This window comes from Miscanthus floridulus, chromosome 19, assembly GCF_019320115.1.
Source record: "Miscanthus floridulus cultivar M001 chromosome 19, ASM1932011v1, whole genome shotgun sequence".
Taxonomy (NCBI): Eukaryota; Viridiplantae; Streptophyta; class Magnoliopsida; order Poales; family Poaceae; genus Miscanthus; species Miscanthus floridulus.
Window position 1 is genome coordinate 92,291,252 of NC_089598.1, and position 72,089 is coordinate 92,363,340.

Below are 72,089 nucleotides of genomic sequence, written 5' to 3' on the forward strand. Positions count from 1 at the left end.
GAAAACCGTCATGAAGATGGATAGAAGTGGCATTCGGTACTTGGCAAACTAAGAGAAGAAGGCTCAAGCTCAACAACAACACAAATCAAAGCCGAAGCCAAAGAGATGCTTTGAATGTGGACAAGAAGGTCACTTTGCCCATGAGTGCCAAACTCCACCACCACAACCCTTGCCTAAGCATGCTAGACCTTTTGCCTTCAATGCTCATTACATGCTTAGAAAGGATTCTAGTGGGAAGATGAAAGTCATTTTCTTAGGACCTCCCAACAAGAATAGGCCTAAAAAATTTAGGTAGCAAAGTCACTTGTTGAGAAGGTGAAGGGCACTCAACAAGTTTGGATTCCTAAAGCTTGATCTCTTGTGTGTAGGTGAACTACAAGACCAGTGGAAGTCATTGGGTTATTGATAGTGGTTGCACACAACATATGACCAGTGATCCTCGTATGTTCACCTCACTAGATGAAGATGTAGATGGATAAGAAAGAATCACATTTGGAGATAATTCTAAGGGCAAGGTTAAAGGATTGGGCAAAGTGGCAATATCAAATGATCATTCTATCTCAAATATATTATATGTTGCTTCATTGAGCTTCAACTTGCTATCCATTGGATAATTATGTGATCTTGGCTTCCAATGCTTGTTCACCGAGAAGGAAGTTGTTGTATCTAAGAAGGATAATGATCAAGTGATATTCAAAGGATTTAGATACAACAACCTATACTTAGTGGATTTCACCTCTGAAGATGCTAACTTGAAAACATGCCTATTCACTAAAACAACACTTGGGTGGCTGTGGCATAGAAGACTTGCTCATGTTGGGATGAGCTCACTCAAGAAGCTAATGAAGAATGATTTGGTGAGAGGATTGAAGGATGTGAAGTTTGAGAAGGACAAGCTTTGTAGTTCATGTCAAGCCGGCAAGTAAGTTGCAAATACTCATCCAACAAAAGCTTTTATGTCAACTACAAGAGTGCTAGAACTCATTCACATGGACTTATTTGGACCAACAACATAGAAGAGTTTGGGAGGAAATCTTTATTGTCTTATAATTGTTGATGACTATTCAAGATACACATAAGTATTCTTCCTTCATGACAAATCCAAAGTTGCATCTTGCTTCAAGAAGTTTGCCAAGAGAGCACAGAACAAATTTGAAGTGAAGCTCAAAAAGATTAGAAGTGAAAATGGGAAGAAATTTGACAACACAAACATTGAAGCCTATTGTGATGAAGTTGGGATCAAGCATGAGGTCTCTGCAACATATACTCCTCAACAAAATGGTGTAGTTGAGAAAAAGAACCAGACTTTGATCACTCTTGCAAGAACAATGCTAGATGAGTACAACACCCCTGAAGCTCTATGGGTGGAAGCTATCAACACCGCATGCTATGCATCCAACCGCCTATTCCTTCAAAAGTTCCTTGGCAAGACACCTTATGAGTTGCTCAATGGAAAGAAGCCGGACGTCTCCTTCTTTAGGGTGTTTGGATGCAAATGCTACATCTACAAGAAGCGACAACACCTAGGGAAGTTTCAAAGACGTTGTGATATTGGTTTTCTTGTTGGTTACTCATCAAAGTCCAAAGCATATAGAGTATTTAATCATGCCACCGACTTGGTTGAAGAAACATATGATATGGAATTTGATGAATCTAACGGCTCCCAAGGAGCACATGAGAATCTTGATGATATAGGTGATGAACCATTGAGAGAGGCTATGAAGAACATTTCGGTTGGAGACATCAAGCCTAAAGATGATGTACAAGTGATTGATCCACCTTCTTCATCAAGTGTGCCACAAGATATTGATAAAGATGGGAGAGTAGAAAATAAAGATACTCATATATCCCATGATCAAATGGTGGTACAAGCACAAGATGTTGATGCTCCACAACCTTCTCCTCAAGTGGTGAATAGAAGAAACACACCTCTACTATAAGATCATCCACAAGATCTCATCATAAAGATTCCATCAAAGGGTGTAATGACTCGCTCACAAAAACTTGCTTCATTTATTATACATCACTCTTTTGTCTCCTGCTTTGAGCCTACTAAGGTAGAAGAAGCTCTTCAAGATTTGGATTAGATCAATGCCATGTATGAAGAGTTGAACAACTTCACCCGCAATGAAGTTTGGACTCTTGAAGAGCGGCCAAAAGGTGCAAGAGTCATTGGAACAAAGTGGGTGTTCCGCAACAAGCAAGATGATCAAGGCGTTGTTGTGAGGAATAAGGCAAGACTAGTTGTAAAGGGGTTCTCTCAAATTGAAGGTTTAGATTTTAGAGAGACCTTTGCACCGGTTGCAAGACTAAAAGCCATCCGTATCCTCCTTGCATATGCATCACATCATGAAATGAAACTATATCAAATGAATGTGAAAAGTGCATTCTTAAATAGATTTATTAATGAACTAGTCTATGTTGATCAACCTCCCGGGTTTGAAGACCCTAGACATCCTAATCATGTTTATAGGTTGTACAAGACGTTATATGGGTTTAAGCAAGCCCTAAGAGCTTGGTATGAGCGCCTTCGAGACTTCCTCATTGAGAATGGCTTCACCATTGGAAAGGTCGACACCACACTATTCACCAAGAAGCTTGATGGACATATCTTCATTTGTCAAGTGTATGTTGATGATATCATGTTTGGATCATCAAATGAAGATTCTTGCAAAGAATTTGGTGAATTGATGTCGAAGGAGTTCGAGATGTCAATGATTGGAGAGCTTACATTCTTTCTTGATTTTCAAGTCAAGCAAATGAGAGAAGGGATTTTCATCTCTCAAGAGAAATATACAAATGATCTTCTCAAGAGATTCAAGATGGATGAATGTAAGCCAATCAAGACACCAATACCAACTAATGGACATCTCGACCTAGATGAGGGAGGTAACACGGTTGATCAAACTCTCTACCGCTCTATGATTTGTAGCTTATTATATTTAACCGCATCTAGGCTCGACATCATATTTAGTGTGTGTATGTGTGCTAGATTTCAAGCTAATCCTAAGAAAACTCATTTGATTGCCGTTAAAAGAATCCTTAGATATCTTAAGCACACACCAAGCATTGGCCTTTGGTATCCCAAAGGAGCTATATTTGAATTAGTTGGCTATTCCGATTCGGACTATGCCGGTTGCAAAGTTGATAAAAAAACACATCCGGAGGGTGCCATTTGCTTGGTAGATCACTTGTGTCTCGGTTCTCTAAGAAACAAAATAGTGTGGCTTTGTCCACCGCCGAAGCAGAATACATTGCCGCAAGTGCTTGTTGTGCACAAATTCTTTATATGAAACAAACTTTGCTAGACTATGGTATAGTTCTAGAAAAAGTACCTCTTTTGTGCAACAATGAAAGTGCGGTAAAACTTGCAAATAATCCGGTTCAACACTCTTGCACCAAGCACATAGATATCCGCCATCACTTTCTTAGAGATTATGTTGCAAAGAATGATATTTCATTAGAAGGTGTAAGGACCGAGGATCAATTGACGGATATCTTCACTAAACTGCTAGATGAGGCAACTTTTTGTCGATTGTGGAATGAGCTCAATGTTCTTGATTTTAGTAACTTCACTAAAAAATGAGCTTGTGTTGTCCCTTGGATTGCATTGTAATATACAACATGTTTAATCTTTCGTAATGCATATAGGGCTTGTCTAACATGGTTAAGATAACCGCCGTAAAGCGAGTGAAGAAGCTTAACCTTGGATCAAACTTGACAAGCAACTAGATTTATCTTCAAGTATTGCATTGCATATGCATGAATATTGCTTGGTCGTTTATCTTCAATTGCACTCTTATTGCCTATTTTCCTAAAAAGAATTATAGCCTAAGGCAAAATATTTTTATAAATTGGAGGGTTTGAGAGAGGTCACTCACATTAGTCTCAATTGGTGTTTATTTGGATCTTATTGAAGTTGGGACTTGATTGGGTACAGGTGGCATGAAGGACTTTGAAGATTTGCTGGAAAAAGAGTGACCGAATGCTGCACCGGACTCTGAAGTCCAGCGTCCAGTCAGTTCACACGAGGTGAACCTGCTGCGATGGAGTGACCGGACTCTGTTGTTCAGCATCCGGTCAGATGATGTTCCTGCGTCCGGTCGATCGAAGACGAAGGAGACAGGTTGCACCAAACTCTAGCTGCGTCTGGTTAGTGTTCACCAGATGCGTCCGGTCACAATTTCAGGGGTTTTGGACCTCTCTGGAATTGATCGGACTCTAGGTGGCAGCGTCCAGTCGTTGCCACCGGAGCGTTCGGTCAGTAGAAATCATGTGGGTTCAGGACTTCTTCTCCGTTTCCTTTTCTGTCTCGTCGGGGGACCCTTATAACCGCGCCGTGACCTATCCTGCATCTCCACCATGCTGACTTCACCACGCTCCTACCCTAGCCGCCGCAGCATCACCGCGACTCCTCGTGCCCGTGCATCGCCAGCCCCATGCCACCACATCCTGCGCCGCCGTGCTGGAGCTGCTCTACCCGCCCGCGCCTCTACTACACCCACCCGTGCCTCTGCTCCATGCACCCGTGCCTTCACACCACCGTGTAGCCACCCTAGCGCCGCTGCACCATTGTCGCCAGGTGCTCCCATGCCCTAGCACCGCCCATAGCCCTCACCAGCGCCGCCACCATCGTGCTCCACGCCGGAGACCCTACTACACCATCGCTGTCGTGCTCCATGCCGGAGACCCTACTGCCATCCTTATGCTCGTGCCCTCATTGCATTGCTCGGCCACCGAACTTTGCCGCAACCCTAACTCTAGACGTCTAGTTGCTGACCCGATGGTTCCCCGATTGGTTCCTCTTCTCATCAATTCGCCGGTTCATAAGGTAGCAAGCCCTCGTTTCCAATTTTGTATCTATTGCTTGCTTACTTAGGCTTTTGTATCTCTAGATATATTGTATTTATTTGTGTATCTTATCTATTCTATCGTGCAGCGAGTCAGTGCCGTTGTGGTCCCATTGGCAGTTGACAGTTAACTCGGGGCCAAGCTCACGAGTACGGATCAAGACCAAGCCTCAGAAGTGACAGTTGGCAGTTGATTCTTGTCAGGGCAGTTGTTCTTTTTAGCTTCATCAGATGGCTCGTGTCAAGAATGTTGAAGGAGGTCCTGGTGATGAGGATTCGAGGCCCCTGCCTCGCTAGCCTATAGATACAAAAGGCAAGGCGACAAAGAAGCTAGCAACGAGGAAGCGCAAGTACCCTGATGTAGATACAGCAAGAGCAGCCGTAGTTGCAGCGGCCGCAGAGCGCGCAGAGAGAGGAGGTGCTCAGAGTGGTGTTGTTATTGCAGATTAGCTTTCTCCATCTATGAGAGCTGCACTTGAGCAGGTTGAACGCCGTCATGGTGGTCCAGCTAGGACTGTCATGGTTGGATGACGGTGTGTGGCTATTGAAGAGAGTAAGTCTCAGGAGGAGTCACAGCAGCAGCCATAGACAGTGGAGTAGACTTAGGAGGGAGAGCATGTCGAGGAGACAGAGTAGGCACCTCAGCCATAGCTTCGCCGCTCTGGTCGTACCCATGCTCTAGTCACACCGAGATCAGAGACACAGCAGAGGGGTTCTCGTCCACCGCCTAGACCATAGGGTCAGCCTCCAGTGCCTCATCTAGATTTGAGGGTTGTCATGACCAAGCAGGTGTAGCAGCTCAGATTTGTGGACTTTGAGCAGTGGTTCCCGCCGAGGAGGGATGACTGAGCTTCAGAGGGCTTCTACACACCACTGTAGGAAGATTTTTATAATGCATATCTTAATAGTGGGGCAATATTCAGATCTCAGAGGGTGTGCAACATTGAGTCCATTATAGCAGCAGCTGGAGAGCATATTCGCCCTTACTTAGCTTACCTATCAGGGCTAATAGATTTACTTGGATGGATAGGCTTATATGTTCAATCTTGGGTCCGTCAGTTCTATGCTACACTCTGGATTGACCCACAGCACAGATTCATTCACTTTGCTTTCAGAGACAGAGATTATAGGCTGATGAGCTCTAGGGTCAGAGAGATACTCAGGCTTCAGGAGCAGACCATCTGGCTTTATGAGGTTTGCTATAGACAGACAGCGCCTCCCAGACACCCTCACGATGGTCTTGTGCCTCTTACAGATCTAGTCTGCCATTGCTTCATAGAGCCTTTTAGTGAGGGGTCGAGCAGGACACTCAGTGATCTCACTCCTACTGCTAGAGTGCTTGATGCTATTATGAGGAGGACACTACTTCTAAGGATGGGGTATCATGAGGGCTTGACTCGCATACAGCTATGGCTATTGAACTCTCTGATACAGCAGACTGTGTTTGACATTTGGGATCTCCTTCTATCAGAGATAGAGGATACTATTGTAGAGGGGTTCAGTGGTCATAGGCAACTGCCATATGCTTACTGGATTACATTCTTGATCCACCGGGTAGTTACTATGAGGCCACCTGAGATGCTGACAGAGTATAGTGGTGCTACTACAGAGTTCCCTGCATACAACATGACTCAGATGATTCGCCATAGTGCAGTGAGGACTCCTAGCCAGCCGCACTGTTGTCCAGAGGTGCCAGAGACTGTAGTCTAATAGGATGAGACTATCAGGGGCATAGCAGCTACTGAGGAGGAGCAGTTAGATGCTCAGCAGGAGGGGATGGTCGAGAGCGACCCCAGTGACAGCTCAGATGAGGACTACAGCGATATCCCTCAGATGCCTCCACGACGACATGACCATGAGGCTAGTAGCTCCAGTTTAGCTCCACCTGCACCACAGACAAACCCCGCTCTACTTGCCATACTTGAGCGGATGAGGCAGGATCAGGCTCGCCAGACTTAGGAGACCGCCACTACTTTCGCATAGTTCTAGACTAGGCAGGATGAGTTCCAGCGACAGCAGCAGGCGATCCAGCAGCAGTAGCAGGCTATACAGCAGCAGCAGGCCATGCATCAGCAACAACTTCTCATGCAGCAGCAGTTACTTGGGTTTATGAAGGATGTTGTGATAGCTATTGGGGCTCCACCGCCATAGCCTTCGCCCTAGCTTGGTCAGCCTGCCACCACTTCTATGACTCTAGCTTTACAACCTAGTGGGCTTTAGAGTTAGGGACCACCAGCACCATAGTTTCCTTCACCTACAGAGCAGGTGTCCCAGTGCTTTGCTTTGCCAGTGCTAGCCCCGCAGTTCACTCCTCTTCATATGGGCTTTACTCCACCTCAGAGTTCGTTAGTGCTCACTCCAGTTTCCAGGAGCCTTGGTGCTTCATTCAGTGAGTTGATAGGGCAGCCTACTCTGCCAGAGCTACATGTCCTAGGTCCTTCCATAGTTACACCTATTACCGGGACTATAGAGATGCTCCCTTCGTCAGTTGCATCATCAGAGCAGACAACGCCAGTTATAGATCCGATCCAGACCACTTTAGCATCGCTTCCAGCTCCAGAGGGTCAGACTACTTAGAGCTCTGGATCAGATGATGATGGCACATAGTTCTAGCTCGCTCCTCATACCTCAGCACCCGACTCGTCCGCTGTAGCCCCGCCGATCGACCCTTAGGTTTTGGTGTTTGACGCCAAAGGGGGAGAGGGATCAAGTATGTTAGACTTAGGGGGAGCTTAGTATTCTATTTGGTTTTTATGTGTGATACACTATTATGCATTTGTGTGTTTACTTTTATGCATCAAACTATATTTATGTGATAGTGATATCTACGTGATCGTGATATTTGACATGTGTGCTCTCTACTTTGAATCTTGTATATGTCATATCACTTGTGTTATGCTCATTTGCTTTGCTTCCGCATTTAACTCCGATGCAAATGAGCTTTATTACTTGTACTCATGCTTATTTCATACCTTTGGAGTATATTATGTTGGCTTGGGTCATATAAGCTTGCCTAACTCTTTTGTTCTTATTGACAAAAGCTTATATGATCCAAGCATGTTAAAAATCTCAACTCTTTCACATACTCGAGGTGGTATTATTATCAATCACCAAAAAGGGGGAGATTGAAAGCATGTAGGCCCCTAGTTAGGTTTCAGTGATTAATGACAATACGTGATTATTGTGACTAACATATGTTTTGCAGAGGCAATTAAGTTAGGTCACGGTAATGGAGATCGATTGGGCTATCATGGTGGTCATGCCCCTACGATGAAAATCATTTTGGTTTTCAAAGGATGGACGACAAGGTTAAGGATAGACTAGTTCTAAGTATCGATTAGAGTTGAAGAGATACTTAGAGCAGTTTAGGACTTTGTTTTTTCTTTGGCCATACTATTAAGGGGGTATGGATAGGTAACTTGACCTAGGTGAGTCTAGTGAGTTAGGTGTGGTGCACACTTGCTAAATCTAGCACTAGGTAGCTCCTAAAAAGCCCTTAGATCCATTAGAGTAAATTTCATTCTCATATGATCGAGAGTTGGAAGTGAATGGAGGGTCAAATACTGACTAGACGCTAGCTCCGGGGTGACCGGACGCTAGCGCAGAGTCCGGTCAGTTCATTTGATCAAGGTGAAATCATCTGGTGCGACTGGACACTGAGAGGTGAAGTGACCGGACGCTTCCCTGTGTCCGGTCGACTCCAGTAAGGTTCCAGAGAGGGAAAATCATGACCGGACACGTCTGGTCACAACTTAAACACTGGAATTCGGGGAGAACTGACCGGAGCATCCGGTCAACATGACCGGAGTGTCCGATCACCCCGTAGAAGCACATAACGGTTTGTTTTTCAGCCATGGTTATAAATACTTCCTCCATTCGTGTGTGGCGGTACTTTTGCTCATTCCAACAGCTGAGAAACACCTTTGATAGTGCCAAGAAGAGCAAGGTCCTGAGGTGATTGAGATTTCAGAATCCCAAAGAGAGCCCTCATTAGTGAGATCAAGAGTAGCAAAGCGTGCATCCACCCTTCTCATTAGGCTTGTCGTGGTCAAGTGAGAGTTCGTGCTTGTTACTCTTGGTGATCGCCATCACCTAGATGGCTTGGTGGTGATTGGGAGCTTGGTGATCATCCGGCGGAGCTTGTGGATGACCCAACTCAAGTTGTGAGCGGTTGTGGGTGATTCACCGCGATAAAGTGTCAAAGAATCAACCCATAGAGAGCACTTGATCCTTGCGTGGATCAAGAGGGAGCTACACCCTTGCGTGGGTGCTCCAACGAGGACTAGTGGGGAGTGGCGACTCTTCGATACCTCGACAAAACATCACCGCGTTCCTCCTTCTCTCTTTACTTTGTGCATTTACTTTGAGCAATTCAATTCTTGTCATTTATATTCATAGAATTGCCATGCTAGAGTTGGATTGGAACATAGGTTGCTAAACTTTTGTGCGGTAGATCAATAGAAACACTTTCTAGGCACAAGGGGTTAATTTGGCTAACCGTAGGATTTAATTATTGCAAAGAAATTTCGAATTAGCCCAATTCACCCCCCCCCCCTCTTGGGCATCTTGATCCTTTCAATATGGAAGACACATTTTTGGTGCGAGGAGAGGCATAACACAAATCTAAGTATCCTCTCTCCTAGAGACCTATTTATAGAAAGAGTTATCTTTTGGGTCTTGTTGTTGGCGAAGACCAAAAATAGGTATTGAACCCTTTGCTTGTAGCGCTACCCAAATGACGAATGGGTCTTGTATTTTGGGTCGCGGTTGTTGGAGATAGTCTAAGGCTATCTCGAACAGGAGACTCAAACCTAAAATGGGTCTCCAACACAATACCTATAGCCTTCAACAGAGTATCTATATGGAAGACCCATTTTGGGTGTCAGGAGAAGTATATCCTAAATTGGAGTATCCTCTCTCCTAGAGACCCATTTGTAAAAAGGGTTCTTTTTTGAGTTTTATTGTTGGAGAAGGCCAAAATAGGTATTGAATCCTTTGCCTGTAGTGCTAGCAAAAATATAGAATGGGTCTTGTATTTTGGGTAACTGTTCTTGGATAGTCTGATAAGACCAAACTGTTGTCCACACCCACTTCTGTCTGCCTCTCCCTCCTTGCTTTCGAAGACTTCTGTGTGCCTCCCGCTTCATGTTTTCAAATCCACGATTCAATGTGCCTCCAACACAACCCTCCCTCCGCTCCTCCTCAACCTCGACCTCACCCGCCCCTTGACTCCCGAGGCCTGCTCTCCGTTGTGAAGCCACGAACACAGCGGCACCTCACTATCTCCTCCGCGCCTGCACTCTTGCCCTCCCATTCGCCCTCGTCGTTGCCACGAATGCTCCAGCACTACCTCCTCCTCGCCTGCTCCATCGCCCTCCTGTCTCGCCCTGCCACGCTGTGGATGCGAGGAGCGACGAAGCGCCATCGCTCGCCTCTCCTCCTCCTCCTCCTCCTCGCCTGCTCTCTTGCCCTCCCGTTCGTCGCTACCGCCACAAACGTGAGGACGCGCTGGCATAGCAATTTCAAATAAACCCCGTCCCTACTCCTCCCACACCGCTGCGTCGTGCCACCCCCAATCATGCCTGGTCCGTAGCCGGTCCAACCCCTCCCACACAGTGCCGCCGACCGATGCAGTTCGCGCTGCCCTGACCTGCTCCCAATGCCGCCGCCTGCCACTACCCTGGCCCTCTCCCTCCGATGCTGCCATCCCACCCTAGCCCACCCTGCTGATTCCATCGGTTCATCCCTGCCCCGCCATGCCGCCACCACATGCGGTCGCTCTGTGAAGACTAAGAGAGGAGCGAGTAGATGACTACACCACTAGATCTTCCCCTCCCCGCTCCAAATCTAGCCTCCACCTCTGCATCCAGCCTGTTGTCGCCTAGAAGATGATTGCTACAATGAGTTTGGCTTTTGGGGTGCTGCCACAGTGGTGGATTCGCGACCATCAAGAGAAGGCCATGACACCACTAATTGTATGGTCGCCAATGACGCCAAGGATACGCGGTGGAGTCACAGCAGGCCACCGTGGCCCCACCTGCTTCCCCACCTCCACCTACTATAGGCGTCGAGATCACAGGTGATGCCGTGGGAGCAGAGCGTGCCCTTACAGCGTGGCTCGAGGTGTGGATCGAGTTCCCCGTGCTTGCTCTAGATGGAGGTAATTATATCTTCTTGATTCTGACACCAATATGATTCTTGATACTGCTGCACAAAAAAGGCATTGCTTACGCAATGGTGCCTACGCGCATGCACCTGTGTTGTTGCTTCTTGTGGAGTGGTTTCCTTGGGTAGGTGTAAAGTGTAACACCCTCGGTGTTACACTATAAATCGTTTACTAAAACACCGCATGAGCATCATATTTATGTGTTAATGCATGTAATATAGTGTGTAAATCAATTTACGTAACTTAAAATGACCAATGGAAATGCATAACGAAAGGTCGTTCATGACGTATAAAATTATTAAGTACGGATGTTCGTGAATTTTTATTGAACAAAAACACTATAGAACATATATACGGAACTTTAATAAAGTTAGAAGTACAAACCTTATAGGTGATGATGAAATACCTAAGGTCGATTAATGAATTCACTAGCTGTCTGGTCTAATAGGTTGGAAATTGAATTTGACGTGAATCCGATCAAGACAGTCGATTTCGTAAGTCTGAAAAGTGGTTTGACAAAGCGAGGTTTGGTAATTTTTGAAGAAGAATTGGGTTAAGGGGTGGTGTGGTTTTAGGGCTTGTTTTAGTAGCCTATCATGCCCTCTTGAGTATAGAAAAGGTGGTTTGGTGTTTGAATCAATGAATTGAATTTTTGGGACGCTTTAAAAAACGTGCATGGCATGTTTCTGGCCGGTCTCAGTGACTAGACGCGGTCACCGTGCCTCAGCACTCGATGTCGCAGCGCCAGCATGCCCAACGCGCGCACACACGCACACCGCCACGTAGGCTCCGCATCGCCGCTGCCGCGCCCAGGCATGTGTTGCACGAGCAGAGCACACACACTCCCGCACCGCACACCGCCACGCCCGACGGGCCTGATGCCCTGGTTGGTCCACTACCACCTGGCCGCCTGCCTCGCTGGGTCACTGTCGTCGTCCCGTCACCGTGCTGCGCAGCGCTGTCACCGTCATGCCACAACACGCTGCCATCGCGTCCGCCTATGCCTCTACGTCATTGCCGTCTCAACTTCATGCACGTAGCCTTGCCGAGGCCACTCGCTTATCGTTCTCCATTAACGGTGCCTCGACCGTGCTTCTGCACTGCCACCACCCGCACATGGGTATGCCCCCTCCTGGCTATGTTGGCTCGTAGTGCTTACGCATGTGTAGCCGCCACGTCCCGCCAAAGCTTGGACAAGCAACCGGACCCATCCCCTTTTTCCCACCCTCCTCTGCTGCCCGGGCCAGCCCAGCCGCGCCATCAATCCTGCATGGATAGGTCATGTCCATTCAATTCAGTGCGCCCCCAACTCAGTCTTTGAGCCTGCTAGCCAACCGACCCCGCACCGTGTCCAATCGCGCATTGGCAAGCTCCAATTTAGAGCCGGACGTCCGCCGTCACGCCATTAAAGGCTATGCCACCGTTGCCATGGGCACTACCCACCCTATCATCTCGAGCCAAATTAGCTGCACCCCCAGCCCCGCATCGCAGTCCTCCTCGACATGCACACCTTAGCCGCGCCCTCACTGCTTCCCTCGTGGCGCTGACGCGGCCGTGCCTACACGGCTCACCGTAGCCTTGTCGCGCGCACATGGCTAGCTTGACTAGGGCAGTCTTCGGATGCACCACCACTTTGGGTAGGATCACGGTGAGACCCTAATGCTTATCCACTGACCGTATTTCTTCTCTGGTGGCGGAGCTCGACTGAACGGGGTTGCCACCATCACAGGTTGTCCGCCACCGTGGAGGGAGCTCTTGACCGTGTCTCCGTTCATCGCTTCACCGCCCACCGCTTCGCGTTTGCATCTAGGTGAGCATCGGCTCGCTATCAGGGGCAGGAAGGGGCTAGGGTGGCCGGTGTGACCGCCCAGTGCCATCGTCGCCGTGCCGTTGCGCACGTGGGTGCCCAAGGACCTGGCCGTGGTAAAGAAGGTTTGTTCCGAGTGCTAGTTTGTTTTAACGCTGACTGTAAGAATAGTGTTGCGAACCCTGGGGGAAATCAAAGGTAGCTCGAGGTCATTTTCGCAAAAATACTATCACGCGTGGGCCTCCCCGTCGCAGGCCGTTGCCACGCGGTTGGCCCATGCTCCGCGTGGGCGGCGTCAGCGGGTCGCGCGTGCGCGCGCGCTGCGCATGCGTGGGCCGAACCGTGTTGGGCCACGTCGGGCTGTTTCACCCTTTTATTTTCTAATGAATTAGTTAATCCTTTTCTAAATTAAATTGTGAACTGGTCTTTGATAATTAGTATAAAATTATGTAAGTGTCCTAAAATGGTGAAGTAAATTTTGCTAGATTCCTAAATTCATGATCTATCTTTTAGTGTATTTAGTTCATATAATTCTATGATATCCTTAGGGTTACTTTATTTGTTTTAAAATGCTTGTTGTTATTATGATGAATTAGAAAATGAATTTTCGTGATGAAATGGTAGAAGTGCTAGCTCTGAAAATTTTACAGTATACTCAGGACATTATTAGGTAGTCACTGTAATTTTTGTAGCCTTGGAATATGTTGAGAAATATGGTAGTTAAGTATTCCTTGTTGTAGTTTATATATTAAATCGATAATAAGAGTAGAGATGTCGTTAGTTGCTAAGTTAATACATGAAATGTTTCATACCTGTTTAGTGGTCATAATAGGTAACTTAGCGTCTTAGTCGATAGAGCTAGCTTAGTAGCTTGATAGATATATTCTTATTTTAAGAGTTGTTGTTGCCTTATTATTAAGTGTTGCATCATCATTTTATGCATGTAGATAACGAGTTGGTAGAGTTCATGCCTGCGGGCGAGCAAAAGTATGAGGAGATCATCGAGGAGTACGAGGAGGAGATTCTCGTACATGAGGGAGCCCCGGAGCCATCAGCTGCTGACTTTGTTGACACCCCGCCTACCCAAGGCAAGCCCCGGTGCATAGCCCTTATTTTGAATGATCACTGAATATATATATGATGTGCATTTATGTTACAGGCATTTTATGGAAACTACATGCATAGATATACCTACCTATGAGTCCTACTAGCATAGGCCGAGTAGTTGCTATGCTCAGGATTTCAGTAGCGTGAGTAACCTGTCGTTACTCACAATAGGTGATTATTATTATCACTCATGATAAAAATGATGAAAGGAAAAATAGAGACCAGGTAGGGATATGGTTTGGGTATTGGTGGGTGTAAGAGGTTGTGTCCTGCGAACAACGGGGCATAGCTTGTTACACTGTTTTTCTGTCTGTGTCGGTTAAGGACCGGCTGTTGCATTGGGTTCTAGGCAAGTCACAGACTTATTATCCCGAACACATACTTGTGTATGGGCGCAGGGAAGGCTTGTTGCTCTCTTGTCGTGGGTTCTGGCTCTTTTTGGACCGACTGATTGGAGACGAGAATGGTGGAGGTCTAAGCACCACCCTGAGTCTAGGACTCAGGAGCGGGGGCTTGGAGTCAAAGTTTGGACGAGGACCTGGACCCTATGACAGGAGAGTGGTGGGTTGGTCCTGCTTGTGCCTGGGGTACAAGCGGTGCGTGTGTCTCAGGGTACCTAGCTGGGCACATTAATTCGTGAATCGCCGGACGATCTGATACGACTTGTCTACAGTCTAGCACCGTAGTAAGAACTGAAAGAGGAAAGATGGTGAAATGAAACTGCTTGCTTGAAAGTAGAACAGGTGCTTACATAGAATGGTTAGACAATGGACTAATCATGACTGCTAATAATAAACATACATAAGGATTCACTATTAGTGTTGCTTTCCGCAAAAAGAAAAACCAGCAAACCATAAAGCTTATCATATCCCTTGGAGTCGGAAAATTATTCCCACTAGTCGAATAAGTCTTGCGAGTATATTGTGTACTCAGAATTTATTTACTCCTGTTGTAGGTGCAGCTTGAGGAGTAGCCGTTGTGTGAAAGGTGACGGATCCTTATATATTATCGATAGATGTTTCTTGTCATTCCGCTGTTAAATTTCCGCACTCTGAATTGGTCCTGTAACAATGTATTTCTAAGAACTCTGGATGTATGAAATGAACTAAGTAATGTAAACTCGTTCTCATTATTGGATCCTGAGGAAAAAATGTGGATTATTCGGGCTCTCCCTTGAGGTGTGCTCGACGGAATCCGTCCGATGTAGCTCGCTCTCGGGGTGTTTAGTGTCTAGTGGAAGACAAGTGTCTCCGTAAGTACGTTATTTCAGACGGTTCTACCACATAAAGATTGCTGGTATGAGCTAGAGTTGTTAATTATTAGTACCAGTAGAATTTAGTGGAATTGAGAGCATAGGGAACTCTTCGGGGCTCAGATAGTTCATAGTACTCGATGTTGAAGATTACTGGTTATTGATGTGGAAGCATCCATCATGGGATAATGGCATGTGAGTGTATGTGTAACAACTTGATGACCTTTGAGAGCATTGGACATTTGTGCTGGGAGAGCAACGTCAGGTCCAGCCATCCAGGTGCGAGTAAGATGCAATAGCCTGTGAGCGCTTGAACCTGTGTTATTTATAGTTTGGCTCAATTTGTTTATTGAAAATTGCAGCATGCTGTGCTTAGTTGTGTAATCATACATCTTCATTAATTTGGAAAGGGACTGCGGAATCTTCAGATAAGTTGAGAGAAAGGACTGCAGAATTGGATATACTATTGGGGCCGAATTTCTCAAATAATAGTTGGAGATTAAGGTGACAAGATTGCTGCAGGGCTGAGGGAATATTTTTAATATAAATTTAGAGTTCTCTTTAAGTTTTGTTTTCATTAATTTTAGAAATTTCCTGAATAGACGAAACTCCTATTTCTCTTAGTTGTAAAGTTGATCTTCATAGTTCAGACCAATGTTTGGAAGATGTAAAAACAATTTTTTTTGTGGTTGCCTGCCTTGCAAGAACTGATGGAGAAGTTAAAGATGCCATTCCCTGAAGTTAAAGATGCCATTCCCTGCTGAGTTGATGAAGATCAGTGGCGGAGCTACGGGGTATGCCAGGTATGCACCGGCATACCCTACGATTATGACAAGTAAGAACGTATATATACATATTTATATATATATAAAAGAAAAAACACTCATCTGCTGTGTACTGCGTACATGAGAGCTGAGGCCGAGTGTGCCAGCGTTGAGCACGAGCGAGAGGCAGGCCACGAGCGAGCATCAGGCCCACGTGGGCATGCGGCCCATGTGGCCAGCGACGGAGACGCTAATAGCCCAATATGGATCGAGGCAGCGCCGCCGTATACTTCGAGTCTTCGACGCTAAACGGTTCATCTAATCATCTTCATCACGATTCACGCGTCCTGCGTGGCTGCGCACCTGGATCACTCACGCCGTCGGCTGTTGCCCATGGCCCGTCATTGTCCAGTCGTCTTCGTGACCTCGTCCCGTTCGCCGTTCGGCACTTCGGCCTTCGCCCTTCGCCCTGCCCTACGACCGCACCAGCATTTGTGATCAGAATTGTTCAGTCGTTCAGGTGAGATTCAATCCTTGTTTTCGGCTTTTTAAAAAAGTTCCTATGTACTTTAATTGCTAATTGCTTAGCGCTAAAATCATAAAATCATCCATCACGCAGCAATGTCGAGGATTTGTCCCAATATTAGAGTTGATAAAGATTGATCTTTTGTTCAGTACTCGTATCATGTGAGTGATCCATAATTGCATGTGAGTGTTCAATCGTGCAAGCGCAATTTATTTAATTATTTGACACTGTGTTCTTTGTAATATGTATGCAGTTATGGAGAGAAACGGGGACATTGCATCTTTTTTCAGAAGCATGAAGCAAAGAAGAAGGCAGCGGCAGCGGCAGCTGCTGTTATTTCTAATCGGTCAAACTTGAATTGCAACTACATAATTATATTGATGACATGAGACAGGATGATAGCTTCAAAGGTCTAGATAATATTATTGATCTCTCAGTTAAGCTTGTTGAAACAAAGAGGCACAAAGTGTATGATATGGTTTATGAGGTCCTCAAATTGGTATTGCCTCTACCTGTGGCAACAACAAGTGTTGAAAGGGTATTTTCTGTAATGGTTATTGAGAAAACTAAGTTAAGAAATAAGATGGGAGATAGTCTTTTTTATGATTGTTGTCTAGTCATCTTGATTGAGCGCAATGGCGGGTCCAGAAAAAATATAGAGAGGGGGCTGGACTGAAGAGAGAAAGACTAACTTATAACTCAATTATGTCCCATACATAACTAACATATTGCAGTTTTAAGCATTTTATAACACGATAACTTTGATAAACAATTGAAAGTGCATCATATTTCACAAGAAGTAAAAAAAATACAATTGAAAATGACAAACGGGGAAAGAAGAAAGGCCCACAGCCCACTTGGCCTATTGATGTTACTACCTTACTGGGCAGCCCTTCCTTTCCTTCCTCCATTGTCAGTCCACTGTCCAAAAATTCTTTAGGGGGGTTGAGAGGGGGCTTCACAGGCGCGGCCACGGTAGGGGGGGCTTGAGCCCCCCCAGCCCCAGTGGCAGATCCGCCACTGATTGAGCAGGGCATTTTATTTGAAGTTGATGAAGATGATATAATCAAGACATTTATGTCCCTTCAAAAGCGTCGAATAAAATAGTCACAAGAATAGCATTGTAAGTCTTCGGTTCTCTTTTATGCCTTATTTCAATTATCGATATGGCTTTTGAACTATTTATACTATACTTAGGGGATGATTTGAACTTAATTCATGAATTGAAGCCTTATTATGTTATTTAGTCCATATATACCAAATCATGTTGTCAATTTTATAATTATTATCGAATTACTAAAATAGATTTACCGAATTGTATATAAAAAATTTTAAATGGCATACCCTTAGACAAAATCCTAGATTCGTCACTGATGAAGATTGTTATTGCTAACTTAAATGATTCCTCTGTTTTACTGGATATCCACTACCATGCACTGCAGGAGCTCTTAGTTCTCGTTGAGCGCATCTCTCAACAATGCTAATGGTAAATATGTGCTTGTTTGCTAAATGCTAATATAGTTGAATGCTCTAAACCACATCCTCACAAATCGAACCCATGTATGAGCATGTAGTTACAGATACAGATGCCTTTTTTATAACTTTTTTCCATAAGGGAGAGTATGTGCAGGTAAGTTATTTTAATTTCGGCAGCTTCAGTTCTTGCTTTATTAACAGTATGCTAATTTTGGCAGGCGGAGGTCATAACGTTGTCGTCTGGTATAATAGAACACGCAACAATTTTATCAGGTGAATATGGCTATCTATTTACCTTGCTTTTAAACAAAATATCACTCAATGGACAGCAATTTGATCTGGTGAAGGTAGCGCTAGGACACAGATTGCTAACACTGATGACCTGACCAATCCGAGATAATTGTTTGCTTATGTTCTTTTATTAAGAAACTTTTTCATTGATAATATTCAGAAGATGCTTGTGATATTCATCTTAGTACTTGAGCTGTATCTAGTCGAGTACATGGTGGGAGGAATATGTTCTTTTAATTTGCTACCTTAGAAGAAAATGCTTGACAAGAAGCATGTTCTAGGTTGGGACCATGAGCTTTGAACTAGAAAATAATCTTGTACTTTTTTCAAGCCCTTTCCTGTTCTTAGTGTCTCATGAAGTGTTTCTTCATTGTAGGATGGTTCGATTTCAGGTGTCATTGGTCTTAGAAAGTCTGAGTGATGCGCTGTAGTTTGCTGGCTGCAGTGTGCAAATAAAAAGCTGATGGAAATAAGAAGACAGACTGAACGAGCATGTTCCAAATATGCCCCGTTCGCTTGTCTTAAATTTGGCTTGTTCGGCTTGTTTTTTCAGCCGGAACAGTGTTTTTCTCTCACAACAATTCAGCCGGAACAGTGTTTTTCAGCCAGTTTCAGCCAAAGTTCAGACCAGCGAACGGGTATATAAATTGCTACAAATCAAGAAAAAGTTTTGCATTATTTTTAGTATATTGATCTTGGCCTAGGTAAAAGATCCCAGCTTAAGTTAATTGACCATGGTCCATGTATATTTATGGAAGTGCATCTTAGATTGCCTCATATTGTATTAGTTTGAAGGTGGATCTAAAAAGTTTGTAGTTCACAGAGGTCATATCTCCACTGCAATCTAAATGATTTAGGTGTTGATGGTAGACTTCTAATCATTGGCTTCTAAGGAGGTGCTTAGTAATAAAGTGAATTACAAGATGTAATTGCAAGACCTTTGACCGTACAAAGTGTTTCAGTTAAACATGCATGTACTCAGTCAAAACCATGGTGCATACAAGATGTTTCTTTCATATTGTTACTGGAAAATACATAGAGTCATGTGATTTTGAAACCCATAGCAACGCACATGCATCAAAATAAGCCAATGTATGCACCCAGGCCAATGTGATATACATGATAGATTAGAGGTAGCACCAATTCAAGAAAAGCTTGTCTAACACCGGTTGAGGTGGTTTGAACATGTCCAACGGAGACCTCCAGAGGCACCGGTGCGTAGTGGAATCCTAAGCCACGATAGTAACGTGAAGAAAGACAGAGGAAGACCAAAATTGACTTGGGTAGAGACAATAAAAGAAGATTTGAAAGGATAAAATATACCTAAAGACTTAGCCTCAGATAGGAGTGCTTGAAAAACAGTTATTCACATGCCTGAACCTTGATTGCTGTTGGGTTTCAACTCGAGGCTACCCCAACTGTGTCTGGGACTTAAAGCCTTTGTTGTTGTTGTCGCTGCGGCGTTGGAAATTTCATGTATTTTGAAGTGACAAGAGTAACAACGTTAAGAGTTTCATCCATCATCGCACAGTAAACATCAGCAAAATATAAAGGTGAAAGCCATGAGAATTTCCTCTTATATCACTCTGCAATTAATTCAGCTTTCAGGACACCAGAGGAGTCAGCAGTTCCAGTTCATTGAAGCTATGGATCAAGGGGACAGTAGTAAGCCTACGCTCAGCTATGTACTAACACTAATGCCAACAAAATAGCATGGCATTAGGGGAGCATCTGGGTTTCTGCAAATTGTGTGGAAACCCAGAGACACCCCTCTACCCCTCTGACATGTGGGAGCCACGTGGCGAAAGAGGGGAAAAAATCTATCAAGCAAACAATGCTTGCTCCAGTTGCAGTTTCGAGCAATCAATCAGCTAGCATTTACTTCCTAGCTCACAGCCCTTCATCAGTTTATATACCAGCTATGACATGAGCACACAGACTCTCACTTGTGTGCTCCAATGGCCTCTATTCTCACCAGCTATAGCAACACAGTCATGCTTTTATTGGGCATCAATACCGTCCTGCTCAAAATTTTTTGAGGTTATTCGTCCGCGCAGTCCATCATGTTCAGATCCATCATGATTCATGCTGGGGGTTCCATTACTGTCATTTTCTTGCCCACAGCTGTTATTTTTTGTGGTCAAAATTGCAAGGCCATTTTCATCAAGGTGGTCGGACGCTGCTCTTATTTGGAATGAAGATCCATTTGTCGTACAATCCGAAACCCTTTCTTCTGCATGGTCTGGCATTACTGCAGCACCATTAGATTTTGTATCCATTGAAATGTCAGAGCTTGTGCCTAGGACCGTGGATTCCCTGCGATGTCTTGTAAGGAAACCAGGAGACAAGCCACCTATAGAAGATGAGTAGTTACTTGACTTACTTTTTCCATTCCCAAAGGATGATGATGCACCATTACTAAATGGCAAGCCATCATCTGCTTTGACTGAAATTCCTCTTGGACTAGGCCTTCCAAGGAAGCCCCGAGGTAAAAATGACATGTCCCCTTGGCAAGCTTTAGGTTTCCCATTGCTTGTCCTACTGCAATTGTTGTTGCTGTCTGATAGTACTTTGTAAGGTCTTGGCTCAAAGCCATGAGAAACAAAAGGCACATCTCTCTCGTCTGCATGCAAGGAATCATTGCTAGATTGTATATCACCATTGACTGCATAGTAATTGCCATTACTGGATGTCACTAGTGTATCTCCATTGCACTTTTCACTTCTAGAGTTGGCAAGAACTCCTTGCTCTAGACTGCTTAGATGTCCATTGCAATAGCCATTTAACTTTCGAGGAGAACCAGCACTATCCTCTTCTGCAAAGGAAGACCTTTTTCTTGAGGGCTTATCAAAAAAACCAGAGGAAAATGATGGTTTGGGTTCTCCTGACATCCCATTTGCAGTTAGAATTGCTGTGCTATTATTCGGCCTTCCAACTGAATCATCTAAGACAGGTCTTTGTCCGTCCCATCTCTCAACTTCTGCTGCCAGCTTCAGTATCAACATCCATATAGTCAACTGAATCAATACATGAGGCAGGCACCTCGCATTGCTCTGCAAAGGAATGTTCTGAAGATGCTTTGCTTGTGGAGTTGCCAAACTGCACAGAGCTCATCGTAATAGGACCACCTTCTAAAGGAGGGCCAACTTGCACCTCGCATTGCTCTGCAAAGGAATCTGGAGCTCTAGCATCTTCGAGAACATGTGATACTAGTGAACCTGGTATATGTAGATTTTCATTGCTAATGAATTTGTCATCTTCAATGCTTGTACGTAGATCCAAGTCTGACTCCTGGTCCTTAATATCCATTTCATGCAAGGGATTCATTATTGGATTCACAATCCTGTTGTAACTGATCTTCTGTAGTCTTCAAAGATGATTCACAGTTTAATGTTGCATCTGCTAGTATCATGTGGCTTTGTCCATTTGAAGGGAACAATTTGCACTGTTGTTGCTGTTTCACAGACTCATCAACTGTAACAAGTGGCCTGGGACGAGCTTTTCTCCTGCAGAGTCAAATGGAAATTTTAATTTGTCAGCTCTTCGTCCAAACGGCACGCTTTACAGCAATCTGACAAGTACTAGTTAAATATATAAGAAAAATGGATTCAATAGAGAAAACATGTAAATTTTAGAATGAGAACAATAGTGTCCCAAAAGGGTTAAGATTAGACAATTATGATACACATTTAGTTGTTTGGCTGAAATCAAAAGAACAAACAATAAACATAGGGAAAGCAGGTTGAGCTATGTGCTTGTCACATTGTGCATTATCACAGTTGATAGTTCATACAGCAGGGTTTAGGTTGGTTCGATATATTTCCCATTGGCCGCATATGTTCTTTCACCTCCCAAAACAAGCAATATGGATATTTTTTTCCAGTCAGTATAGTACAATTGTATTTGGTTGACGATGACAAAACCAAGCACACAATCCTGGGAGTAGCAGTACAAATGCAAAAGAAAAGCAAGAATGTCCATATGATCAGATCAAGCAGAAATTGACAAATAGATTTGGATTCTCGTGAGGTACAAATGTGAGGTTTTAATATAAACGAGCACTGCACCCAAACCCACATGAAAAATGAGACAGACGATGATAGGCAGCATCAAAATCATTGGAACAGCAAATACCTGCTATATAAAAGCATATACGCGCCTTGAGCAAGTACTTCCTCTTCATCAACAACCATAACCTACATATACAAAGAAGCAAGCTGGTAAAATGGTGCTTATAACAGATTATTTGTGTCGTAACAATACAAATGTTAAACTATATATACCTTGCAGTCATCAAGTTTATACCACCTTCCTTGATAACCTTTGATATAGCATATATAGTGTCCAAAAAATGACGCATTCAGCATATCCAGATGAACGACCACAGCATAGAGATCATACAGGTCACTTCCATCGGTGCAACTCATGTATGGTGTCAGATCTAACTCCATAGGGAACGTAACTCTCTTATTCAGTTTCCCAAATCTACCACTCTGTTACAGGCACATACAAGTTTGTTATTTGAAGTTGTTATAATGCAATCATATAACTTCATTGATACAGTTCTAACAAACTGATGTCGTAACCTGGAATCTTTTGAGAGTGATAGTAAGTATATTTGGAGCTTGATGAACTGAAAGATGCTTCCGTGCTTTCACATAGTCGTTGCATCTGCATAAAAGAATGTTCAATACTTTGATCTAAACGAAGTCTACAAACTGAAACCACATGCTACCTCTGACCCCAAATATAGGTCCATTTGGACTTGAACAGAAGGATTTAGGTGAGGGTACAATGAATATTAGCCATCAATCGATTCTACATTTAAGCAGCCTGTTCGCTTGTTGGTTTCAGCCAGCCCAAACCAGCCAGCCAACAGTGTTTTTCTCTCACAATAAACCAGCACCAGCCAGCCCAAACCAGCCCAGAAACCAACCAGCGAACAGGCCGCTTCATCAACCAGCCCAGATAGGTGGCAATTTATTTCATTGATTAGGGTGCATTTAAGTAGGGGCAGGCATGGGAAAATAAGGCAAAAGATTGCATTGGAGTTGTAATTGAACTTATATTTGGATTGGGGGAAGTACATGCAACTGGCCAAAATACAAGTGGTCTGGATGTGAATTTATAATTACGCTCCTCAAATCTTGGCATACGAGATGACATATTTCCCTGCTCCTCTAGTAAAAAATACAGGACTTTAGGTAATTCCAGAAATACGTGATAATTAATTATTTCAGCATTAAATAATCAGCACTAACAATTTATTACAAAATTAATAATATGAATAGCTACCAGCTCACCTAGGCTTTAGAACACACTAGTGTTAGTTATTTACGTCCATGTATTTACAAGACATTCAAATGTGCATACATGATATAAATTTGTGCTTTGTACTGATCATTAGGGGGGGGGGGGGGGGGGGGGGGGGGGGGGGGGGGGGGGGGCGGGGGGGTTGAAGGTAATCTCAGCATGCACTCAAACTAAATTGGTCGATAAATGTGGCTACAAAATATGTAGGAAGTGCATGTGTCTAGATACATGAACTAAGCACTTGCACAAAGTCGCCTTACCCATCACATTTGTACTTATTATCCCCATCAAGCCACTCGATAGCAGTGAACTGATCCAAGCATTTTTCCAATGATTCAGCATCACCTTGAATTTCAACAGTCAAATCCATCATATTATCATAGCGTTTTGAGACCATTCCACATGCAGTGCATTGAACCTGCACACATCTTTCTAATTATTAGGCACTATACGCTGTTGATGAATTGTAACAGAATGCAGCTCAATTAGAAGTTCAGAGCTGATTAAAGCACAGGCAAAAGAAAACCAAATACATATTTAAAATGGTTGAAGTGGAAATGGAAACGTAAGAAACCTGTGACTGCAGCCGCCCACCAAATATGTGCTGAATAATGGTTGTCTCTTGGGTGCTAAGATCTACAGCCTTCTCACCTCCATATTCATCAAGGCAAGCAGATTGCATCTTATCAATTGCAAACCTGCAAAAATATAAATAACAGCACAATGAATGGAAGACGATCCAACAGGGAGCCATCCATGTAAACTAAGCAAAGAATACTAGAAATTCACCTCATGAATTCATGAGCATCCTCTTGCCTACCAAAGCCAAGATTGCCACCAATATTTGGCAGATGAGAAAGAATGTTTGTAGGAGCAAATGGGTGCAAACTTCCACTAGCTCTGTGAATATGACATTGTAGCTCACATAAAAAACACCAATCTTCATGTCTCATAGAACCTGAAGCGTAGAAATGAACAATTTTAAGCAAATAACGAGATGTCATCAATGCATGCATATTATAGACAATCACATACATTCCCTGCTATGGTCCATTCCTAACAGATAGGCCACAAGTGGTCTCGTGTATGAGAGACATTGTAAAACCACGTTAGCAAAGCAACTGCACAGAAAAAAGAGGATTTATCATGTGCATTTAAGAGCCATGTGTAAATAAAGCAAACAAATGATAATATAAAGTATTATTATGCTGTACCTGTTGCCACAGTTCATAAGCCCACAAGGTACAACATCAAGGTCCTTCCAGTTGTACAATTTTAAGAATTCATCATAAGGAAAGAGAACCTGACCCTGTGTATAGGGGACACAAACAAAAATGGTTGCAGCCACTTGAAAAGTTAAAACACATACAGATTTATATAGGTTAAAAGAGTATACCTTGCTTATCTTTTTACAGGCAGGCACCAATGAGATGCGGCCGAAACCTGATGATTTCTTACTGTTGGCCTCAACTCCACAGGATAACTTGTCAGCAGGATCCAATGATTTCATTTGTTTGCACTTGAATTTGTGCTCCATTTGCCAATGCTTTGTCTGGCAATCTTGGGAACTGAAGAAGAGAGTAAATGATGAGATTAATGCCTGAGAGCAACATAACAGCATTGTGACAAAAAAAACAAAAAAAAAACAAACATTGACAGGGTTCTGTGACAACATTACATCGGAGTCCACAGATTCATGCCACAACTATTGCAGCAAGAATATTTGTTCCTCTACAATCCATTTGCCAGCTTACGAGTCCATTCAATCAATTTCGAGAATAAACAACACACAGCAATAACCTGCATATCTATCATCTGTTTTACAAGTTCCATGTGGCCAACAGACAAATATTGCCAAACAGGACAAAATAACCCACACTACACCCAAATGAAATCCATATGGTTTCAATCAAACCAACCATATTACCTTTTAGAAAATGGATTTGATATTGTTTGATGTGTAGGAGTACACATTATCATAAAATCAACATTTGTATAGGAACTGAAAAGATAGCTTTTGCCTCCACCTTGATAGATTGAAACAGTCAGAAAACATCAAGGACAGGGAACTGCCATGCGGTCATTAGTTAACACTGTTTTCAACTCTTTGTTTCCTTAGTTTCAACAAATAAGCCCCAGAGAGAAAAAAATCAGTAGGCTATGATGCATTGAAGTTAGCAAGGGGGGTTACTAATTTCAAGCGCATACAAACCAACGACTTCCACACTAGAACAGGCACTCGTTTGTGAATGGATTATCACACTCTCCAAGACAAATAGGATTGCCATAGTTGTTTGTGTGCTGCCAAACACGGACACACATCCAAACACAAAGAGAGGCTAAATCTCCTATCCAGCACAAGAAAACCTCATTCAAGACAGGAAGCAAGCACCAGAAATTTTACCATGCGCCCAGAACAGCAAATTGCAGAAAACCCAGAAGAACCACGCATTTGGCAGGATCAGAAACTCCCAGCAACTGCGTGAATTCAAACTCATGGACAATCGCAATGACCCACCCGAAACACCAAGAAACTAAGCCACGATTGTAAAAATTAGATTTCTTAAGCAGGAGCAGCAGGGCGAAGGTCAAGAACCGTGCAAGATCCCGGCGGCACGATTGTCCGCCCCAGCCACCAAATCACACAGCAGAAGCGACAAATTCCGCTGGGAACTCGGCAAGATCACATGCAGCGCATTGTACCAGTACAATCCACAAGGCGGATACTAGGTAGGAGGAGACAGAGACGCACGCACCAGTACCGCACGCGCTTGCACCGGGAGCACTTCTTGGAGGCGACGCCACCACACGCGGCGCAGGGCCCCGTGAGGTCCGCTGCGGCGGTCCCCTGCTCCTGCGGGTTCCCCATCGGGTAGTGAGACGAGCTGTGGTGGTGATCGTCGTAGGAGGCGGCGAACCCCGCGGCGTCGACGACGAAGTAGCGCGAGGCGGCGCGGCGCACGGCGATGACGGCCGCGGAGAAGAGCACGAGGCCGACGACGGCCGCCTGAATCACCGCCGAGAGGTCCAGTCCCAGGCCCGCGCCTCCGCCTCCGGCGCCGCCCCCCAGCATCTAATATAGCCGGCCCCTAGGGTTAGGGTTCCGCGCCCGGCGTCCGGCACCGACCATCCGAGCCCAACCAGACTGCGTGCGAGCCGCTTCCCGGACACAGGTGAGGGTGACACAGGCCGGCCCCCAGCGCGGACCGGGTCCGAATCCCAACTGGTCCCGCCGCACCGCCCGCGCGCACCGCACTCCCAGCCGGAGCCGGAAGGGACACTGCCGCTGGTGCGCTTTTCTTCTCCTGTTGGGCTCGCCGCGACGCGTGGGGACGGGCAGGTGGGGCCGGGATGGCAGTGAAGAAGGGGGAAGATCGAATCAACGCCGCGGTCGCGGAAACGGCGGGGGAAGCGAGGCGTGTGTTTGTTTTCCTCGGCTTACGCGTCCATGAATGAAACAAGGAAAAGCCTACTAGAATGTTGCGGATCTATCGGGTGTTTTCGGTTTTGGCTTTCTCAGAAAGGCATACCGGAGACGATCGAGTCTTCCAGGCACATCTATCTGGTGACAGAATATTTCCTTTCCCTTTGTCACGGGGAATATTTCCTATAATATACGTTACCTCTGGCCACAAAAGAATACCATTCTCGGATTTCTAGAGTCAAACAACATGAATTTTAACTAAATTTAAATAAAAAAATACAAACATTCATGATTAGTTATAGAATATATTTTTATAATAAATTTATTTAAAAATATAAATATTAATATTATTTATTATAAATTTGATCAAATTTAAACTCGATTAACGATATCATAATTGTATTTTTTTTAGATGGAGGGAGTAATAGGTTAACGAAAACTTATATGGTAGAAAAACATTTCCTTCAACACATTTTCTTCCAAAAATAACCCACGCTATCTATCAGGGTCAGGGATGAAAACGGTACGGATATTTTTCGACCGTATTCGAAACCAAATCCGTTTAGAGGGGTTGAGATCTGTCCGTATCCAAGTCCGGATATCCAACATCCGATACCGTATCCATATCCGAATACTCAAATCGCATATTTATGATGTCGATATCCAATCGTATCATATCCGACACAGTTGACACTATCCGTATTCGAATCCGAATCCTGACAAAAATATGAAAACAAATGTAATATCGGTGATATCCGTCCGTATCCGATCCGTTTTCATACACGGATAGATGTTCTTCCGCTTCTGCATGCATTAATTATTCATTACTGTATAATGTATGTTGTAAGCAACTCAATTCTAGCAAGGAGCTGTTTGATTTCTCCTCCTAAACTTTAGTCGCTGTCCCATCAGATATTTAGACACATGCATAGAGTATTAAATATAGACTAATTATAAAACTAATTGCACAGCTTGTGACTAATTTGCGAAACGAATCTTTTAAGCCTAATTAGTCCATGATTTGACAATGTATTACTACAGTAAATGTGTGCTAATGATGGATTAATTAGGTTTAATAAATTCGTCTCGTGGAGTACTGACGGATTCTGTAATTTATTTTTTTATTAGTATCCAAACACCCCATGCAATACCTTCACGTGACAACTCCTAAATTTTAGTCACCGAATTCAAACACCGCCTAACTTGTGCAATCGTTATAGGTTTTTTTGTTTAGGGGCTATTGCGTTCTTGCCCCTATTTTGAACCCCAATTGTGATTTTACCCGTATTTTCTTCTACTTTATGTTTTTACCCCTGCTTTTCCAAAATGAAGGTACCCCTACTTCGTGAACAGCAGGTAACGGTGTTAAAAAAGTTGAAAGATGACAAGTTTGTCCTTCTGAATATTACGTTTTGCCCCTATTTCAAACCACAATTATGATTTTACCCTCACTTTCTTACACTTTGTGTTTTTACCCCTACTTTTCCAAAACGAAGGCTCCGTTTACTCTAATTCTTAACTCAGTTATCTTCATTCGGATCAAAGCAATTAAAAATTAACAAACGCCCTGTGAAAAGATAAACTTACCCCTTATCTCTCGATCGTCTCTCTCAGGGTCGTCCCTCTCAACGCTAGCAGACAGCGGGCGGCTGGGTGCGGCGGCGGAAGGGCAGTGTCGGGCGGGCGCGGCGAGCGGGCACATGCGGCCAGGCGGAGGAAGCGGCGCGGGCGCGCGCGGCTTAGCCTGACGTGGGCGCGTAGCCAGGCACGCGGCTCTGCTTGGCGCGGGCGAGCGCGGCTTTGCCGACGTCGCGAGCGCGCATCTCGTGAAAGCAGTCGATCATGGAGCCAAAGACCCGCCTCTTCCACAAAACGCGGGTCTAGAGTTGAGAGAGAGAGGCGGGTCTTTCGGCTCCATGGTCGGCTGCTTTCACGAGATGCGCACGCCAAGCAGAGCCGCGTGCCTGGCTATGCGCCCACGTCAGGTTAAACCACGTGCGCCCATGCCGCTTCCTCCGCCTAGCCGCACGCGCCCACCCGACGACCCGACGCTGCCCTTTCGCTGCCACCGCCGCCGCACTATGCCGCCCGCTGCCTGCTAGCGTTGAGAGGGACGATCTTGAGAGAGACGACCGAGAGATAAGGGGTAAGTTTGTCTTTCCACAGGACTTTTATTAATTTTTAATTGCTTTGATCTGGATGTAGATAACTGAGTTAAGAATTAGGGTAAACGGAGCCTTCGTTTTGGAAAAGTAGGAGTAAAAACACAAAGTGAAAGAAAGTGGTGGTAAAATCACAATTGGGGTTTGAAATAGGAACAAAAACACAATATTCGGAAGGGCAAACTTGTCATCTTTCAACTTTTTTAACACCGTTACTTGCTGTTAATGGAGTAGGGGTAAACTGAACCTTTGTTCTAGAAAACCCGGGGTAAAAACACAAAGTGGAAAAAAATATAGGGATAAAATCACAATTGGGGTTTAAAATAGGGACAAGAACACAATAGCCCCTTTTGTTTATGGACTTTTCGTTGTTCATTACACCCCTCGTTCCAATATGAGTATATTTGGTATACATCTGAACAAACCTGGTCGGTTTACATGCCTAGGTCCATTTGGATGACTAAATAATTTTAGCTTGTTAAACTAGGTAGCGTGTCCATGCGTTGCTACGGAACAACTAAATTTTTTATACTAAAATCACACGGATCGCACGATAAGATAACAATACTGTTAAATTAAATACCGACGTCAAAGTGACATTTAATTCAAAAAACAAAGTTCGTGAAATTCACACAGTCACGGAGAGCGCGACGTCGCAGGCTCACAAACTCTACTGTATAGACTTTTTCGTGATACAGCTAAGATAATATTTTATATCGGCAAAAAGAATTCTACGATATCTATTTCTTTCACGCGCTAATAAATTCATGAATAAGTTCCGCTGCATCTCTATATAATCATGTACACACATGTTCGAGTATATATGTAAATAGGTTCGTGCCCATGCGTTGCTACGAGACAGCTAAACTTTTGTACTAAAAACACATGGATCGTACGATAAGATAACAATACTGTAAAAGTATATGACCGACATTAAAGTGACATTTAATCTAAAAAGCTAAGTTCGTGAAATTTACATAGTCACAGAGAGCGTGTCGTCGCGGCTCATAAACTCTACTGTGTAGATCTTTCCGTGATGCGGCTAAGATCATTTTTTTATACCGGCAGGAAGAGATTTCCGATATCCATTTCTTTTGTGCGCCAACAAATCCATGAATAAGTTCCACCACATCTCTATACCATCCTGTACACGGCGCGGCCAAACGAATTGGCCACAACTTATGTAATTAGTTTTTATAATTAGCTCATGTTTAGTCATCCTAATTGATATCTAAAAATTTAATGTGACAGGGACTAAAGTTTAGTCTTGAAATCCAAACATCCCTGACTCTCGACTCCTACCGGCTGCTCACTTGCACCACCATGCCTATATGTCTGCACGTATATACTCTAATGCTAGAACATCTAAGATGGTCTTTATTGACCACCTTTTGAAAATATCATAAATTTAAGATTATCATTTTTTATGCCGTAGGATTGGGATGCTTTGCACTGATCCATGAAGGTGTCCATGAGAGTTAAAATTTTTTATGTCATTATAATGTCTAAGCTTACCAATCAGACAGAGACGAACTTAATTGTTAAAATATTTTCAACACTGCTTTCATATACTCTCTCTGTTCTAAAATAGAATTTATTCTCGCTTCTCGAGAAGTTAACTTTTTTTTAACTTCGACCAATTATATATAAAAGAATATTAATATTTATAATACATAATTAGTATCATTGCATAGAACATTAAATATATTTTCATAATAAACTTATTTAGAGATATAAATGTTGCACGTATTTTTTACAAACTTAGTCAAAGTTGAGAAAGTTTGATCTACACGTATCCCATAACGACTTATATTTTAGGGTAGAGAAAGTATATGCTAATGGGAGTAGTCAACTGAAAGTGGTGATGAACACAACAATACTTTCATATTATATGCTAATGGGAGCACGAAGAAACGCGGTGGAATAGACCTATATACTAATGGTGGGAATATTCGTTTAGAAAATTGCAGAAGGTTCACTAGTCTCGCCATGTATAACCTGCACATCTTTTATTTAGCACCACTGATATTTCCTTCCATGCATGATTATTGTTTTCTTCCATGCATGATTATCATGGGATCGCAGGCGTGGGCAGACAGACAAACCAAAATAAATGTCGCACAAAAAAATGTCTACACTTTATTCTTTTTAGTTGTAGAAGATTTAGCTGCTATGGATTTAAATGGTCTAGCTAATAGACTTAGCTACCTACCTAGCTAAGGGCCTGTTCAGCTGGTATTAAAGTCGGTTGAAGCTGTTTTATTGTGAGAGAAAAATACTATAAATTCTAACTGATAAGCCGGCTGATAAGTTCAAACGAACAGGCCCTAAACTTTAGCTAGATTTAGCTACCTACCCACCTGGAAGAACTTTTAGTTAGGTAAATCAAACAGACTCTGGGTAAAGAAAAATAATAATCATGCGCTACACTGGAGAGCACGATTTTAGAGAATAATGGATAGGAGCACCTGCTTGTACTTAAGAAAGGTGTTGACGAAGTTAAAAAAAAGGAAAGAGAGTAAGAAAGATGTTGACCTCCAAGTTCAGAGTGGCTGATGTACATGTGCCCATGGGGCCGTATGTGAGAGTCTTTCCCGATTGAAGCAGTGCCATAAAAGCCGCACTAATTTCCCTTACCCTCTTCGTTTAATCATTTATGTGGCTTATAAACCAACTGATGTTGTTTTGTTATGAGAGAAAAATAACTGATACGATCAAGCAAACAGTGTGCCTAGCTTTGACTTGTATTTGTGTAATAACATTTTTGGCTCGCTGTCCTACACGGCTATGCCTCTATCCTTCAAAGTATCGGAGATCAAGTATGTAACCCGTGCCCCTTTTTTGGGTTTATATAAGCACATTTCCTGTTATAAAATAATGATTTGCTTTAGCTATACGGGTTGTACTGTCTCACCTGCATGACAACCTTTCTTGTTAGAGTAAGTATAATAACGCAGAGAAAGAGATGAGAGTTTGGCTTTCACTACTACAGCAATCTTAATCGAGATAGGCAAAAAGCATTAACCGAAGCGGTTATCAAAAGGTCACGGTTAATCGGGCCTTTAGCGGAGGCGATTGGTCGCCCGCCTCGGTTAATTAAATAAAAAAACAAAAAAATAAGAAAGCTCGTGGACAAGCCCAGCGAGCCCATCTACGGGCCTGTCGAGTCCATCCACGCGCCGCCGTCGTCACCGCTGGATCTGGTCGCTCGCCACCGAATCTGGCCTCCGGCCACCGGGATCGGACCGCACGCTGTCGTCTGTCTGCCCTCCTGTGCCGCCGTTGCCTTAGATCTGCAAGGAGACCGAGAGTGAGAGAGGAAGACGGAGAGAGAGTAGACCGAGAGAGAGATGAGACCTGCATGTGGACGGATCTGGCCACTAGGTCCCGCTCGCCGTGCGACCGCCGGGTCCCCAAGCGTCGCTGAAAGGTCCTAATATGGCTAGAGGGGGGTGAATAGCCTATTTAAAAATCTACAAATCAACTAGAACAGTTTAATTAGTATGACAAATAGCGTAATGCAAACTTGCTCTAGCTCTATAAGGGTTGCAAGCGACCTATCCAACAATTCTAGTTGCAATGATTACTTAGGCACCCAAACTTGCTATGTAACTACTCACTAAGAGCTCTCAAACTCGCTACTCTAAAGAGCTCAACTAGATGAATGTAAATAATAAAGCAAGCTCTCAATTCTAATTACACTAAAGAGCTTGTATCAACTAGTTTGCAAGAATGTAAATAGGTGAGTAGGGTGATTATACCGCCGTGTAGGGGATGAACCAATCACAAGATGAAGATTAAGCCAATCACTGGGAGAATGCAAATAACAAGAGACAACCGATTTTTCTCCCGAGGTTCACGTGCTTGCCAACACGCTAGTCCCCGTTGTGTCGACCAACACTTGGTGATTCGGTGGCTAAGAGGTGTTTCACAAACCTCGTCCACACGATAGGACACCGTAAGAACCGACCCACAAGTGAGGTAACTCAATGACACGAGCAATTTACTAGAGTTACCTTTCGGCACTCCATCGGGGAAGGTACAACTCCCCTTACAATCACGGAAGGTGGCCACGAACAATCACCACCTCGTGCCGATCCTCCATCGCTGCACCGAGCCGTCTAGGTGGTGGCAACCACCAAGAGTAACAAGCGAAATCCGCAGTGCAACACGAATACCAAGTGCCTCTAGATGCAATCACTCAAGCAATGTGTCGGATACCGTGAGAAGGGGTACCCTAAGCAAGATCCAAAAAACGACTGCTTAGACTTCGTAAAGATCGAAACCAGCTAAACGCTGCTGGCCTCGGCCGATTCTCCAACTCGCCCGAGGCCCCATCGCCGCGAGCCTCGGCCGATTCCCCGCCAAAGGCCTCGGCCGGGCCACCGACCCTCTGTCTCGCGCAAGGCGGGCTCGGCAGCACTCCGCTACCTCTCCCTCCTCCCGTCCCTCTGGCAAAACGTCGTGTCACATCAATTTAGCCAACTGCTGCCCCTGACAGCCGCACGCCCGGCACGGTACAGCAGGATGGCCGATGGGACAGGAGGCAGGACTGGGCAGGGGTTACCCGCCACTGTACTAACCACCGTGACACCCATGCCTCACTATGCTGCCAACTCCTGCACCAAGGACAATACAGCGTAGGGAGCCACATCTGGGCTACTGTGGCCTCGGAATCGGTACCCAGGGCCAATAACTCCTGCGCCAAGGACGAATACGATGTGGGGAATCGGAACCGGGTTCCTGTGACCTCGGGACCAGCGAACCGACCGCTCCGCCCCGCTCGAGACCCCCGACAGGCCTCGGACGAACTAACCAAGATCCGCCTCGCCCGAGGCTCCCGGTAGGGCCTCGGGCGAACTGGCCATGCTCCGCCTCGCCCGAGGCTGGGCTCGTCCCGCGACCTCGCCGCCCCCGCCTCAAAAGTCACTCTAGCAGGCTATCGCATCCAATTAATGCGCCCAGCTGCCCCCACTACGTAAGCCACGATCGGCAGTACGCCGCGGCAGGAACAGCAGGACAACGGTCAAATCGCCTTTTTACCATCCCTTACTGACAATACAGGGTACCGTATCTTGTAGGCGCACGTTCCTCACTGTTCCGCCTAAATCAACTATCGACGATGGCCGCCCAGACCTCACATTGCCACCTGCTAAAGGCCTCGGCACAGCGGGCCTCAGCACAGTGGGTCTCGGCCTCAGCACGACAGGTCTCGGTGCAGCCCACTACAGTAGCCACCAGACCTCGGCACTTCACCAGGTCAACAAAAAGTACAGGAGCGCAGCATGTCGCCAGCCTTGAAGACCATACCGACTAGACATCGACGGGAACTCCCACGACGCCACGCTGCTCCAGGGAGCGGAATACGTTAGCAAATAGTAGCCTTTCTCATGTACTTCTGGCTTCCTCCTTGTGGCTATAAAAGGGGTAGCCGGGGCCATTTCCGAGAACGGAAAAGGAGAAGACGAACACACCGATAGAACCACACACTTCCACGCTGCTTGGGAGCAACGTCCCAAGCAGTTCGCACCACCCTCGCCGAGACCTGGGGCTAGCTCCCTCTCTCACCTAGCTTGTAACCCCTACTGCGAGCACTCAGGTGCAAGGAATACAAGATCGATCTCTCAGACTGGACGTAGGGCCTCGATCGCCTGAACCAGTATAAACCTTGTGTCTCTTTGCATCACCATCCGGGATTAGGGGCACGCAGCACAAATTCACTCGTTGGTTGAGGGACCCCCGGTTCCAAAACACCGACAGTTGGCGCGCCAGGTAGGGGTGGAGCGTGTGACGGTGGGGGCGACCCCATTATCTCCGCGAAGGGTCGAGGAGGTGCCGGGGTCCGACGGAGGCCAGCTGGCACTGGTGGGCACCGAGGCCGCGCTGCTGCCACCACCGCCGTCGTTGCAGAGGAGGCAGGCGGTGTCGAAGCGGCTGCATCCCCGTTCGCGGTAAGCGTCTTCTCTGGTGGAGTCCGTAGTACTTCTTGTTCGCCCCTTGGTTGCATGCTGACCTTGGGAGTGTCTTTTCTTCCAGCCAGACGCTTCTGGTGGGAGACCCTCCCTTGGCGCCCCGTAAGGCGCTCAAGGTGAACGTTAGCTCCTCCGCTCATCAGGCAGCAGGGGCGTAGGCTGGCGCGCGACGCGGCGCGGCGTCGGGCGAAGCCGTTTCGGAGGAGGCGGCTGCCCAGGAAAAGGAGGCCGAGGCGGCCGTGGAGTGAGTGGGGGAGGAGGAGCCCGTGCCTCGCGATGTTGTGTGTCTTAGGGCGAAGGAGGCTGGGGCGTCTGCTATTGCCGAGGCCACTGAGGGCGAGGCCGGAGCCCCCAAGACCTCCGACGTCACAGCGGTGGACGCCGGGGCCATCGAGGTAGAGATGGCGGAGGCTAGAGCCCCCGGGTCCGTCGAGACCGAGGCGATGGAGGTGGAGACGGGGCAAATTTTGGCGCCGCCCCTGGTTCAGACAATCTCGTCTGATGATTCCTCCCGAGGGAAGGAGGCGGCGGACGTCGAGGCGGCCAGTACCGCGGAGCAACCAGTCCCAGACCCTGCCGAGGGGAGTTCGGCTCTTGTCCGGCTATGGCCCGTGCCTCGCGGGTGGAACTTCCCGCGTGTTTTCTGGCGGAACCGGGCTGACCCCGAGGGGGAGCCCGTGTTTGCCCTTGAAGATACCGCAGAGGGGGGGCATTGGAGCACCCTCGAGCAGTACCGCCAACTGGCAGTGCGGTCGCTGCAGACCGCGATGACTATTATGGGTCAGGACTTGCCCGGTGTCACGCGGGTAAGTACTTTCCTCTCTCGCGCCGCGTTGTTTTCTCTCCGAGCCCCCTCGCAGTGTTTGACGTGTGTTTTTTGTTTTGCCTCCCTAGGAGCTCGAGACCCGATCCCTTGGGAAATCGGTGTTCCTGCAAAATGAGAGGGATATCTGGGACCAGCTCCGGTGCCAAAAGGGCCTGCTTGCTGATGCCCAGGGACTATTGTCGGCGCGGAGTGCGGAAGTGGTGGACCTCCGCCTTCGTTGTGCTGACATTCAGGCCGAGTTGGCCACGGCTAAGGAGCAGTCCGCCCCTCTGGTGGCCAAGATCAAGGAACTGGAGGAGGAGCGAGACTCCTTCAGGCTTCGAGCCCAAGAAGCGACGGCCTCTGCGAAGGCCACAGCCGGGCAGCTGGGTGCGGAGCAGAGCGAGCATCAGGCGACAAAAGTCGCCCTGGCAGAGGCTACCAAGGCGGCCGAGGCCTCTCGGGTCGAGGTCTTAGCCTGGAAGAACAAGGCCGAGGGTAAGTTCCGCTCGAACCGTGTTCCTTGTCCATTTGTTCTGGTTCGCGTTTGGCTCCTGACCCCTCGTCGCGACGTAGATCTGGAGAAAGAGGCTTCCCAGGCGGCTGAGGCCTCCGTCGCTGCGCAAGCGGCGCTGGATGTCGAGGTCCGGGAGCACGAGGCGCTGCGCAGCGCTGTCCGGACCGCCTGCGAGACCCTGCACGTCGAGGAGGTCCAATCAGCTAGCTCCCTTGGGAGCCGCCTGATTGCGTTGAGCGCCCACGTCCGCGAGAGACTCCGAGGGGCGTTGCACACGGGTGTCAAGCGCGCCCTGGCCGTCGTCTCCTCGCATTATGCCATCAACCTCGAGGCTGTCAGCGACGGCTATGTGTTGCCAGAAGATGACGAGGAGGCTGATGCAGAGGTCGTGAGGCTGTTGGAGGCAGCCGAGGCGCCTGGCACTGCGTTGGCCAAGCTGTTCGAAGAAGAGGTGGTCCCTCCCGCGCCAGCCGCCGATCCTTGAGCTTTGACCTGGGCCAAAAGGGGCCATGTAACCGGATTGGGTTAGTTGCCGAATCGTGACGTTTTTTGTGGCCGTCGAGGCCCTTAAAGTTTCTGCGTATGTGTGTTTCTTAACCGTTTTCCATTCTATTTCTAAGTCCGTGCCCTCTGTCTCGATTGCGAAGAAATCCCTTGGAACCTAAGCCGTCCTTCGGCGAAGGGTGGTGAGGGAGCTGCCGTAGCCCAGAGGCGTAGGCCGTTCTCACGACTCGGCCGGCCCTTTGGCCTCCAGACAAGCTTTTGGTCTCTGGGTTTCTTGCGAAGGTCCCGTCGGAGTGCGAGAGAGTTTGGCGTGGAAATTTTTGGAAAACGGTTGAGAAATGGTGTCCGGGACTTAGGGGGGTTCCCCCTTTTTAGCCCCCGAGGGAGGCTCGGCTTTGCAGAGGCAGAGCCGAGTCTCCCTTATTGCGTTATAGTGACGTCGAGCCCCTATCGATAGACAACCTTTCTGCAAAGAACTTCCTCGGAGCCTAAGCTGTCCTTTGGGCGAAACGGTGGTGAGGGAGCTGCCGTAGCCCAGAGGCATAGGCCGTTCTCACGGCTCGGCCGGCCTTTTCGCCTTTGAGACGATCTTTCGGTCCTTAGGTTCTATACAATCGATTTGTCTATAAGGGGGTTCCTCGAAAGATTATAACAACTAAAGAACGCTTCTTTATTGTATTTCGAGAAACAATGTAAACAACGTTTGGAAATTTAAGGGTAGAAACGACGTAGCTGTTCTATGTTCCAAGCGTTGGTGAAGATTTCGCCCTTCTTGTTGGCTAACTTGTAAGTCCCGGGCTTCAGCACTTGAGCGACGATATACGGCCCTTCCCAGGGTGGGGTCAGCTTGTGGCGGCCCTTGTTGCTCTGCCTCAGTCTCAGCACCAGGTCGCCCACCTTCAGGTCCCGGTTTTGGACGCGCCGGGCTTGGTAGCGTCGTAGGGCTTGCTGGTACCTGGCTGAGTGTAGCAGCGCGACGTCTCGGGCTTCCTCCAGTTGGTCAAGGGCGTCTTCGCGGGCAGTGCGGTTGCTTTGTTCGTTATACGCCTGTAGCCTTGGGGAGCCGTATTCTAAGTCAGTGGGGAGGATAGCCTCGGCTCCATAGACCAGGAAGAACGGTGTGAATCCCGTGGCTCGGCTCGGGGTATTTCTTAGACTCCAGATGACTGACGGGAGTTCGGCAAGCCATTTCTTGCCAAACTTCTTCAACTGGTTGAATATTCTTGGCTTAAGGCCTTGTAGGATCATGCCATTGGCACGCTCTACTTGGCCATTCGTCCTTGGGTGCCCTGTGGATGATATCCGTAAAGAACAGCACCGCTTGCTCGGATTTGATCTGAGCGATCGGACGAGCCTCGATCCATTTGGAGAATTTGTCGATAGCTACCAGCAGATGGGTATAGCCCCCGGGTGCCTTCTACAGAGGCCCAACCATGTCCAATCCCCACACAGCGAATGGCCATGTGATGGGGATGGTTTGGAGGGTTTGGGCCGGGAGGTGCGTCTGTCGAGCATAGTACTGGCATCCCTCGCAGGTGCGTACTAGCTTTGTGGCGTCGGCCACCGCTGTTGGCCAATAGAAACCTTGGCGGAAGGCGTTACCCACGAGCGTCCGAGGCGCCGCGTGGTGCCCGCAGACTCCCGCGTGTAAGTCCCGAAGTAAGGATTGGCCAGCCTCGGTGGTGATGCATCGTTGGAGAATACCAGATGGGCTGCGCCTATATAACTCGCCGTCGCAGAGGACGTAAGTCTTGGCGCGCCGTGCAAGCCGCCGGGCTTCGGTTCTGTCAGCAGGGAGATCTCCTCGGACGAGGCGATCAAGGAGAGGGACTCGCCAGTCCGTTCCTTGGTCGGCCTTGGGAGGCTCTGCGTCAATCGCCATCGCCTCGGGCTCGGCTAGCGGGGTCTCGGCGGCAGAGGGGGCCTCGAGCCCTGCGGTGGGCTCGGCCGATGGGTCCTCTTCCGTCACCGAGGCGTGGTCGACGGATGGCTTGTGGAGGTCTCTGGCGAAGACGTTGGGAGGGGCCGGGGTTCGTGCCGACGCCATCTTTGCCAGTTCGTCCGCGGCCTCATTGAACTTTCGTGCAACGTGGTTGAGTTCGAGACCGTCGAACTTGTTCTCCAGACGACGTACCATCGCGCAGTACGCCTGCATTTTGGGGTCATGGCAGCTTGACTCTTTCATTACCTGATCGACGATGAGTTGCGAATCACCACGTACGTCGAGACGTCGTACTCCAAGTTCGATGGCGATTTGCAGGCCGTTGACGAGGGCCTCGTATTCGGCGACATTGTTGGAGGCGGCGAAGTGAAGTCGGATCATGTAACGCATTTGTATTCCGAGGGGCGAGACCAAGAGCAGGCCCGCGCCGGCCCCGGTCTTCATCAGAGACCCGTCGAAGTACATGGTCCAGCATTCTGACTGGATCTGAACGGGTGGCAGCTGTGTGTCGGTCCACTCGGCTACAATGTCGGCCAGGACCTATGATTTGATCGCTTTCCGAGGCGCGAAAGACAAGGTTTCCCCCATGAGTTCAACAGCCCACTTGGCTATTCTACCCGAGGCCTCCCGGTTTTGGATTATCTCTCCCAGAGGAAAAGACGACACCACAGTCACCGGGTGGGACTCAAAGTAGTGACGCAGCTTGCGTCGAGCCAAGACTATGGTGTAAACCAACTTCTGGATGTGGGGGTAGCGCGTCTTGGTCTCGGAGAGCACCTCGCTGATGAAGTAGACAGGTCGTTGTACGGGTAGAGCATGTCCCTTCTCCTGCCTCTCGACTACTACGGCCGCGCTGACCACTTGGGTTGTCGCGGTGACGTAGAGTAAGAGGTGCTCGCCCTCGGTGGGCGGAACCAGGATGGGGGGGTTGGTGAGCAGTGCTTTGAGCCTGGCGAGGGCTTCCTCGGCCTCGGTGGTCCAAGAAAAGCGCTCGGACTTTCTCAAGAGGCGGTACAGGGGCAGGCCTTTTTCGCCGAGGCGCGAGATGAAGCGGCTTAGGGCCGCGAGACATCCCATGACCCTCTGCACCCCTTTGAGGTCTCGGATCGGGCCCATGTTGGTCACGGCCGAGACCTTCTCCGGGTTGGCCTCGATTCCACGTTCCGAGACTATGAATCCCAAGAGCATGCCTCGGGGAACCCCGAAGACGCACTTCTCGGGGTTGAGCTTGATGCCCTTCTTTCTGAGACATGTGAAGGAGCAACGCGAATGGCCCTGCTGAAGACCCGAGGTCCTGGCGGCTCAGGGGAAGGACTGCGATCCTCACCGCTGTCGTAGCGACCGCCTCGGTGTGGGTGGTAGCCCCGGGCGGCTCCGTTGTCGTGGCGCCGTCGCCTGCCAACTACCTCGTGGTCGCCTTGTACCTCGCGTTGGTGTCCAGGTCGGTCGCGCACCGAGAGGGCCCTGTTGACCGTCGGCGCGTGAGCGGGCTCGGGACGAAACGAGGCATCCTGACCTTGGCGAGGACGCGCCGTGGGTTGCTCCGAAGTGCCTCCACGCCGGCGGGAGGCGGAACTTTTGGCCTGCTGCACTGCTGCGGTCTCGAGGAGGTCGCGGAGCTCTCCGCGGACCCGTCGCCCCTCGGTGGAGGAGGGTTCGGGCATTGCTCGGACCAGCATTGCAGCAGCTGCGACATTCTGGCTAGCGCGATTAAAGATCGGGGGTGGCTCTCCCCCCTCGTTGTCGTTGATGCGGCCCGAACTCGCACCCACGGGCCCGGCAAACACAATCAAAACGTCTCACTCGAAAGAGAAAAAAGCCCCTAAAGAAGTGAAATCACTCCTCCAGGGCCTCGGGGGCTACACCCGGCGGGTGCGCTCGCGCGCACCCACCGAAACCTCGAAAACGAAAAACCATCCCAACAGAAACTATCAAGAGCCAATTCTCATCAGAACCTCAGGGGGAGTGCCTCCACTCCCCCCAAGGCTCGGGGGCTACTGTCGGATACCGTGAGAAGGGGTACCCTAAGCAAGATCCAAAAAACGACTGCTTAGACTTCGTAAAGATCGAAACCAGCTAAACGCTGCTGGCCTCGGCCGATTCTCCAACTCGCCCGAGGCCCCATCGCCGCGAGCCTCGGCCGATTCCCCGCCAAAGGCCTCGGCCGGGCCACCGACCCTCTGTCTCGCGCAAGGCGGGCTCGGCAGCACTCCGCTACCTCTCCCTCCTCCCGTCCCTCTGGCAAAACGTCGTGTCACATCAATTCAGCCAACTGCTGCCCCTGACAGCCGCACGCCCGGCACGGTACAGCAGGATGGCCGATGGGACAGGAGGCAGGACTGGGCAGGGGTTACCCGCCACTGTACTAACCACCGTGACACCCATGCCTCACTATGCTGCCAACTCCTGCACCAAGGACAATACAGCGTAGGGAGCCACATCTGGGCTACTGTGGCCTCGAAATCAGTACCTAGGGCCAATAACTCCTGCGCCAAGGACGAATACGACGTGGGGAATCGGAACCGGGTTCCTGTGACCTCGGGACCAGCGAACCGACCGCTCCGCCCCGCTCGAGACCCCCGACAGGCCTCGGACGAACTAACCAAGATCCGCCTCGCCCGAGGCTCCCGGTAGGGCCTCGGGCGAACTGGCCATGCTCCGCCTCGCCCGAGGCTGGGCTCGTCCCGCGACCTCGCCGCCCCCGCCTCAAAAGTCACTCTGGCAGGCTATCGCATCCAATTAATGCGCCTAGCTGCCCCCACTACGTAAGCCACGATCGGCAGTACGCCGCAGCAGGAACAGCAGGACAACGGTCAAATCGCCTTTTTACCATCCCTTACTGACAATACAGGGTACCGTATCTTGTAGACGCACGTTCCTCACTGTTCCGCCTAAATCAACTATCGACGATGGCCGCCCAGACCTCACATTGCCACCTGCTAAAGGCCTCGGCACAGCGGGCCTCAGCATAGTGGGTCTCGGCCTCAGCACGACAGGTCTCGGCGCAGCCCACTACAGCAGCCACCAGACCTCGGCACTTCACCAGGTCAACAAAAAGTACAGGAGCGCAGCATGTCGCCAGCCTTGAAGACCATACCGACTAGACATCGACGGGAACTCCCACGACGCCACGCTGCTCCAGGGAGCGGAATACGTTAGCAAATAGTAGCCTTTCTCATGTACTTCTGGCTTCCTCCTTGTGGCTATAAAAGGGGTAGCCGGGGCCATTTCCGAGAACGGAAAAGGAGAAGACGAACACACCGATAGAACCACACACTTCCACGCTGCTTGGGAGCAACGTCCCAAGCAGTTCGCACCACCCTCGCCGAGACCTGGGGCTAGCTCCCTCTCTCACCTAGCTTGTAACCCCTACTGCGAGCACTCAGGTGCAAGGAATACAAGATCGATCTCTCAGACTGGACGTAGGGCCTTGATCGCCTGAACCAGTATAAACCTTGTGTCTCTTTGCATCACCATCCGGGATTAGGGGCACGCAGCACAAATTCACTCGTTGGTTGAGGGACCCCCGGTTCCAAAACACCGACACAATGCACTTAGATTCTCTCCCAATCTCACAATGATGATGGATCAATGATGGAGATGAGTGGGAGGGCTTTGGCTAAGCTCACAAGGTTGCTATGTCAATGAAAAATGTGCAAAAGTTAGAGCTACAACCGGCTATGGGGCTTAAATAGAAGCCCCCATAGAATAGAACCGTTATACCCCTTCACTGGGCAAAACACGCTCTGACCGAACGCTCCGGTCATACAGACCGGACCCTAGACTCAGCGTCCATTCCACTTATTTATGCCACGTGTCACTCTAAGTTAAAACTGAACCGTCAGATCACAACGGCTAAGTGATGACCGGACGCTCTGGCTAAATTGACCGGACGCTGGAGCCTCAGCGTTCGGTCGAGTACAGTAAGGGTCCAAATCCGTTTTTCCTCGACCGGACGCGTCTGGTCCACCTTGACCGGACACAGCCCAGCGTCCGGTGGTATACCCTAGCTACTGTACCGCCAAGTCAGCGTGACCGAACGTAGGCAGTCAGCGTCTGGTGCATTTAGATCCAGCGTCCGGTCACTTGATCGACGCTGGCATCTCCTCTGTCTTCTTCACCCTTGCTCAAATGTGCTAACCACCAAGTGTATCACCTTATGCATATGTGTTAGCATATTTTCACAAATGTTTTCAAGGGTGTTAGCACTCCACTAGATCCTAAATGCATATGCAATAAGTTAGAGCATCTAGTGGCACTTTGATAACCGTATTTCGATACGAGTTTCACTCCTCTTAATAGTATGGCTATCTATCCTAAATGTGATCACACTCACTAAGTGTCTTGATCACTAAAACAAAATGGCTCCTACATTTTATACCTTTGCCTTGAGCCTTTTGTTTTGCTCTTTCTTCTTTTCCAAATTTAAGCATTTGACCATCACCATGCCATCACCATTGTCATGATCTTCTCCATTGCTTCATCACTTGGAGTAGTGCTACCTATCTCATAATCATCTTGATAAACTAGGTTAGCACTTAAGGTTTCATCAATTAACCAAAATCAAACTAGAGCTTTTAGTCGTGCCACCTTTGGATGTTCCACGCGCTGCCGAGGGACGGGCCTGCCGTCACTGCCCCACGCACAGAGAGAGGGAGGCGGATCCAAGATCTGGTCGCCTGTCCACCGGGGATCCACCCCGCCATGCTGCGCCACAGCTTGCCACCACCGTGCCATCCTATGGGGAGAGGGAGATGTGAGGAGGAGGAAGGGGCACCGAGCCTTGCCTACTGGCTATGGGGGAGAGGGAGATGGATGGGAGAGGGGCGCCGCTCTCGGGAGATGGAGGGAGGGGGAGAGCGCATAGCGTCGCGCTCAGAAGACGGAGATCGCGAGTGGTCACGATTCCGAGCGCGCCGCTGCGGGAAAGAGAGGAGAGGGAGAGCAGAGTGTTAGGGTTTCTGATTTCATTTATATATTGTTGATTATAGTGGACTGATGTGGGCTAGCAGGTTGGGCATGATTTACCGAGGCAATTGAGTTAGAATGCCCGTCTTGGTTAATGATTTACCGAGACAATTGTGCTTGGATGCCTACCTCGGTTAATAACCATGGTGGTTCTGTTATTTTGTTCGTCTCGATTAAGCATTAACCGAGGTGGTTGCTGGGCCGGTTGCCCTACCATGAATAACCGAGGCGGGCAACCGGCCCAACCGCCTTGGAGGCTGTTTTGGAAACGTATTTGTAAAAGTTTTTGTGTAGTAGTGTCTCATGCAAGCAACAAGCTAGGCAAGGATGCATGTTGTCGGGTTCATAAACCCGGGGTCCCTCGTGGACCGGCTTCCCCGCAAAGGCTCGGCCCAAGCAGACAGCGCGCAACTCATGGGCCGGCCCAAGTATCTAAAACAACAGGCCAGGAGGGCGGTCCAGTCACCGACCGGAAGGTCAGGCCGAGGAGGAACAATGCTCGCTTGTCGACTTCGGCCCACCTCTTCGACCGGAGCGCTCACTTCGGTCTCCAGCTCCTCCGGACGGTCTCTCCGACCGAAAGGCCTAGCAAAGCACTACCTCCGACTCTGACCCCATGTCTCCGACCGGGGTATGCAAAGACCCTGCTCACTGCTCTTCTCTGACTGGCGCAACTAGAGCCAACTAAGACCAACCGACTGGGGACGCCCACCCAGAAGGGACCAGGGAACGAACGGAGAAAGCAAGGCAAGACGCTCAAGTCAAACCATAATACCAGGGACCGTACCCTATCACCTACAGGAACAGTACTCTATAACCGCCCTGACACAAACAGTATTGTAGGCGTCGACATTTTCCTCTATAGTATTGTGGACACCGTTAACTCCTATACGGTAAGGCCCCCACATGCCTCTGGGCATCGACAGTGTTGCGGGCGTCGGGATTACCCTTACCAAGTGAACATGGTGAGACTCCTCACATGCCTCTGAGCATCAACAGTATATGCAGGTGCCGACATCTGCCATACCCGAAACAAGACGACGTAACCTTCCACATAGAACCGACATCCAATAGTGTTGTGGGCGCCTATCATCCTTATGTACCCGTCGGCGTGGGCAACAAGACTTAGAAGCATACGAACTCTCTCCCTCTCACTTGTAAGGCCATCCCCTTCATCTATAAAAGGGGATACACTCTCTCCCAAGAGACTAAGTGGATTCAAGTTTATACAAGTCATTCCAGATTCATTAGATCAACCAAGTTCACTAGCTCACAACCATAGAAACCACCAGGTTTGGACCTCAAGCACATGCTTGAACACTTAGCTCATAGAGGAGCTCCTGTCGCTCTCGGCCCTTTCGACCGGAGCCGATCGGACCTCTCGTGCACCCCATCTTTCTCCTTCTCGTTTGTAACCTCACTGCAAACTTCGAGCACCTGGGTTCAGGAATAAAGTCACTGACCAATTCAAACTGGACGTAGGGTACGTTGCCTGAACCAGTATAAACCCTGTGTCATTGAGTGCTAGGCCATCTCCGATCACAACGTACGATAAAACTACAAATATTTACTTGTTGGTCACTTTATGTACCAACACATATGCAGTGTTATGTTCATACATTAAGTGAATGTGATGAGGATTAGAAAAAAAGAAGGTGAGATATGCATAAAACTATAGATTAAAAAGTCTTCTATAGACAAATAATAGACCATTATTATATAGTTTGACTCTTGTAACTTCGCTAATAGCTAAACTAATGGCTCTATTATTGGACTTGCTCTTAAAACTTGGGTCAGTCTCAATGTGAGTTTCATGAGCATTAAATAAACTGATGTAATATAATTTAAATAAAGAGAGAGATGAAAAATAGTTTCATAGAAAAAAATAAGTTTCATGGATCAAACTTATTTACACAATTTCGAATACCAAAGTGTATTAGAAATGGGACCATCAAACTCAAACTGAGACCGGCCTTAAAACGGCGCCATGGAAGATCACTTTTTCGATTCCCTGTGCATATGCAAAAGGTGGCGGGAGTGATCATCATCATTAACTCGTTAACAGTTAACACCTCTCCAGCCAACGACCTAATAATAACGCAACGGTTGCAAAGTCAAACGCGTTTTCTAGCCTAGAACTCTGTAAGAGCAAGACTGGATGTATAAATTTTTGCGGTCTACTTTTCAGCCCACTTATATAATAGTTTTATCTTCATTATTAATATATAGCCTACTTGTCTCTCATAAAGTTTTTTGGTTCTTGTGTCCAAGCCGGTGTAAGCTTAGGGCACTCCCAATGCAGAAACCACTATAGTTTCTATGGACATTAATTATACTGCCACCTAAGCGTTTTGCTGATGTGGCAAGGTAGTTATTGAAGAGAGAGAGCAAAAATCATAGAAACCAGGTCTAAGTTAGAAACCATGTCTACACGAGAACCAAGACATTAAGGGATGTGATTGGTAGAGAATGGAGAGAGAATGTATGTGATTGGATAAAAAATTGTTCTGTAGAAACTATGCATTGGGACCATGATTTCTATATGTAGTGTCTATGGTAATTAATAGGTATAGAAACTATATGTAGTTTCTAGCATTGGGACTGCCCTTAGGGCAGTCTCAATGGTGCATTGATGATGGTTTCTATTCTCATTAAATGACTTGCCACGTAAATAAAATGCTGACATGGCAACGTAATTAATAAAGAAAGAGAGCAAAAATCATAGAAATGGTTTCTTCATGAAGAAATCAGGTCTACTCTTGACCCAATGCACCAAGAAACCATAAAATCGCCATTGGGGAGAAACCACTAGTTTCTAGGGAGCTCGTGTCACACTTCTATTGGAGGAAGAAGATAGAGTTGGAAGAGAGAAAGAGAAAATAATTATTACTCATAGAAACCATGGGTTGGAAAGCAATACTTTTTTGATGCGATATCCTATGTTATAAAAACTACTAGTTTCTTTCGTTGGGACTACCCTTACAACCTACTTCTCCTCTTTCCTCTACCTTAGCATTTAGCCTGCTTGCAACCTCTTATTATACTTGCTCTAATAATAATTTTCTGTTGGGCCAAAAAATAATCGATGGGTGTAAAGTTTTAGAGTATTACATCGGGTGTTATATGGGTATATCGCATGAAGTGTTCGGATACTAATAAAAAATAAATTACAGAATCTGTCAGTAATCTAAGAGATAAATTTATTAAACCTAATTAATTCATCATTAGCGTATGTGTTAACGTAGCATTATATTGTCAAATTATATACTAATTAGGTTTAAAATTTTGTCTAGTAAATTAGTCATAAATTATACTATTATTTATTTTTTTTAGTCTATATTAAATGTTTTATGTATTTAATAGTACAGTGAGTAAACTTTAGTCTAGGAACGTCTGAATCGATGATCCACTGTCACATCTACTATTTCGAGAAGGAGAGTGTGGTTCGTTGACTGACAAGTGACAACTGACTGCTAAGCAGTCTGTTCGAAAGATCATATCTTAATTATTTATTACTAGTTGGTTATTATGGATTATTTATTACTAGTTAGTTTGGTGTGAGAGAAAAACATTATTGTCGACTGGAAATTGACGTCCGCAGCGGTGGATCCAAAACGTTAGCATACGTGGAGGCTAGATAATAAAATAAAAAAGAAACGTAAGGCTGTTCGCTGTGCATGTCCTGAAAACGCGGAACCGACAGAGAGACATTAATTCTTGGAAGTTGAGCGAGACTAGCGTTTCGTCGCCTCTTCGCTTAAGGCTCGTTTAGATGGTAAGTTTTTTCGCTTTCTTTTCATCACATTAAATCTTTAGACATATATATGGAGTATTAAATGTAGATAAAAAAATAATTAATTACATAGTTTGATTGTAAATTATGAGATAAATCTTTTGAGCTTAGTTAGGTCATGATTGGACAATAATTGTCAAATACAAACGAAAATGCTACGGTGCTAAATACTGATTTTTAACTTCAATCTAAACAAGACCTAAACTTATCTGCTAATCTATATAGTTTTTTTTCTCCTAGTAAAACAGTTTTAGTATTTTAATACCAGTCCAACTGACCCCCTTGTTCATCGCTAGCGAGATGTTTTTTCGTGCTCTCTCTCTGCCACGTTGGATTGGATAGATTAACTTAAGCCTGCGACTTCAACAACCGTTGGAGGCGCCCTAACACTACCTGCAGCCTTCGCTCATGAATTCAGAACATCCGAGTCCTGTTTAGTTGCACCCCAAAATACTAAATTTTTTAAGATTCTCTGTCACATTGAATCTTTGGACGCATGCATAAAACATTAAATATAAATAAAAAATAAAACTAATTACACAGTTTAGACGAAATCTACGAGACGAATCTTTTAAGCCTAATTAGACTATGATTAGACACTAATTATCAAATAACAACAAAAACACTACCGTATCGTTTTGCCAAAAATTTTATCATCTAAACTGGCCGCCATTGCTGCTACCAGTTCTCTTCTCTCACATCACAAGTCTGATCCTTCTTCCCATACGTTTCGTCGTTTCCCAGCGCAGCTGACTTTCCCTCAAAAGTTCGCGGATTCCCTCGGAAATTCGTTGGCATTTGGCAAGCTGCTTCTCACGCCGATGCAATGCAAGGCATGTTTAGTTCCCCTAATTCCTGAATTTGGCACTCTGAAAAAAGAAGATTTCCTGTTATATCAAACTTGCGGTACATGCATGGAGTACTAAATGTTGACGAAATAAAAAACTAATTGCACAGTTTGCTTGTACTTTATGAGACGAGCGTTTTGAGCCTAATTAGTTAACAATTAGACAATTATTATCAAATAAAAACAAAACGCTACAGTAGCTACGGTAGCGCCCCGAATTCGGCGGCGTCGATTCGGTGGCCAACTAAACACCGCCCAAGTTCTGGGCATGGAGCAGGTTCGTTGAACTTCTCTTCCGTGACTGGACTTCATCAGTAGCGTATGCGATCGCACCGAAGAGAGACCTCCCTGTCTTCTGGTTCTGGCTTTAGACTTCAGTTGTTGATATAATATGGGCTTGACCCATATAATATTTAATGAATCAAATAAAACTATATGGTACGTAACATTAAGTGTTGCATGGTTTAATATCATACGGGATTTTGACTGAACGCTGACTCAACTTATATGGTTGGAAATTATTTATCTAAACTGAGAAGCTGAAAAAAGGATAAAGCCGTGGGCGAGGCAGGCGGCGAGCAGGCGGGCGTGGGCAATCTTTTGCCACTTAAATCCACATTATCACGGGAGTTTCGCTCTTTGATGGTGGAGGCAACTGATTGCATCAGTTACCGTCTCCTGGGATTCTACGCTGCCTTCGTCTTCTCTTTCCGTCAGCAGCCATATATCCTGTCTTCCGTCAGTCAGTCCAGACGAGAGAGATTATTCTGTAACCACTCCCGAGAGAAACACAGTTCAACAGCTTTCTGATTTTCCCGTCCCGTACCTCTACGCGCATGGAGGAGCGGGAGAGCAGGTGCCTCTAGAACCCTTGTTCGCCTGAGAATCCTGCACAGGGTGAGCGGTGATTAGGTTTTTGAAGAGCGATCAGCGACTGCTCGTACATCTTCTTCCTGGAGATCGATCTTGGATCAGTCCTCTCTCTGGAACGTCGAGGTGTTTTCTTCTTCTTCCTGGTGATCTGTTCGTGGGACTACACTGCGAACATCTTCCTACATCGACTGTGGTCCGCGACTTCGAGCAACGCACTATATCGACTAGTGCGAATGGAGCCTCTAATGCCCTCGGCATGGGACCCTCCGCTGGGTACAGTCTAATCTCTATTATTACTGTATTTTGTATTCTTGCTGTAGCAATAAGTATGTCATCTATGCATGTTGTAGCGTTCATAAGAAATATACACATGCATATATATGCTGTCACAAACCTGCTAATGTTATATTTCTGGATTAAACTGATAATGAAAATGTCTAAATTCCTAACAATTCAAAAACCTAATGTTAGGCAATTTTCTGTCAGTGGTTTTGTTGCCGCTTTGAAGCCGAATAATTTTGATGGCAAGAATTTTATGATATGGCGTGCAAAGATGGTATTATGGTTGACTGCGATGAACTGCTATCACGCCGCACAGGGGAAGCCTGAGCAGTTTACTTCTGAGGAGGAGCGAAAGTTCTTGGCTGTCGATAACCTATTTCAAGGCGCCGTGATCAGTGCACTTCATCCCAAGTATGAGAAAAACTACATATCTTGCACATCAGGCAAAGAATTATGGGATGCTCTTGAGGTAAAGTTTGGGGTTTCTGATGCTGGCAGTGAGCTGTATCTTATGGAGCAGCTGGACGACTACAAAATGGTTGAAAACCGTTCTGTAGTCGAACAGGCTCATGAGATACAGACGCTAGCGAAGGAACTAGATCATTTCCCATGTCTGTTGTCTGACAAGTTTGTGGCTGGTGGTATCATCGCTAAGCTGCCACCTTCTTGGAGGGATTTTGCTACTTCTCTAAAACACAAGAGACAAGAGTTTACCATGGCTGAGCTTATTGGATCTCTTGATGTTAAGGAGAGGGCGAGAGCAAAAGACAACCGTGGAAAATGAGTTGAGTCTTCCGCTGCCAATATGGTGCAGAAAAAAAACTCATTTGCATCTCGTAATAAAAAGAAGAAGAACATGCAAGAGAACAACAATGCAAAGCCTAAGCAGACTGTACAGTTTAAGAAGAAAAATAACAAGAAAGATGGAGGATGCTTTGTTTGTGGGAGTGATGAGCATTGGGCAAGTGCGTGCCCAGATCGCAAATACAAGCAAGAAAAGAAATAAGCAAATGTGGTCATTAGCGAGATTGGAGGAGGAACATCTGGGTATGGTAATTCTTTACCCTTTGTTCTTTTAGTTTATCTTTCACGTGAGTGGTGGACGTACAAAGCTAATATTCATGTGTGTGCTGATGTTTCTTTGTTTATTTCCTATTAGGCCGATAGAAGTGGAGCCTTGCTGATGGGAAACGGTTCGCATGCGCATGCTCTTGGTGCTGGTACGGTCATTCTGAAGTTTACTTCGGGAAAGACAGTGCTATTAAAGAACGTGCAGCATATCCCCTCCATCAAGAAGAATCTTGTTAGCGCTTCTCAGATGTGTCGCGATGGCTTTAAAATTATGCTTGAGTCCAATAAATGTGTTGTGTCGAGACATGAAATATTTGTTGGAAAATATTATGATTGCGGAGGCTTGTTCCGCCTATCTTTGCTTGATGATGTGTGTAATAAAGTAGTGAACAATGTTATTGTTTTGGATGAGTCAAATATATGGCATTCACGACTTTGTCACATTAATTTTGGCTGTCGTATGCAGCTTGCAAATCGGAATTTAATCCTGAAATTTAACTTAGTCAGAGATTCTAAGTGCTAGGTGTGTGTGCAATCAAAGCAACCGCGTAAGCCTAACAAGGCTGCTGAGGCGAGGAACTTGACACCATTAGAACTCGTTCATTCTGATTTATGAGAAATGAATGGCGAATTGACTAAAGGTGGTAGACGATACTTCATGACTTTTATAGATGATTGCACTAGATTTTGCTATGTGTATTTGCTGAAAATAAAAGATGAAGCATTGCATTATTTTAAGGTCTATAAAGTTGAGGTAGAAAATCAACTTGAGAAAAAAATCAAGCGTTTGCGGTCCGATCGCGAGGGAGAATATTTTTCAAATGAATTTTCTAAGTTTTGCACGGTGCATGGAATTATTCATGAGAGGACGCCACCATACTCACCATAGTCCAATAGGATTATAGAGAGAAAGAACCATACTCTAACTGATTTGGTTAATGCCATGTTGAAGACTGCGGGACTATCTAAGGAATGGTGGGGTGAGGCTATATTGACAGCGTGTCATGTCGTGAATAGAGTGCCCACAGAACAAAGAAATCACACCATTTGAGGAATGGGAGAAGAAGAGATTAAATCTCTCTTACCTATGAACTTGGGTTGTTTGGCAAAGGTGAATGTGCCAATAAATAAAAAACAAAAGCTTGGACCAAAGACTGTTGATGGTGTCTTTCTTGGTTATGCTATTCACAGTGTGTGTTATAGATTTTTAATTATAAACTCTAGTGTTCCTGAGATGGCTGTTGATACAATGAAGGAATCTAGAGACGCTACATTTTTTGAGAATGAGTTTCCCATGAAAAATGCACCTAGCACAACTAGTCATGAATTTATAATTCCCCATGAGCATGAAAATTTTACTCCGATAGAACAAATTAAGGAACCCTATGTGCAAAATCCAGAGGAGGATGACACTATAGTCACTAGGAAAAGCAAGAGACAGAGGACTGCAAAGTCTTTTAGTGATGACTATATTGTGTATCTTGTGGATGACACACCAACGATCATTGAAGAGGCATATTCCTCTCCTGATGCTGACCTATGGAAAGAAGCAGTACAGAGTAAGATGGATTCTGTTATGTCCAATGGAACTTGGGAAATTATTGATCGTCCCTATGGGTGCAAGCCTATAGGATGCAAATGAGTGTTCAAGAAAAAACTTAGGTCTGATGGTACTATTAAGAGGTACAAGGCAAGGCTTGTGGCCAAGGGTTATACTCAAAAGGAGGGTGATGATTTCTTTGATACTTATTCACCGGTTGTCCGATTGACTACAATTCGAGTTTTGCTTTCCCTAGCAGCCTCTTATAGTCTTATCGTTCATCAAATGGATGTTAAGATAGCTTTCCTAAATAGAGAGTTCGAGGAGGAGATCTATATGGATCAGCATGATGGGTTTATAGCAAATGGTCAAGAAGGCAAGGTGTGTAAATTATTAAAATCATTATACGGCCTAAAACAAGCTCCTAAGCAATGGCATGAGAAGTTCGATAGAACTTTAACATCTGCTGACTTTGTTGTGAATAAAGCTGACAAATATGTGTACTATCGGTATGGTGGGGGTGATGGAGTCATTTTGTGCTTATATATTGATGACATACTGATCTTTGGATCGAGCCTCAAAGTGATCGAGGAGGTGAAAGAATTTCTATCTAAAAATTTTGAGATGAAAGATTTAGGAGAGGCTGATGTTATTCTTAATATCAAGCGTCTAAGAGAAGGTAATAGTGGGGTAACTTTGTTACAGACCCATTATGTGGAAAAGGTGCTGAGTCGCTTTGGGTTCAGTGATTGTGCACCTGCTCCTACACCTTATGACCCTAGTGTGCTATTGAGGAAAAATCGAAAAATAGCAAGGGACCAGTTGAGATATTCCCAGATCATTGGTTCGTTCATGTATCTTGCTAGTGCAACAAGGCCTGACATCTCATTTGCTGTGTGCAAGCTGAGCCGGTTTGTGTCAAATTCGGGAGATGATCACTGGCATGCTCTTGAGAGAGTGACGCGCTACCTAAAAGGGACCATGAGCTATGATATTTGTTATACTGGATATCCGAAAGTGCTGGAAGACTATTGCGATGCCAACTGGATTTCTGATACTGATGAGCTTTATGCCACAAGTGGATATGTGTTTTCGCTTGGAGGTGGTGCTGTTTTCTGAAAGTCTTGCAAGCAGACTATCTTAACGAAGTCTACAATGGAAGCAGAACTCACAGCATTAGACACTGCTGGATCTGAGGCTGAGTGGTTTCATGATCTCCTTATGGATTTACCGGTTGTTGAAAAACTCATACCGGCTATTTCTATGAACTGTGATAACCAGACTGTGATTACGAAGGTTCACAGTTCTAAGGATAACATGAAGTCCACAAGACATGTTAAAAGACGACTGAAATCTTTCAGAAAATTGAGAAACTCCAGAGTAAAAGCGTTGGACTATGTTCACACGTCTAACAATCTGACAGATTAGTTCACTAAGGGTCTATCACGTAATGTGATAGAAAGTGCATCGAGAGAGATGGGTTTGAGACCCACTTGAAATTTACTATAGTGATAACCTGTTCTATGTGATCGGAGATCCTGTGAAGTAGGACGGTGAAATAAGCTAGTAGTAAATTTTGAGGAAAGATCCTTAGTAAGACTCATTTCTAATGCATATCTTTCCTTTCTGTAAGGCAGGCTGACTTATGCCTTAATGTATTCTAAGTGGCTTATCAAAGCAAAGATGTTGTCCTACAAAACATCTTTTGAGGAACACACCTATATGAGTCAAACTGCTGGTCACAGTTTATGAGATTTGGGTGATCTCTAAATACTCATGAAAGGCACTGAAGTATGACTTATATGCTTCAAATAGAAGGGATGTCTTTTGCTGCCTAGTATCAGCTAAGGACTCTAGTGATATTCACTTCACACAAAACTATCAATTCAAGACTTAGTCCATTGTTCAGTTATGACTGAGTAAAACTATAGTTCTAGATGGATGTTCAACTTAACAGTCTCTATCGAAACACTGGTATATAAAAGAAATATGGTTCTAAGACTACTTTGTTATAAATCCTAGAGTTTGGTGGGGATTGTTGATATAATATGGGCTTGGCCCATATAATATTTAATGAATCAAATAAAACTCTATGGTACGTAACATTAAGTGTTGCATGGTTTAATACCATATGGGATTTTAACTGAACGCTGACTCAGCTTATATGGTTGGAAATTATTCATCTAAATTGAGAAGCTGAAAAAAGGATAAAGGCGTGCCACACGCGCGTGCGCGCCGCCGTCGCCGGTAGGGCCGGGGCGTGGGCGTGGGGCGAGGTAGGCAGGCAGGCAGGGGGCGGCGAACGGGCGTGGGCAGTCTTTTACCACTTAAATCCATATTATCACGGGAGTTTCGCTCTTTGATGGTGGAGGCAACTGATTGCATCAGTTACCGTCCCTTCCGCTTCCCGTCTCCTGGGATTCTACGCTGCCTTCGTCTTCTCTTCCCGTCAGCAGCCATATATCATGTCTTCCGTCAGTCCAGATGAGAGAAATTCTTCCGTAACCACTCCCGAGAGAAACACATTTCAGCAGCTTTCTGATTTTCTCGTCCCGTACCTCTACGCGCACGGAGGAGCGGGAGAGCAGTGCCTCCGAAATCCTCGTCCACCTGACAATCCTGCACGGGGTGAGCGGCGATTAGGTTTTTGGGGAGCGATCAGCGACTGCTCGTACATCTTCTTCCTGGAGATCGATCTTGGATCGGTCCTCTCTCTAGAACGTCGATGTGTTTTCTTCTTCTTCTTCCTGGTGATCCGTTCGTGGGACTGCACTACGAACATCTTTCTGCATCGACTGTGGTCCGCGACTTCGAGCAACGCACTATGTCGACTAGTGCGAATGGAGCCTCCAATGCCCTCGGCATGGGACCCCCCGCTGAGTACAGTCTAATCTCTATGATTATTGTATTTTGTATTCTTGCTGTAGCAATAAGTATGTCATCTATGCATGTTGTAGCGTTCATAAAAAATATACACATGCACATATATGCTATCACAAACCTGCTGATGTTATATTTCTGGATTAAACTGATAATAAAAATGTCTAAATTCCTAACATCAGTAACCAAGAAACGTGGCACCTGCCTGGTGCTGCTTTGCCATTTCTTAGTTCAACAGCTTCTGGAGACGCGAAGCTACAATTCATACAGCCAAGGGGATGGACGATGGTCGTCACATCAGCGCCTTCTTCCGTTTCGTTGGATCTGGCGACTTCATCATTTTTCATGAAATCTCCAACCCCAAGTGAATGTTGTGTATAATATTCTGAATGATGTGAGAGGATCTCGGTTCTCGGAATATACACACGTTTTTCCCGTTCCTCTCTCTCTCTCTCTTTTGATGAGGTGGTATATATTGGTTGGTTGTGCAATAAAGAATTTGGGAGGGAGGTTCCAGGCTTGATACGTGACAAGGCCCAGAGGTCACATGAGGAGGCCCCCGTCCGTGTAAGTAGTTGACGCTGTAAATTGGCCCAAAGTCAGAGGAGTCTCGTACTCTCATCCGTATTATGCCATTCGTTTGTTTGGGCCCAAGTACCGGGACAGGTTTGCTAAAATGAAAAATTCGAATTCACCTCCCTCTACTATCACATTTGTCCGATTTTTCTCTACAAACTACAAAACTAGTTGTTTAATCTCTTTCAACTTTTAAAATCATTTGTTTTGCATCTTGGTTTACTGATCAGTTTAATTATTCCTCCGCAAATTGCTCAATCCACAGCTTAAACTAACTAAACTAAACTAAGCAAGCTGCGCGGAGCCTGAAGCAGACAAAGCCTCTGTTGTCGCTGTGCCAGCTAGCCGCACCAATCTGGACCTGTCTCTCTGTCCCTACCTGCTCGCCTCACATCAACCAGCACAAATTTTAGCGTGATCCCATCTGTGTTCATGTGTCTCCGAGCCCCCAGGTAATTAAACCGCTCGAGAAGCAAGTATCATTGGAGGAGTTAAGTAGTTAACTGAATGGCATCTCAGATGCTAGGAGAGTGGTGTTAACTGAATAGAGTGAATGGTCGTGGTTGTTTCAGTGGGACGTGGGGGAGCACATGCCCTGAATTCAACGCCGGAGTTTCATAAGAAACATTATACTAATCTATGCATGCAAGGGGCTGCTTAGCTGCAGTACTCCTTTCGGTTTCATATAGCTCAAACGTGTAGAGAACCAATCAAGGTAGCTTAATAATTCAGAAATGGGTTAAATACACCAACGGCCTTGACTTTGTCAGGATATATGCCACTTAAATTTACGAACTCTAAAGATGTATTTTTTATTTGAATTGCTAAATTTGTTAAGTAGTATGATTGTTAGTATGATTGTTATTTTAACATGAAAAGACCAGACAAATATTAAAGCAATGGATATTAGTATAATTGTTATTTTACATCTATAGGCGACAAATCACGAATAAATCATTGATGTCTAATGGAATGCATAAATTACCAGCGCCATAGTCATAAATTAAGTCTGTTGAACTAAAGAAAACAGGGAAACAAAAACAACCATTTCCCTTGCTTATCTGAACAATCCAACCGTTGCTGTAGCTTTCACTTCACCAACAGAAGATAAATATCAAGTCACTGCTAGTTTCTTCCAAACTGTCATGCCTGCTTGTTCACAGAGGTGGGAACATCATCACAAGATTATGTAAATTCGATTAGCATTCTATCTCTTTCTAGCAAGAAGCCAATTATGGCTACCAGCTCAAGATTACGATTCAGTAGTACATACTATCACCTTATTAATTCTAGAGCTCAGAGAAATGATGTGGTAAGATATTTCACTACCTTAACCAGTCCCTGTTTGTATTATTACCAGCAATAATCTTAGTATTTTTTTATAAAACTATCCGAAGGTACAAAATTACACGTGACAATCGAGTCATGCAAAGATTAGATAGAAAATATCAACGGTGTATGAACCACATCATCTTCTTCCTCATCATCGTCCCCAACATCATCCTACTCAATGGCTCGCCATGGTACAACGGCAGATTAAGCACCATACAAAAATAGGAAAAAAAAGATTATCAAGGTTGACTGAATTTTGACACTTGTTTGTACACTCACAATCACCGATTTCAACGAGCGCCACCAGCCTATCGGCAACGTCGAGCTCCTCGGTGTCCTACAGGGGGCACGCGAAGGCCTCGAGATCACGTACTCGCCACCGGCAGCATCATGTATGCCCGTTCCTACAAAAAGTAGGAGGAATTAGCAGCGATCAGCGAAGTGCCCGGCCTGGGCTCAATCGACCCCATGAGATTGACCTCTTGCAAGCTCCTAGACGACTAGGGCGAGGGCGAGATTGTCCTCTTGCTAGCTGAGGCCAGTGAACGGCCACCTCCCGTCAGCCGGCGGCGCGACCGCCACCGCATGGATCGACCGCCACCGCAACGTGGTAGATAATCATGTTAAGTTGTTTTGCATGAAGGAAAATCATAACCTCTTGATGAGAATAATTTTTTATTTGATTTGATTTGATTGATTGATAGTAGTTTCTTTTTGCATGTAAGAAAGTTATATCACAACAGACGTGATGGTCGCGCGAGGGAGCACTTCCTTTTGCATGGAAGGAAGCTGTCATGATTGCCACCGCACGCGGGTCTCATACAAGGAAAATCAACAACTACATGCAAGAAAAATCAACAACTGTCGTGATTGTCGCACGGAGGTGGGATCGATCGCATAGGGTGGCAGACGGACGAACCAAAGCAATTGTCGCACCAAAATAATGTCCACACTTTGTTCTTTTTAGTTGTACTAGGTAGCGTGTCCGTGCGTTGCTACGGGACAACTAAATCTTTTGTACTAAAAACGCACGGATCGCACGATAAGATAACAATACTGTTAAATTAAATACCGATATCAAAGTGACATTTAATTCAAAAAGCAAAGTTCGTGAAATTAACACAGTCACGAAGAGCGCGGCGTCGCAGGCTCACAAACTCTACTGTATAGACTTTTTCGTGATATGGCTAAGATAATATTTTATATCGACAAAAAGAATTCTACGATATCCATTTCTTTCGTGCGCCAATAAATCAATAAATAAGTTTCGCTGCATCTTCATATAATCATGTACACACAAGTTCGAGTATATATGCAAATAGGTTCGTGCCCGTACGTTGCTACGGGACAGTTAAACTTTTATACTAAAAACACACGGATCACACGATAAGATAACAATACTGTAAAAGTATATGACCGACGTTAAAGTGACATTTAATCCAAAAAGCTAAGTTCGTGAAATTTACACAGTCACAGAGAGCATGGCATCGCGGCTCACAAACTCTACTGTGTAGATCTTTCCGTGATGCGGCTAAGATCATTTTTTATACCGACAGGAAGAGATTTCCGATATCTATTTCTTTCGTGCGCCAACAAATCCACGAATAAGTTTTACCATATCTCTATACCATCCTATACACGGCGCTGGCAAGCGAATTAGCCACAACTTATGTAATTAGTTTTATAATTAGCTCATGTTTAGTCCTCCTAATTGATATTAAAAAATAAATGTGACAGGGACTAAAGTTTAGTCCTAGGATCCAAACACCCCTGACTCTCGACTCCTACTGGCTGCTCACTTACACTACTATGCCTATGTGTCTGCACGTATATACTCTAATACCAGAACGTCTAAGATGGTCTTTATTGTCCACCATTTGAAAATATCATAACTTTAAGGTTGCCATTTGTGTATGCTGTAGAATTGGGGGATACTTTGCACTGATCCATGAGGGTGTCCATGAGAGTCAAAATTTTTGATGCCATTATGATGTCTAAGCTTACCGATCAGACAGAGACGAACTTGATTGTTAAAATATTTTCAACACTATTTTCATATACTCTCTCTGTCCCAAAATAGATTTTATTCTTGTTTCTCGAGAAGTTAACTTTTTTTAACTTCGACCAATTATATATAAAAGAATATTAATATTTATAATATATAATTAGTATCATTACATAGAACATTGAATATATTTTCATAATAAACTTATTTGGGGATATAAATGTTGCACGTATTTTTTACAAACCTAGTCAAAGTTGAGAAAGTTTGACCTGCACGCATCCCATATCGACTTATATTTTGGGGTAGAGAAAATATATGCTAATGGGAGTAGTCAATTGGAAATGATGATGAACACAATAATACTTTCATATTATATGCTAATGGGAGCACGAAGAAACGCAAGTGAATTGACCTATATACTAATGGTGGGAATATTCGTTTAGGAAATTACAGAAGGTTCACCAGTCTCACCATGTATAACCCACACATCTTTTATTACAGAAGGTTCACCAGTCTCACCATGTATAACACACACATCTTTTATTTGGCACCACTGATGTTTCCTTCCATGCATGATTATTGTTTCATGCATGATTATTGTTTCCTTCCATGCATGATTATTGTTTTCTTTCATGCATGATTATTGTTTCCTTCCATGCATGATTATTGTTTTCTTTCATGCATGATTATTGTTTCCTTCCATGCATGAGTATTGTTTCCTTTCATGCATGTGGCCTCAGGTGATCGATTTGTTTTCTTCAAAGCAGTTGGGGATCGCAGGACAGTTTTTTTTTCTATCGCGCATTTTCTTTTCTCGCTCACCCGTTGGACAGCGTGGGATGTAGGATCGATCGCATGGGGTGACAGACGGACGAACTAAGACAATTATCGCACCAAAACGATATCCATATTTTGTTCTTTTTAGTTATAGAAGACAGAAGACATGCAAAATCTATACTACGTATCAGTGGCAGGCTGGCAGGGGAGCCCGGCCAACGGCCCCTGATATGCGGGTTATCGATTATGTGATGCAAGTGCGTACGTCCAATAATATCTGAACATGTATATAAACACAATTGTAAGGATATTGTTTTGTAAAGTAGCAATGAAACTCAGTATTGGAGACGACAACATGTGAACCTCTGCAGCATGTAAAAAAAAACATAGGCAGTACTTGCACCACTATCGTAGGCATGCAACTTGGTGAGTTGTGTGTGGATAATGTAAGTCAACTTGTCGGCAAAAGCGTGTTCAGTCTTTCGTCTTCTGTGGTGTATATTCTTGGGAGCTCTCTCCACCTCTAAACCTAGTTAGTTCAGTTAGCCAGGCTCTCCCTCTATAGGTTAATCTTATTTGCAACTTACAAAACAAAAATTATATAGGTACGGTTTATGTTTATAAATCTTCAACTAGCTCTTTTTTCAAGGGCACAAATTAAAGTATAACAAGGTATTATACATCCAGGGGTGGGCATGAACACAATAGACCCCCTACAAGTTTTGGTCATATCCCATATGTGAAGAAGAAAAAGGAAATAGAGAGGGAGGGAAAAAAGAAGAAGAGAACTGGTACAACTCTTCTCAAATCAAACCAACTAAAAGTGTCTGATTAGTATTTTAAGAAAAAGCCTCTAAAAGTCAATGATGCTAATCAAGAAAAATGAAAGAAAAGAATATGGCATCATGGTAAGATGATTGCATGAACCACTCATTTTTGGGATAAATGGTAAGCACTAAATTACTTATCGGCTGCGTCCTTAAATTTCCCTGCTGAAGCTACTAGATTCTGCATCCTGAAGATAAACATATTTTTGCTAGATTGTAGACTTATCCCCTTAAGGCTTCAGCTCATCATATCGTGAAGGATTTCCCAAGCTGTTGTTCTGGACTGACAGTGAATCCTCGACTGTAGTGACCTAAATTGCTTGCAAAAGAAACAAAAAAAAAAGGTACTTCAAACATCAAAGTGAGCCATTCACGGATCAAAACAACTAGCTCATAAATTACCCGAGATTAAAGTAATACAGGTATGGTTAGGTAGAGCTTGTGACAAACTGACAGTGCTTGCACGATGCCAATAACACCAATTTTCTTTTCAAATGCTAACGCCAATTATGGCGGTCAGACATTAACATATTCACTCAACTTGGCATTTCAATTTTGTTAATCAGCATTCGCTATGAGTACTGATCAAGGAACAGAACGCCGTCGTTGATTAGTGTGCACGTTTCATGGAGAGGACATAGTTAATATAATGCACTAGTAAGCTTATTGTTCACTCGATCCATTGAATTTGCAGCATTAAGTTAATATTGATGCAGCCTAAAAAAAGTCAAACCGCCCATGTTTCATAACTCCTACTACTCCTTCTCAGCTATGAATTTATATTTTAATTTTAAAAATTTTGATTATATTCTGAGGATGGTTAGTGTGCACTAGTAAGCTTATTGTTCACTCGGTCCATTGAATTTGCGGTATTATTTTGATGCAGCCTAAAAAAAGTCAAACCGCCCATGTTTCATAACTCCTACTCCTACTTCTCAGCTATCAATTTATATTTTAACTTTTTTTAAAAAAATGATTCCATCCTGATGAACTTTTTAATTTAAAAAAGTTGTGCAACAAGAAAATTATTGATGATGGAAAAAGGGATCAGGCATCCAGGCTTGCCTCAACTGATTAGGCAGATATAATGATGCAGAGTGCAATAGTAAAGTCAATCTCACGACAGAAACGGATGAGGGGAAGAAAAAAAACTCGTCCGCTTCTGTTTTACTTGTCATTTTGAACATCGACAAATGTCACTAGCTAGTACACATTTAACAATTTTATCTAAGCATAGTAGTGGGCTAGTTAGGTTTTATGGCCCTTGTAATAAAAAAAAACACATGATTTCCAGGTTTTCAGCATCAGACAAACAATGCTAGACCAAGGAGTGCAGTACTTGTAGGAATCATTTGGGTGTTGTCAGGACCGTGATCCTATATTCATAGCAATAGATATTTTTTGGCAAACAAAAAGAGGAATTTGTAGGAATAAATATTTACAAGGTGGAAAAATAATACCTCAAAATTGTTTTTATAAACTGATGAGAGAGAAAGTGGATGTAGAAGTAAACAATACCTGGACACTACTAGTATTTACTCTCTCCATCCCATAAAAAATGTCAATTAAACATTGACCAAATATATATAAAAATATTAATATATAGTGTATAATTAGTATTATTAGATAAATCACTGAATATATTTGTATAATAAACTTATTTAAAAATATAAATGTTATTAGTATTTTTTATAAATTTAGTTAAATTTAAGAAGTTTTTATAGTGATTTATTTTGGAACGGAGCGAGTTAAAAACTGCCCGTCCGCCCGGTTCCCCCGCCGCGTTTTTAACGAGTTATTTGGATCGGTACCATTACAATTCTCAGAAGTTTGAGATATACTATTAAAATTCGTCTATTTTGAGATCTACCATTATAATTCATCGTTTCACTGAGTTTCGTCATTTTCTACGTCTTCCAGCTGCTTTGGCCCACTGGCAGTCGTATGCGCACTGTGCTATTTTCTGTATGGACGATTTTGCCCCCGTCCGAAGATGAAAGAGGGCCGCGCTGCGCCCGTGGCCCCATCTCTCAGTCCCTTCTTCTCCTCGCGCTCACTCTGTCTCTCACTCGTCCTCCCGACGCGGCGACGGCGGGTGAACCCTAACCCTAGCCGCCGGTGTCCTGGAGCCCGCGCCCGAGTCAGCTGCCGCCGTCGGTGTCCTAGAGCCCGCACCCGCGCCCGAGTCAGCTGCCGCCGTCGGCGTCCTGGAGCCCGCACCCGCGCCCGAGTCAGCTGCCGCCGCCGATGTCCTGGAGCCTGCACCCGCGCTCGAGTCAGCCTCCCGGATCCCGGACGATTGGAGCCTCTCCATCGACCTCGCAATGGCTGACCCCGTGGACATGGAGCACGGCGAGGAGAGGTATGGATCTCCAACCTTCAATCTCTTTAGTCTGAGTAGCGATGCGAGTAGGTCGAGGAATTGCGCTGACCCTAGTGTATTTATTTGTGAATTGTTTGTTTGCTTCTAGGGTTCGGTTGTTCTCCTTAGAGATTAAAGTTGAAGGTTTCTGTACTATAAACAGTAATGGTAGGAAAGGTTACACGAAGGGTAGTGTGATTAAATGGGATGTGGAGGTAGGATCGTTCACTTTTGAGTTGCTGATGCAAAACTTGACCAATCAGTTCAAATGGTCCCCTACCCAGAGTCCTTATGTGTGGTTCTTTGACAAAAGGATGTGTGAAGACGTCAGACTAGTTAATGACTTCCAGTTGAATGATGTGTTTGAAATGTATAACGATCAGATGCATTGCCAACTTGTTGTAGGAGTTTTTGAAAGAAAATTTACAGATGTTGATGAGTTTGCTACCCTAGAGCCTCTTTGTGTGATTCCTCCTGTTGAGTATGAGAATCGTAGTCCAGATCCCAATAGGTATGAGAATCCTATTCCAGATCCTACTGAGCAGCCTAATCCTCCTGTTAGCCGTGCTACCAAGCCTACTGCCGAGCCAGATGAAGGAGCAGAGTATCCTTTAGAGCCTAAACTAGAGCCTAACAGGGAGCCAGACATGTTTGATAATGAGGAGGAGTATGTGGGTGTCGATGATGAGAGAATGTACATGCCAATACCTCCTCATCAGTACACTAACAATGCATAGGCTGCTAACAGTTCTCACCCACAACCATGTGCTAATGCTGATGCAAATGATTGTGGTGCTGCTGAAGGAGGTGTTCCTCTTGAGGTAGAGATTGATGATATAGATCCACAGGAGGTCCATGTGATTCATGATTCCAGAAAACCCCAAGATTGTGAAAGGATGGCTCTTTCCTGATATTGTTGCATTTAGGAAGGCAATTAGGCATTATGCAGTGAAGACAGGCTTTGAGTTTGCTGGTGTGCAAACTGACCCTACTAGATTTATTGCCAAGTGTAAAGCAGAGGGATGTCCTTGGCGTATACATGCTTCTAGAAATTCTTATGGCAAGACAATAGAGGTAATTTTGTAATTACTGTTGGTACAAGTTATTAAACTTGTTATTTATGCAACTAATGTCCTATTGCATTTGTTTGTGTAGATCAAAAGGCTACCTTTTAAACACAACTGTCCTACCACAAAACTCAGAGAAGGGAAGATGGCCACCCAAGGTTGGTGTGCAGATAGGTTGGCAGACTGGCTGAAGAAGAATCCAACCAAAGATGCAACTGAGTGCAGGGACAAATTGGAGGGTGACTATGGCATTAAGTTGAAATACTCCAAGGCATGGTCAGGTATGAAGGTAGCTTTAGAGCAGATCCATGGTAAATATGAGGAGAGTTTTCAGTTGCTTTTCAATTGGAAAGCTCAAATTAAGAAAGTATCCCCTGGTAGCTTAGTAGAGATAGAGTTAGAGAAGATTGGCACCAAAAACAGATTCAAGAGGATGTTTGTTGCTCTTAGACCATGTGTGGATGGATTCTTATCTGGTTGTAGACCTTTTATTGGGGTAGATGCTTCCTATTTGCATGGTAAATACAGGGGTCAGTTAGCTTCAGCTACTGGTGTGGATGGACATAATTGGTTGTACTATATAGCTTATGCAATTTTTGAGTCAGAAACTGAAGATAATTGGAATTGGTTTTTGCAGCAGCTGCATAAGGTTGTAGGAGATGTTCCAAATCTGGTTATATGTACAGATGCATGTAAAGGACTAGAGAATGTAGTGGGGTCTGTCTTCCCACAAGCTAAAAATAGAGAGTGCATGAGGCATTTGTATCAGAATTTTTTGAAGAAGTATTCTGGTGATGTGTTCACTGATCACTTGTACCCTGCAGCTAGAAGCTACACACAAGGGCTATTTTAGTGACACATGAAGAAAATTTTTGAGTTTGCACCTAAAGCCATTGAGTACCTTGAGGAGCACCACAACAGGATCTGGTATAGGTGTGCATTTTCATAAAACAGCAAGTGTGACTACTTGACAAATAATATTTCAGAGAGCTTCAATGCACAAGTAAAGAAGTTCAAAGGGCTGCTACTGCATGAATTAGTTGACAGAATCAGAGAGCTGATCATGGAGAAGAGATACACTAGGAAGATGCTTGCTAGGCAGTGTACAGATGGAATACTCCCAAATATGATGAAGGAGCTCAACTTGATCAGCAATAACCTCAAAGTGGTCAAGGTATCAGTAGTGATGTTGATATTGCAGAAGTGACCATCTTGGATGAGTGGAACAATCAGAAAAGACAAACAGTTGACTTGTAGAACTAGAAATGCTCCTGCAGGCAGTGGCAGTTGACAAAGAAGCCCTGCAAACATGCTTTGGCATAGATTCTGTCCAACAGAGGGGTCAAAATTGAAGATTTTGTCCATGAGTGTTGCTCAGTGGCTAGGTTCAAGGCAACCTATGAGGACATAATTGAACCTAACCCAGATAGGTCACAATGGCTTGTTGTGGAACTTGGATTCAAAGTGTTTCCACCATTACTAGGTAGAGGAGCAGGAAGACCAAAGGTTCAAAGGCATAGAGGTTGCTTGGAGAAAAGGGCATCCAAAAAGACGGTCAAATGCAGGAGATGTGAAGATTTTGGCCACTTTTCAAAAACTTGTAAAGAGGCAGAGATTGGAGAAGATGGTGAGAGAGCTCCACCAAGGAACAAGGCTAACAAAAGGTATGTTTCTGTGCACTAAATCTGTCTTGTTTTTTACTTCACAATATGTAATATCACCTTTAAAATGTAGGAAACAAGCTCCAACAAATGCAGCTGGTCCCTCCCAAGGCAAGAAACAGAAGAAGCAGAAGAAGGTCACAATAAAGAAGAAGAAGACACCCATCAAGAAGAAGCTCAAGAAGGCAACAACCAACCCACCTACTACTATTGTTAGTAGCCTTAGGAGGCTAGTCTATGAAGACTAGAGCTTATTAGCAGCTTATGATATGCTCTTGTTGTAGTTTATGGGGTACCCTAGTTTATGATATGCTTTTGTGTAACCTTGTAGTTGGAATGCTGGAACCATGTATGGTTGTGAACCTGGTATGCTGAAACCTTGTATGGTTGTAAGAATAACAGTTGAACCTGGTATGTTGTTATGTTGAACTGGGTTTAAGTGCATTTGTTGGGTTTAAGTGTTGAACTGGTCTTGGTGCTGAGTCCTATGGGGCAACTGGAAGGGTAACATGATCATTGTTTCAGCACCTGAACTAGGAATGCTTGAGTAGCTAGTGAGTGAGCTATTGCATCGAGTCTTCTGTTTATCTGCATCTAACAGTTCATCAATTACTCCATTTGTCACCTCTAATCTAGTTTTGTGAGTTGGTCATGAACTGTTTTGACAAAGATCAGTATCAACTGTTGCTCAAACGGTTCGATGCTCTGAAGCAAACAGGTTCTGTTGAGGATTATCAGAATCTGAGGATGTGGTGATGGCAGTTGGCCATTCTGATGTCTCAGCTTTTCAATGATGATGAATTTATGGTTCCTTCCATCTGTTCTCCTAGATTTTATCGATATTCTACTCAAGAACATGCAGATAAATCAAAACCCCAATCTGCTACAAATCCACACAAAAGTTCTTCTATAGTGTCAAATCATCTGCAAAGTGCTATAGTACTGTGAATAAGCACTTGGACAGAATCAGAACCCCAATCTGCTACAAATCCACACAATTGCCTGAGGGACAAACAAAAGGCACACCTGAACCTCCATAATGCATTGTTACACTTGTTACATCTCTACATGTAAGATCTATACCCATACATCAACAATTTGATATGTAGTCTGTAACCAACATTGACATTTATTCATTTTTTGTTAACAATTACATCTAAAGTTGTTGAATACTGAAAAGATGAACACAAGCTTTGCTCAAACATGGCGACCACAGATCAAGTTAAGCTACCACAGATCAAGTTGAGCTCACTAGAAGCTAACCACAGATTTGTAACTTAATCAGAAGGTTTGGACCTCATCAATACACAAAAGAAACAGGGAGCCACAACTCCAACACAACCAACCCACACTTATATTAGCTGACTAACACATATTCTAGCTGTTCACTTCCACATGACAGCAACAACAAATGCACCAATCAGGACACCTACAAAGCCAAAATAACTGGCGATACAATACAACTGAACAATCAAGCACAATATGGCATTTCTTCGTGTCCAGCTTAGGCTTCGGCTCAGCAGGTTGGACCTTCAGTTTCCACAGATCAGCTACTACACTATCCACAGTTTGCTTCAACTCTTGCAATTCTTCCTTCAACTCGGCATAACAGTCAGCTGATGTCTCCTTACCAGTATGCTACCGGCTTTCCCTTGCTTCCAAGGCCTCAATCTGCAACTCAGAGCAGATGAAGCCACATGTAGTATGATCACCCTGCACACAAAAAGCATCAATCAGAGTAGCATCAACAGACACAGTGAGGTCAACAATGTCAAGAATCATAACTTTAATGTTGTACGGGCACGTGAGAAACCACTGACCCTTTATCGTCGGCTGCTTGCTCTGGATCCAGACCAAAGGAACATGGCAATAAGGGCACTCCCTTCTGCCGCTGCCCGTCGCGCTCGAGCCCGTCGAAGGTACCTTCATCGGGCTTCCAGTCCACTGCCCCGCCATGGCTTCAAAAGCTAGGCGCAGCCACGGAGCAGAGCCTACAAACCAAGAGATGGGGCCACGGGAGTACAGCTCGGGCGCGGGCGCCAGGACGCCGGCGGCGGTAGCTGACTCAGGCACGGGCGTAGGCTCAAGGACGCCGGCGGCGGCAGCTGACTCGGGCGCGGGCGCGGGCTCTAGGACGCCGGCGGCTAGGGTTAGGGTTCACCCGCCGTCGCTACGTCGGGAGGACGAGTGAGAGACAGAGTGAGCGCGAGGAGGAGAAGGGACTGAGAGATGGGGCCACGGGCGCAACGCATGCCTCTTTCATCTTCGGACGGGGACAAAATCGTCCATACAGAAAATAGCACAGTGCGCATACGACTGCCAGTGGGCCCAATCAGCTGAAAGACATAGAAAATGGCGAAACTCAGTGAAACGATGAATTATAATGGTAGATCTCAAAATAGATGAATTTTAATGGTGCATCTTAAACTTCTGAGAATTGTAATGTTACCGATCCAAGTAGCTTTTTTTTTTACCCCCTCCTCCCCTTGTCGCTTCCCTCCGCGCCCACCACCACCACCAGTCCACCACCACCACCACCGGGGGACGGCGGCCAGATCGGCCGGCGGGAAAATGGAGAAAAGAAATCAGCCACGAGGGCGGATGACTAAACAAGTCGCGCAGAGGGCGACGCCAGTTGCGCAATTCTTTTCGCTGCGCACATGGCCCCTCCGCCCCAGCGGGCGCGATTCCTTGCACCAGCTGCCCCTCCGCCCCCCCGCGCAATTTTTATACTATTCTCGTCACATGGCCGCTGCGCCCCCGCCCCGCTCGCGGCCATTAGATCCTCCTCTGCAAACTCCACCCTCTTCCTCCGACCCTCGCCTCTGCTCCTGCTCCTGCTCTGCTCTGCTCCCCGTCGCATTGACCCCGCACCTGCTTCCTGCGCCTCTGCTCGCGTGCAGCTCAACTCGTCCGTCGTCGAGGCCGTGACGACTCGCCGTGGGACGGCGTCTCTCCGAGCTGCGCCTTGTTCTTCCAGGTGGGCGATCCTTGTTTGCGTGTCGCGAGGTTTAGTGATCGGGAGTGCCGGCCGGCCGGCCGGCCAGGCATTTTGTCGGATGGGTGGCGGGCGTAGTGCTGTCCAGTCTAGCTGTTCCGTTTTGGTTGTTTTTTTAGTTGCTTTTTTCGTCGTACCAACTTTGCTGGGCCGTTGCGCGGTGAGAGATTTGATCTCGAGCGCTCTAGGATCACTTGAAGTTTTTTCGGCATTTCGTCGAATGGGTAGTGCGCGGCCTAGCGCGACAGAGCAGGGATCCTACTGGGATCAGGCCTCCGACGTATGCTTTGCGGTTGCGCGTCCCGTTGCTTTCTTGGTTGCCGTTAAGCTTGAGTGTTTGACTTTATGAGCTGTATGCCGCGTAGTTGATCCGTAACGACTCTGGTGTGATCTCCTGGAGGGTTCAGTTTAGTTGGTTAAGTTAATTTTCTCAGGTTTGCATCTCCGTGTTAGCGACTCATCGTTTAGTTCAGTTATTCAGTCGCGTTTGATTTTTTCCACAGCTGGAGCACCCCCAGAATCTTAGATTCGGTTGTGCACTTTTTTTTACTGATTCTTCCCTTGATCCAAAGATGATCTCCAGCATGCCTTGAGGAAATGGAAGGTTCCATCTTTATGGCTTGGAATTCTGTTAAAAGCTGAACTTCGTGTCAGCTTTTGGTACCGCACTGTCAAGTGTTTTCTTGAGCAACAGTCAGCCTTTCAGTTCCTGTAATCATTTGATTTTCATTGGAAAATTTCTCAATCTCTTTATCTATTATCATGTATATATCCTTTTATTTGACTCCTCCATGAGGATACCATCCTTTTGTTTAATTTGGTACTGAGCTGCAAATGGGATGTATACGCAGATAAGGAGCAGCTTCTGATTCTCGCTCTCTCATTGGTTATTCAGTGGAACTGTTATGCTACTGGTTATATCATTCTCAGAGAACAAGGAGCATAGAAGTTTAAGTCATGGATTAATGTTATCAGCTATAGTCAGCAACATCATCTGTTGGGTTCAACAGTCAACTGATGTGTGAGTAAAATTTCAACGTGAACAGAAAACCGTGCTGATTATCGAGAAAGATGGGGGACGACTACCTAGCTGAACCTGAGGATGAGGTTACACAATCAATGTGGCCTGAGAATATAGGAGACAAACACCAGAGGCAGTTCAGAATGGAAAACTTTAGGAAGGACCAAGATGCTTTCAAGGATGTGAAGTTTAATGAAAAGCCTGTTCATGTGGATTTTCAGCGGCTTATGGAAATGGCAAATTCTGAGAAAGGTGTTTCTCAGATGCTATACTTTATGAAGCACTGGGAATATAAGAGAGCCAATGCTGCTCGGCTTCTGGAGGAAGAGCTTGGTCTTCTCTGCCAACAAAGGAAAGAGATTGAGCAAAATAAGCAACAAATCTTGGAGGAGCAACGTTTTCAGGATGAGAGTTATTATGCTGTAAAGCGGCATGTACCGATACTGGATGAAGTTTATGAAGATGAATGGAAGCGACATAGCAAAAAGAATGACGATCTTTCTCGTAGTAGGGAGACTAAAATAGATGCAGATTATGACAGTGTTTCCTACTGGAAAGAGCGGGCAACTAAGTTAGAGGAAAAACTTGAGGAAAGCATCCAAAGGGAGCATTCTTTAGTTGAAAAATTGGAGGAAAATATTAAGAATCTGCAGTCACACACACCAGCTGAGGAATTCTCTGGAATGCTAAAACGCGCCGATTACTTCTTGCACTTGGTTCTACAAAGTGCTCCTATTGTTATTGCTCATCAGGTACGTTCTGAGATGCTTTTTCAAATAGGGCATGGCATAGAACATTGAACACAAACTTTTATAACAGGGTATAGATAACCCATATATTGTTCTTTTCAGGATGCTGATTTACGGTACCGTTTCATATTTAACCACTATCCAACACTTGCTGATGAGGTAATCTTGACGCCTTTACATTGCGTGTTGCTGTATGATTAGAGTATGCAATGGCTCTGAACATTGGCAATAAACAAGCACTACGTGAGACTTTGATGTTCTAGTACTTTCAATAAGTTTCAACTTTGTCTGAAGCATATCATTTTTATCAGGATGTTATTGGTAAGACAGACTATGAGATATTGTCAGGTGAGGGTATAGAAGAGATGAACAGTGTCAAGCGAGAAGTTATGGCCACGGGAATAGCAACTAAAAGAGAATTTGCGTTTAATACACCAATGTTTGGGGCAAAGACATTTGTGACATACATTGAGCCAGTTTTCAGCAAAGGTGGGGAAACGATTGGCGTGAATTATGTTGCAATGGACATAACAGATCAGGTACCTTTATGAATTTGAATTCTCTTATGATGTACCTTTGATTCCCTTTGCTTCTGGATGTTGAAAATTCTGATATTATCATTGCGGGGGTTCTATATTGGTACTAGCTGTATGATTCTTTGTTTCTCTTTGTTTTAGTGGGCACTAGTACACTTATCTTCCTTGGTAAATATGGTACTACAATGCCTGTGACTCTCCCAGTGGATGGATAATATCGTACCTAGGACTGCACGCTAAAATTTCACTACCACCAAAAAGGGGACATGCTATTTCCTAAACGTTCAAGATGTAGTATATTTTTATTGGCTTGTAACTAGCACAAGCGACCAAGAGTAAGCTTTTAGTTGCTATACTGCAAGGATATATTAACGGTTTTGATTTTTAATATTGATGCCTTGAGATGATCGTACAAACTATTTTCTGAGGGTATTTTTCTCATGTTATCTCCTGGACGGAAAAACTGTCTCAACACACTGAATGGTGTTCTGCATTTCATTTCATGCTTTTGAACTGCAATTAATCTTTCTTTGCACATTAGTTCAAAAGAAGAGAGAAAATGGCAGACATAAGGGTGAGGGAAGCTGTCCAAAATGCCAAGGAAACTGAACTTAGCAAATCTCTTCACATAACAGGTCTGCATCTTGTTACAATACTATTTTTATGCACTTATGCTAGACTGGTATTCGGAACACTTACTTTACCTTATTTCACATTTCAGAGGAAACAATGCGAGCAAAACAAATGCTAGCTACCATGTCCCATGAGATCAGATCTCCTCTTTCAGGTGTTCTTAGCATGGCCGAAATTCTTGCAACTACCAAACTGGATAAAGAACAGCATCAGTTGCTTGAAGTTATGTTATCCTCTGGAGATCTTGTATTGCAGCTGATCAATGACATCCTTGATCTTTCCAAAGTGGAGTCAGGTATTTCTGTATTTGAAATCATATACTTCAGCGATTTGAGCCATTTATAATTTCTTGGTTTCAAGTGGTTTGTAGAAGTTTCTGTAATTAAGAACTTGCTGCAGAGACATACAAATAT

General features: G+C 45.3%; 2 protein-coding genes and 2 pseudogenes across 2 annotated transcripts in view; 3 read left to right on the plus strand and 1 right to left on the minus strand.

The window, feature by feature from the left end:
- Positions 1–19,789: 19,789 nt before the first annotated feature.
- LOC136527505 (ubiquitin carboxyl-terminal hydrolase 19-like) lies at positions 19,790–27,006 on the minus strand. Its single transcript, XM_066520261.1, is given in 13 exon segments — positions 19,790–21,226; positions 21,228–21,557; positions 21,559–21,745; positions 22,374–22,435; positions 22,523–22,732; positions 22,826–22,910; positions 23,813–23,970; positions 24,127–24,250; positions 24,342–24,510; positions 24,588–24,673; positions 24,767–24,861; positions 24,949–25,120; positions 26,309–27,006. Coding segments are annotated over 13 exon segments (2,982 nt in total). The 5' UTR covers positions 26,626–27,006; the 3' UTR covers positions 19,790–20,239.
- A 23,170-nt stretch (positions 27,007–50,176) lies between these two features.
- LOC136526364 (uncharacterized) lies at positions 50,177–50,808 on the plus strand (annotated as a pseudogene).
- Positions 50,809–64,216: 13,408 nt separating this feature from the next.
- LOC136526365 (uncharacterized) lies at positions 64,217–65,401 on the plus strand (annotated as a pseudogene).
- Positions 65,402–68,289: 2,888 nt separating this feature from the next.
- LOC136528503 (probable histidine kinase 1) overlaps positions 68,290–72,089 on the plus strand; it is an 8,083-nt gene continuing 4,283 nt past the window's right edge. Inside the window, exons 1-6 of the mRNA XM_066521472.1 lie at positions 68,290–68,719; positions 69,589–70,510; positions 70,610–70,666; positions 70,819–71,046; positions 71,585–71,678; positions 71,765–71,971. Of these exons, the coding sequence (XP_066377569.1) occupies positions 69,809–70,510; positions 70,610–70,666; positions 70,819–71,046; positions 71,585–71,678; positions 71,765–71,971 (1,288 nt within the window). The 5' untranslated portion in view covers positions 68,290–68,719; positions 69,589–69,808. The remainder of the gene's footprint in view (positions 68,720–69,588; positions 70,511–70,609; positions 70,667–70,818; positions 71,047–71,584; positions 71,679–71,764; positions 71,972–72,089) is intronic.